General features: G+C 41.2%; 2 protein-coding genes and 1 long non-coding RNA gene across 6 annotated transcripts in view; all 3 read left to right on the forward strand.

Moving 5' to 3' along the window:
* Window positions 1-7,109, forward strand: part of HIRA (histone chaperone HIRA-like protein) — a 23,406-nt gene extending 16,297 nt beyond the window's left edge. For both annotated transcript variants that reach the window (XM_077374310.1, XM_077374311.1), the window contains 2 exons: window positions 6,280-6,397; window positions 6,633-7,109. In XM_077374310.1, the coding sequence (XP_077230425.1) occupies window positions 6,280-6,397; window positions 6,633-6,803 (289 nt within the window). In that variant the 3' untranslated portion in view covers window positions 6,804-7,109. The remainder of the gene's footprint in view (window positions 1-6,279; window positions 6,398-6,632) is intronic.
* Window positions 7,110-26,258: 19,149 nt separating this feature from the next.
* On the forward strand, window positions 26,259-38,665 carry LOC143863368 (uncharacterized). Its single transcript, XM_077374047.1, has 3 exons — window positions 26,259-29,687; window positions 35,240-38,299; window positions 38,444-38,665. Exons 1-2 carry the CDS (start codon window positions 26,664-26,666, stop codon window positions 38,159-38,161), a joined length of 5,946 nt encoding a protein of 1,981 aa, XP_077230162.1. The 5' UTR covers window positions 26,259-26,663; the 3' UTR covers window positions 38,162-38,299; window positions 38,444-38,665.
* Window positions 38,666-47,957: 9,292 nt separating this feature from the next.
* LOC143863780 (uncharacterized) lies at window positions 47,958-62,312 on the forward strand. 3 transcript variants are annotated; one of them, XR_013240975.1, is made up of 7 exons: window positions 47,958-48,041; window positions 50,442-51,156; window positions 52,530-52,899; window positions 53,122-53,746; window positions 54,354-54,472; window positions 54,654-54,945; window positions 59,534-62,312. It is a non-coding gene; the product is annotated as an uncharacterized LOC143863780 (long non-coding RNA). The 3 variants fall into 3 exon arrangements; XR_013240976.1 differs by having other exon boundaries at window positions 54,389-54,472; XR_013240977.1 differs by having other exon boundaries at window positions 54,393-54,472.
* Window positions 62,313-72,089: the final 9,777 nt, after the last annotated feature.

Here is a 72,089-nt window from a genome sequence, read left to right on the forward strand (position 1 = left end):
AAATTTTCTTACTTTGCCTTTTTAGCATCCGCTTTGTGTTCAACAACCATCAATATCCAATTTTCCTATTCCTAATAGAGACCGATCAATGATCGGGCAGGGTCGGTGCCTAACCCTGTCCGACCCTATAACTAGGCCCCTCGGGACCACTGTGCAGTCCAAGCAGAGTTAAATCAGGGCCTAGTATTGTTATTTCTTACATGGCGACTCTAAAAAGGGAAGATGTGTTGCCCATTTTCCACGAGACCCAACATGCATTTTAAAGATACGCCCCTTCTCGCTAAGGCTGCATACCTCCCCATATCAAACGCTGCAACGTGAAAGGGAAGATTGTCACTCCCTCTTTACTGCCGCAGTCGACCAACCACAGAAAAAAAGTGAAAGACCAGAGCGCACGTGGAGGCAGAACCCCACACAGTTGCCCCCTCCCCCCATGGCGCGACAATGCAGCAACTGATAAAGGAGCTTTGGTTCAAAATTGCATGGATTGGTCAAAAGAGTAGAGATCTTTGATGAACTTTAAACATCAGTTCTTCAGCAGAGAGCTTGATCGAGTAGCTTTGTTTTTGGAGGGCTTAGATTCTGTTTATGTAAAAAATTCAGCAAAGACAAGAGGGTTTGGACTTGAGACTCGTTTCAATCGTTCAACGTCAAATCCTTTTTCTGCCACCTCGTGCCTACCTTCCCTATCTCATACGTGTACAATGTTTAAGACATCCTAGCTCTACCTCGTGGTTGCGCTTTTAGATGGAATGCGTGCCAGGACAATGATCTTAATGATCGACCACTTGATTAATCGAATAATCGCATGGTTCTCATAATGGTTCATTGTGCTCTTTATGTAGAGGCTGGGTAGTCTAGCGACCACATGTTCATTGTAGGATTTCTAGAGTTATTTGGAGCCGTATTCTGTGGAGTTTCGGTATGGTTTGCGTATTTCCATTCTTGCCATGACCAAGAAGAAGGAAGATATTATGGAGACTAGTGCTGCTGGCTACTCTTTGGGTTCTATGGAAGGAGATGCCCCTACATTCATAAATGCAGTGAAAAGGCCCCTTTTTTTGTACATGAAGGTTATTTTGCAAGTGGCCTCTTAGACCAAGACCCTTCCATGCTTTGATTTTTTCTCTCCCATGGACCTGAGGAGCTACTAGAAAGAGATATGTTGGAGCAAGGAGAGGAGGGAGTCTCCCTCATTGGTGGAGCTCTCCTGACCTGAACTTTGATGGTTCAAGCATTGGGAACGCCGAGCCAGCCGGCATCAAGGGCCTTCTTAGAGATGAGTTAGGGATCACCCGATGGTCTTCATCAGACCCAATCAGGATTAAGGACTCAAATGAGGTTGAGGTCAGGGCTGTGCTGCAATCAGATACATAGAGAGTGGCGATTTGGTTAGGCTGATGGTGGAAGGGGACGCTCTTAATGTCATTAGATGACTCGAGGGGAGAACGCTCTATCACTGAAGGTTCGCAGATTTCTTCTAGGAGATCCAAGATCAGCTAGAAAGAACCCCGGTTTGTTTCTTCCAAAGGAGATCAGCCAATATTGAGTCTGATCGCTTGGCCCGAGCGGGGGTGGATCATGCTAGTATGGAGTCTTTCGACTTTCTCCCGCCCTGATCTACTACTTCTTGTTTGCGTTGTTCTTTTGCTTTTCCTCTCTTGTTTTGACCTCCTCTGTTGCCTTTCCTTTTATTAATAAAATCTACAATTTTTTAGAAAAAAAAACAGTAAACAAAATTTATTAAGAAAAGATAACACTAACTACAAGAGAAACTAACACGTGGACCCGGGACCCAGAGAAAATTTCACCATGTAGCCTTAAATAACGACTCTGCATGCGCCCATTAACTCATGCCTCTGTTAGCGAACATGGTGAAATTTCATTTGCACCTTGAGGAATGTGGACACAGGTAAGACGGAACAGATTACACAAGTCGAGAAACTCATTAGTAATCCCATAAAGTCTACATGGACCGAAGGACGGCCTCCTCAGCTAGAGATGCTTCATTGAGTCCTCTTCAACCTTAAGGGCCTCATGCGATTCAAGAGCAAACAGCCTTTACTCAATAGTAGCACCATTGCTTTAACCTCATCTAATTCTTTCCATCCAATTGGACCCAAAAAAGAACAACGCCCCTAAAGTGTGATATCTAATCAGGTGACGAATGCCACTTGGCCCCATGTTATCCATTGAAGCCCTAGCAAAATTTAACTTGAGTACGTTGGGATCTGGAGGTTTCAATCTACTTTTTTTTATACCTGTGGCCACTCTATTCAAAACAATCGCCGACGACTTCCGATGCAAGTCTTGAATGGAATAGCCTTTAAATTCTTTACTCATGATTGCCCAAGTGCGTTTGGTATAACAAAACATTCTATCAGGGGAGGACCTCTTGTTATCAAAAGTCCTCCAGTTTCTCTTCTTCCATCGCCCAAATAACTACAAAGTCGTGATGGTCAAAAAGTACAATCCTTCTTCCCCAAATGCCTAGTCTACGATCCTTCGAAGATGTGTCTAAAGGAATTAGAAAGATCCATAGAATGTCGAAGAGTATGAGGATCTGATGCCACCCTCTTCGCAAAAATTCCCAATGGAAGATGATATGGTTTGATGTCACTTCGTGTCTCAAACAAAGAGCATCTTTTCCAAATAGAAGCTTATCCTTTTCAACGAATCATGAGTATTGGTTTTTTGTGCATCACCATCAAACAAAATCCTTTGACTTTGGGCGGCGTGGGAAGTTTCCAACTTTTCATCAAATGAAAAACAGGTTTTCCCCTTTCACCCTCAATAGAAAACGAACCAAACCATGAAACTCCTGTTAGGATCCGAAGTCCAAATCCTCATGTCTGAAATAGTGATAGAGATGTACAATCCCTCAAGGGACGCCAATAAAGTGACAAAGGACTCAATCTCCTCCTCTTTGAGGTAGCACCGCCACCACACAACCGTACCCCCATTCTTAGTACAGTCCACCCCAAGAACCCCTTTTCTCACTAGCATACCTATATAGGCTCGGGTAAGCATGGCGGAGACTAACACTACTCAAACACACATAATCCAATATCTAATCCGTTCTTTCCCAACCTCGTGCCTGCCCCCCCCCCCCCCCCCCCCCCCCCCCAACCTAAATCTCTCACATCGTACCCTCCCCAACCCTCCCTTTGGTGATCCTCATAAGGGCTTATTTATCCTCTAATCCCCAATGACATTTTCCATGAAGAGAGTGATTGCATATACATATATTATTGATAAGAAATGGAAACATGTTGATTACGGGCAGAAATTTTGGTGAAAAAACTGTAAAATCAAAGAAAATTATGCAAATGATGAAAATTTCAGGAAATGCTAGAATAAATAAAAGTACACACATAGAAGCTATCACATAAGTAAGACAACCATCTATAATGGTTTTACATCTACCATTCGAAAAAAAAAAACCAACAATAAACATCTTAGGGACATGCGTTGTTGTTTGTACATAATAATGCATACACATTAAATTTCACATGTAAATTATTTATACATAATACATACCCACGACATTTGACATGTAATTCATATAAATATAATTATGTAAAACATTTTTTTTGAAAGATGTATAATTCTGTAAGGGTAGTGAATAGTGATAAATCGACTCCCATATAGGGCAGTGCTGAGAGAGAGAGAGAGAGAGAGAGAGAGAGAGAGAGAGAGAGAGAGAGAGAGAGAAGTATGGGGGTCGATTTAAGATATTAGGGGGTTGATTTATCACTGCCCATCTGTAAAGTAAACCACACACTACACTAAATGACAGAAGATTATTTTTTCTTTTTTTAATTATTTTTAAATAATTTATTAAAAGTGTAAAACAAAAATAGAAAATAGTGAAAATACAACATAAGTTTTATGTATATGAAAGGTTGGCTAAATCTGCAAATTCCTTGATTTTGTTAATTTTTTGAAGTTTAATGATTTTTATTTTTAATAAATAATACAAAAAATAGTTATAATATTATAAAGGGCTCTGATAAGTTCGCCTCCCCAAAGTTCCCCATTTGCCCCCTTTACTTGTTTGAAGCGCACATGTAAACACTCTCTCTCTGTCTCTCCTCCTTTTTATTTTGCCCTAGCTAGCACTTATCACTCTCCCCCTCCTCTTCCTTTACAACTAGTGTTTACAAACTCGTTGACACGACAAGGAACTCGCCCGAGTCGACAAGGATTTTTCTTGGCCGCGTTCCACATTGCACCACATCCGCGTTCCGCGTTTTGCCCTACAGAGTCTATAAAAACTCCTTTGACTATCCCGAGTTATGACCGTGTCAACCACGTCAACCGCATTCTTGGCCACGTTTGCGCTGAGTCGACAAGGTTTTTTCTTGGCCGCATTCCGCTTCACATCCTTATTTTTAAACACTGTTTACAACCATCTCTTTTTCGCCTGACATTTGTGAAAGAAAATCATCCATTTGTCCATATCCATGAGAAATTGACCTAAGACTAGAGTTGGTCCTATTTCCCAAACCTTCCAATGGACGTCTGATAATCTCAACCGTCGTTGCTGCTTTGACGAGGGAGAAATTGGGTTTTTCGGTTTTTTTTTTATTTTTTTAAAAGATACTAGGAAATGAAAGAATGAGAACAAAAAAGCAATGCAGTGATTGGAATTTGATCAAGGGATCAGGAGTGAATCAGACAGTGGGGTTGGCCGACGACGAGGGTGACCTCATGGTCTCAGCTCTGTTGAATTTTCCCATGTTTTTTCATTCTCGTCCGGCTTTTTTCTTAATCCAATTTTATTCCATTCTTGGCATCATTGTTTTACTTTTGCAATATCTATTCATCCATTCATCCCATGGGTGGAACTTGCAAAAGGGAGGAGAAAAATATTGCATTTTGCAAAATTCCACTTGGGGAGGCAAGTTCTTGTTGCTGGATGGTTTTTCAGCCTGTTACTGTTGCAGGAGCCATCAATTCCCATGTAAGGGAATTGGCTTTCCTGCTGAGGCCGCCATTCCCTTCGATGCTTTGAAAATCCAAGTCTATGCAGCCCCCATTGCAGCCTTGGTTGTCACCTTGGACGTCATAGTTGATCAACTCTTGATACAATGGAGACAAAAACTTACCTGTCTTCAGTAAAAGAAATTCGAATTTAATGAGAGGGAGAGGGGGAGAGGGTGCATGTAGGATTTATGGTAGATACAAATAAAGATTAGAGAAAGAGTTGATGGATGCTTAATACTATATTTTGAGTCCTTTATAAATTCCATAAGTCCAATGCCCTCCTTAGGTTTGTAGGAGGTGGGTTTTTTGAAGGACACTAATCGTTGGTGATCACTGTGTTAGATATCCGGTGAGAGGTGTGACAAAGAAAAGACGACAGGAGAACGATGATCGTGGGGAAAGGAAAGGAGGGAAGCAGGGACGAAGAGAGGGTGGGGGAGGGATTTATTGGTGTGGGCTACAATCGGTGTGTGTGTGTGTGTGTGTGTGTGTGTGAGAGAGAGAGAGAGAGAGAGAGAGAGAGAGAGAGAGAGAGAGAGAGAGAGCTTCACAATTGGTAAAGGGTGGTGGAGGGGTAATTTTTGGGGGTGAATTTATTAACGCCCTATTATTGAATATAATATATAACAATACGACAATATGAATCTTGCTATTTATGTATTTTTTTTGTCCAATCTGATTTTATGATTTTTAAACATTATTTATTATTAGATTTAATTTTTTAATGTAAAAAATTTATTATTTCCCTCATTTTTAAATTAAATAAATAATTTTCTTGCATTTCTTCATCTTAAATTTCAGTTATTTTTTCAATATAGTTTTTTGATTTTACATGATTTCCACCAAAATTTCCAACCGAAACTGGCATATTTCCAATTTCTTGCTGGAATAATGTAATATTTACATTTACGTAACCTTTCAATGGACATGACCAAAATGGAACCAAAACAGCACTTAAATGACTTAAATTTCCTTTGAAAATTTGTAATTATTTGAATAGAGTGATTCCGTTTCGGCCCTCATTGAAACCGAACATTTTCGGTCTCCCAATTGTAGACCAAAATTTGATGTCATGTGTGTGTGTGTCAGCTTGTTACAATAGCTTGCACAATAGTGCATTCTGGCAAAAGTCTTTGGATTGCCATGTAAGTACCATGCTTGAATGTAGGTTTGCATGTATTGAGCATCGAACGTGTAAATTAGGCAATTGGCTTGCGTAGTAAATGATTTCTGCTGAGAAAATTTCGTTCTTATCCTGAAAGCATGATATATTCTATGTTCTATTTTCAGAGAAGCGGATGAATCTCGTTTACGAGAAGTGTGTGAAAGCTTTCTTGGTCCTCCCACAGGAATGGCAGAGTCTACATCCTCGGATCCCAAGAATCCTGCATGGGATCCTTGTGTTCTTGTGAGTCTCTCTCTCTCTCTCTCTCTGACGTTGAAAAACATAGCATTCACCTGTTTTTACCGCTCTTTCCTTTAATAATTAGTAAATACGGGCAAGATCAAATCTAAATTTTATACCCCATTAAAGCATCTTCACCTTTTTGTCTGCAAATATTTCACCTTATCACCAATTCTAATATGGATGTTTATTTTTTAAGTCATCGATAAGATTTAGCAAGAACTGTTCTATCTTGCAGGGAATGAAAAAGCACAAACTCCTCAGAGAGGATATACTTCCAGCCATGGCATCCAACAGAAAAGTTCAACGGCTTCTAAATGAGTTCATGGATCTTCTCTCCGAATACCAAAGCAACGAAGCTAATACAGATCAAGCAGACGCTGCACCACCAAAGGATACTGCATCTTGAAATTGGGCCCCATTCTTTGTCCAAAAAAACATTCAGAGATTGCATTCCGCAACATCCAAGAACCAGTGCCCTGTACAATGATACTAAGATGTATGAGAGCAATTCTTGCTTTCAGTTTTGTATCAATATTTACATCCATTCATATCATCTTTGTTCCTGAAATCTGTTGAAATCTGCTCATCTTGGTGCGTGGTTCGTTATTGTGGTTTCCCGCCCCTCGCCTACATTGAAGTTGTTCTTGGGCGTGTACCAAAGATGCTTATTTTTTGAGTCAAGGAAAATTAAAAGTAGCAGTCATTTCTTGTATGTTTGAATGTGGTTAACATTAAATGCAAGCTGTATATGCGAAACCAGTGTTTCAAAATGCAGATGAAGGCCAAAACACGGCCAAAGCAAATCCTAGTGGAGTCAGCATGAAGGGAGCGATCAAGTACTCATTGACATGGCTGAGTACTCTGTTGATATGGTCGGAAATCTGGAGAGTCAAAAGGAGTTTTGATTGACTTTGTAGGGTAAAGTACGGATTCGGACAGGTTAGCTAGAGAGGGTATCTTAAGGCCAAGCAGGAATATTTTTCATGATAAATTAGTGTCTCCAAATGGTGAGAGAAAGGTAGGGTGCGCAGAGGAGGAGAGAGATGTAAGAAGTAGCTAAAATCATGAAAAAGTCGAATCACATTTTGACTAGAGTTTTATGTTTCCCGATTTTTCAGGTTTTTCTTTCGGTCCTCACTCAGTATTCAATCCTCTAGTATCTCTCTCTCTCCCATTGTCTCTCACCATTGGGCATGCAAACATTCCAGGGAAAAAAGATTCATGGTAGCCAAATGTGGAACGTCTGGCGACCAAGAAAAAAAATCATGGAATTTCGTTTTACTAAGAAGGCCTTGTTTGGAATGCAAGAAAAATATTTTTTATTGAAAATGTTTTCTTGGATTTTTTTTTTGTAATGATTAAGAGCAAAATGATATAATTAGGGGAATGATTCACACCCCCCCCCCCCCCCCCCACACACACGAGCGCGCCCCTCTGACGGATAAAATCCACCCTTTTAATGTTATTCCTTAAGTTTTAAAGGCAAAGAAAAACGTTATAAGGTGGTGAATTTATCCACAAGCAGTGAACCACTCTCTTCTCATAGAGACCGTTAAAGGGGAGTGATTTTATCCGTTGAGAGAGAGAGAGAGAGAGAGGGATATCATTTCCCTATAATTATGGTTAATTTAGAGAGATATCATAATAAATTAATGGTCTCTCCAAATAAAATTGAATAGGGTTGGTTCAACTTATCCTTTTTTGTGTGTAAAAAAATAGTAAATTTTAAAAATCTTTTTCCTTTTGAAACGTTTCTGGAAAATTCCTGCAATCCAAATTGAATCTTTATTTTGATTCGTACGACGTTGATTGACTCTAGTTCGCCATCTTTTCGATACTAATCTAAACCATCTATTCTGAGATAAATTGTATTGATAATGACACTTTAACCAGTTTTTCCATTCATTCAGTGTGTGTGTGTGTGAGAGAGAGAGAGAGAGGAAAAAGAAATATCTATTTTAAATTCGGATTTTTTTCACCATTTTCCAGCCTCATCGCATGCTCTCCTCACTCACGACCTCTAAAATCTCATTCTCACCCGCACTCTTTGCTCCCCTCTCACATTGGTTTACTTATGTGATTGCTTCTGTTAGACCTAAAATCGGTAACAGGTACAGCAGTGATGTAAGAGCTGAACTGGATGACTAGGGGAGCTGAGTCCTGAGGGACCGGAGTGAACGGGGAGTGAGGTGGTCGAGAAAGAGTCCTGCTATGAGGGCTGAGTCCTGCACAAGGCAAGCGAGGTCAGAAGACCAGACCGGGTTTTACTCCGGACAGGCCCTTCGACACTCAAGTCAGTATGAGCAGGAGTGAAGGGGAGATGTCTTAGAGTTTTTAGGGAGAGAAGGGATTTTTTGCATTACCCATTGGTCTGAGCTTTGATCCTCTATTTATAGGGAAAACCTGGTGAGGTGTCTTGGACAGGTGTCCAGGACAGATGGCGGCCTGTAAGAGGCTGGAGTTCACCTACTCCAGGACATGTGGCAGCCTGTGAGTGGCTAGAGTTCACCTACTCTGGGACAGGTGGCAGCCTGTGAGTGGCTGCAGCTCACCTACTCTGGGACAGGTGGCGGCCTGTGAGAGGCTGGTGTTTTCACACCCCATCAGTTGCCCCCCAGTTTTCCAAGTCATTGAGAGACTTGGGAAAGTGTGATCAATCGATTCTCTTAATGGGTAGGCATTGTCTGGGAGTGAGTCAGAAAATTAAGTTCAGAGATCCAGTCCGGAGTCCGGCTGGAAGTTGAGTCCGGAGATCCAGTCCGGAGTCCGGCTGGAAGTTGAGTCCGGAGATCCAGTCCGGAGTCCGGCTGGAAGTTGAGTTCGGAGATCCAGTCCGGAGTCCGGCTGGAAGTTGAGTCCGGAGATCCAGTCCGGAGTCCGGCTGGAAGTTGAGTCCGGTTCGGACCGGACTGCGTTTTGTCGTTTTGTTGAAATGCGTTATATCCAGTTCGACTTTTGCCGGACTGATTTTTGTCGTCTTGCGGCCAGTCCGGTTCGGACTGGACTGATTTTTGTCGTTTTGTTGAAACGCGTTATATCCAGTTCGGCTTTTGCCGGATTGATTTTTGTCGTCTTGTTGAAACGCGTTATATCCAGTTCGGCTTTTGCCGGACTGATTTTTGTCGTCTTGCGGCCAGTCCGGTTCGGACCGGACTGATTTTTGTCGTTTTGTTGAAACGCGTTATATCCAGTTCGGCTTTTGCCGGACAGATTTTTGTCGTCTTATGGCCAGTCCGGTTCGGACCGGACTGATTTTTGTCGTTTTGTTGAAACGCGTTATATCCAGTTCGGCTTTTGCCGGGCTGACTTTTGTTGTCTTGTGGCCAGTCCGGTTCGGACCGGACTGATTTTTGTCGTTTTGTTGAAACGCATTATATCCAGTTCGGCTTTAAAGATCCAGTTGGAGTGCGGAGCATGGAGTGCGGAGCATGGAGTGCGGAGCATGGAGTGCGGAGCATGGAGTACGGAGCATGGAGTACGGAGCGGAGATGTGAATTTTCATGCACGTAGGAACATGCGCGTGCTTAATCGTATTTTTGAGTGGGAGAATGTGTCCGTCATAAATATGGGACACGTGGCGCCATTCGAGTATCCTCGAGATGCGTGCGTCGCATTTAATGCCCCACCGCCTCTGAAAAGCTATAAAAGGAGGTTTACCCCCTTTCATTTTCTACTTTTTACTTTTCAGCTTTTCTTTTTTTTCTTGCTCTGGGAGCTCCGACTTCTCAGTTCTCAGTTCGCAGTTCGCAGTTCGCAGTTCGCAGTTCGAGTTTCGCAAGGACTTGACGAGCTCCACTCACCGGTATTCTTCTCAGCCCTTCTTTTACTGCATGTCTGATAGTAATTCGAGTTCCGAGTCCGGTACGGAGTCCTCCACTAGCAGTAGTTCAGAATTTAGGCCGCCGCAGGAGCATGTAATGGCTAGGACGTCCGCTAGGATAGATCTTGTAGATAGCGACGACGGAGGGGACAGGGACGAGGTGTTTTTAGACTTGAACGCCACTCCACTCCCCACTGGTAGTCTCTCCCGAGCAGAAGGGAGTGTTGAAAGTGACGTTGCTGAGGCGTCTACAACATTCCTTCCTGGCCAGGCGGTGGAGGTAGTCGCTAGAGCGCGGATGGATGCCAACCCAAAATACAACCTGCGAGCTCTAGTCGAGGAGAACTACCTCACCAGGTCCATGCTAGGCGACATTAGGGATAAGTATTGTGTGCCTCCAAGATTTGAACTGAAGGCAGCTATAGAGGGAGACAGAGCCTGTAACGAGAGTCGAGATCTCTGTATCTATGAGGATTCGATGAGGGCGGGACTCCGATTTCCTTTGCACCCATTCTTCGCAGCGGTGCTTCGATACTACGGACTGGCCCCAGCGCAAGTAGCTCCGAACTCATGGAGACTACTGACTGGGTTCTTGTATCTCGTCCACGGCCGGTTAGAGAGAAGCGTGAGCTTGTCGCTATTCCGTGCTTGTGCACATCTGAAGAGGCATAAGGAAGGGGGCTGGATCTACATCAGCCAGCGCCCTGAACTAAAAATCATTACCGGCATCCCCTTGTCAATACATTCATGGAAGAATAGGTTCTTCTACGTCGAGGATAAGGAGGTCAGTGAGCCCTGGCCTGTCCCTCTAGTGTGGGACACTCCGGACAGTTCCAAATTAAGTCGAAAGCCGCTCCTCGAGAGTGAGGACAGAGAGACTTTCGCCTTGATGCGGAAGGAGATTGAGCAATCAGGCCTTATCCGCTGTGCAGAGTTCTCAGGAGAGGAGGTGCTAGTTGGACTGGGCGTGAGTGCCGCGACTCCAGAACGTATGTAGCTAGACTTGTCTTTAGAATATGTTTACTTTTATATGCTTGCTTCTGACTGCTCACTTGTCTGGCAGAAATGAAGAAATAATCGACTGTCGAGAAGATAAGACAGGGAGCCCATCCACGGGCACAGGAGGGTGCTGCACAGGCACAACAGGAGCACCAGAAGAGAAAGGCGACTGTACTGGCGAGTCCGGCCCCATCAAAGGGCACTCCTCCACCCCCATCTCAGAGGGCCAAGACTACGGTGAAGCTAATAGGCCCCTTTGCCCAGGGCGGTGGCTCTTCTAAGTCCGGTGGTGCTTCTACTGGAACTGGTTCTGGAGCTCGTCCTCCTACGGGGCTTAGTGAGCACGTCTTTCGACCCAATTGGGCCGTTCTGAAGGATGACACTGCCCTAGGCGAGAGCCGAGTAGCAGCAGAGATCATGAGCAAGTGTCTGCTGCGGAAGGACAAGCAACAGGTCCTTCACGAGCCGCCAGCTACAGGAGAGGAGGTTGTGTTATCCTCAGCTTACCAGGTAAGGAAGAGGTGATCAGTTTGCTAACTTTCTGCCCATTTCTTCCTTTGACCATACTGATGCCTGTTTCTTTCTGCAGATCTTGCTCTACTACAATGATCTCAAGGAGAAGAGTAAGAAGTTCTCCGAAGCCATCACTGCATCTGAAGAGGTGAACGGAAAGTTGGCCACTGAGGTGCAGGAGCTTCAAACGAGCATCGGGCGAGTACAGGAGGAGAAGAAGTTGTTGATGGAGGATCTGGCCTCAGAGAAGAAGAAACTAGTCAAGGCTGCCGAAGCCATGGAGGCCCAAAGAGGAAGAGCCAAAGAGAGGCAGGAGACGGCAGTGAAGAAGGCCACAGAGGCGAAGGAGACTGAACTTTTCAGCCTGTCGAGCGAGGCTTATAGTCTTGGATACTACGACTGCCTCCAGGAGCTCCAGGCCTGCAATCCAAACTTAGTGATGCAGAATATGACTCTCCCTGCCAGGCCGAAGATTACTGATGAGGAGCCAGATGCTCCTACTGATGCTCCTGCTGACATCACCTCTCTTCCAGATGCTTAGTATTTTTTTGTTTATTTTGACCTCATTTTGTAATGGTCCTTGAGACCCTACAGCTCTTAGCAGCCTCTTTAAAATGAATTTTGTAATGGCCCTCGAGGCCCCACATATTCTGATCAATGAAATCACATTTGTCCTTCTGTCTCTGATATTTCTCAACTGAGTGATTTGCTTAGACTAGTCTTTTTAATTTTGATAACCTGGGACTGAGGCTGTTGATAGTCGAATTGTGACGAGCTGGTCTTCTAACAAGTACCCAAGTTTAGGAACAACAAGTACCCAAGTTTAAGAACTGGGTTTCCAGTGAGTACCCAAGTTTTGTGAACTGGGTTTCCAGTAAGTACCCAAGTTTTGTGAACTGGGTTTCCAGTAAGTACCCAAGTTTTGTGAACTGGGTTTCCAGTGAGTACCCAAGTTTAAGAACTGGGTTTCCAGTGAGTACCCAAGTTTTGTGAACTGGGTTTCCAATGAGTACCCAAGTTTTGTGAACTGGGTTTCCGATGAGTACCCGAGTTTTGTGAACTGGGTTTCCAGAGAGTACCCAAGTTTTGTGAACTGGGTTTCCGATGAGTACCCGAGTTTTGTGAACTGGGCTTCCAGAGAGTAAGAGTGAAACAAAGTCTGCAAAAAAGATTATTTATTTATAACAACAAATTTACAAATTTACAAAGTCACCTTTTTACGCCGTACATTTTGTCTATTGATAATATCTCCTGAGATTTTTGGAGTTCCATGCGTGAGGTAATAAGTGCTCCTCCAGTGTCTCCAGCTTATAGCTTCCTGGCCGGATAAGTTCTTTCACTCGATATGGCCCTTCCCAAGTCGGGGAGAGTTTTCCGACTTTCGTCGGTTGGGAGACGGCTGCCTTCCTCAGGACCAAATCTCCTGTCCTGAATTCTCTGGGGCGAATCTTGGAGTTGTGATAATTTGATACCCTCTGCTTATAAGCGGCGACCCGGATTCGAGATTCTTCCCGGATTTCTTCTAGTAAGTCGAGATCGGCACGGAGCCCGTCGCCATTAAGCTGCTCGTTGAAGCTGGTGATTCTGGGAGACGGAGCGCCTATATCGACTGGTATCACAGCCTCAGTACCAAAGGAGAGGTTGAATGGCGATTCACCAGTCGTCGTGCGAGGAGTAGTGCAGTAAGCCCACAGAACGTGATAGAGCTCATCTGCCCATCGGCCAGCTTTTTCATCCAGCCTCTTCTTTATCCCCTGAAGCAGGATTCTATTAGTTACTTCCGTTTGCCCATTGGTCTGGGGGTGAGCAACCGAAGTGAATCTCTGTTCAATCTTTAGGTCCGAGAAGAACTTTCAAAAGTTCCGGCAGTCGAACTGTTTGCCGTTGTCTGTGATCAAGATACGGGGAATCCCAAATCTACAGACTACTGCCTTCCAGAAGAAGTTCTGCACATTCTGCTCAGTGATCTGGGCCAGAGGTTCTGCCTCCACCCACTTAGTGAAATAGTCGATCGCCACTACCACGAACATGCGCTTTCTAGAGGCCGGTGGGAAAGGGCCCAGGATGTCCATCCCCCATACTGCGAAGGGAAGCGGACTAATAATTGGAGCCATTGCTACGGCGGGCTGGTGGATGGTAGGAGAGAACTTCTGACACCTCTCACACCTTTTAACCAGATCCAGGGCATCCTGCCTGATAGTAGGCCAATACAGTCCTCTGAGCAGCACCTTTATCGCCAGAGCTTTGCCCCCCAGATGTTCTCCGCAAATTCCTTCATGAGTCTCTTGTAGTGCATACGCGGCGTCGCTCGGCCTCAGACACTTCAGATATGGGAGAGTATATGACCTTTTGTATAGATTTTCACCACTGAGGGAGAATCGGGCAGCTCTCTGTATCACCTTACGAGCTTCCTTCTTATCCTCCGGGAGTCTAGCATCGCGCAGATAACCCATGATCTCATCCATCCAGCACGGCTCATCTTCCACCTGCATGACTTCCATGGCTTTACTGTCGATGCTGGACCTTTGTAGAAACTCCATGTGTATGCTTCCGAGAGTGGTATATCCAGAGGCAGCCAGTTTTGACAGCACGTCAGCTTTGGCATTTTCTGTTCTTGGTACTCTGATGACCTCGAAACTTGCAAACCGGCTGGAAAGTTGGCGAACCTTGGCGAGGTATTTAATCATACGCTCGTCTCGGGCTTCGTAGACCCCTTGGATCTGGTTTGCTACCAGCTGCGAGTCGCAGTATGCTTTCAATTTTTGGGCGCCGGTCTGAATCGCTAGGCTCATTCCGGCAAGGAGGGCCTCATATTCCGCCTCATTATTTGATGCACGGAACCCGAATCTCAGGGCGTAATCCGCAGTGAACTCATCAGGCCCAGTGAGGATGAGGCCAGCTCCACAACCGTTTTTATTTGAAGATCCGTCGACATATACTTCCCAAGTCGGTGTGCTGGTTATGGAGTCCTGTCCGGCTGACGGTGGCCTGATTTCCGTCCGAATTTCCTCTGTCATACGCTCTTCAGGGACTACTTTCTCTACAACTGGGAGCTGCAATGCTTCAGGGTCGGCGACCTGCTGGGGGATAGTGCACTCGGCTACAAAATCTGCCAGTACTTGGGCCTTGATAGCTGGCCTGGGTGCGTACTGAATATCGAACTCGCTTAGCTCTACAGCCCATTTCACAAGTCGCCCGGAGATATCTGGTCGATGGAGAACTTGTCGAAGTGGCTGATCAGTCAAGACCTTTACAGTGTGAGCTTGGAAGTACGGCCTTAACTTCCTGGCGGCCATTACCAGCGCGTAAGCCAATTTCTCGACCCGCTGGTACCTTGTTTCTGCGTCTTGAAGAACCTTGCTGACATAATAAATAGGTTTTTGCTGGCGGTGCTCTTCACGGACGAGGACAGCTGCCAGAGCCGTGGAGCTGATGGAGAGATACAAAAATAGCTCCTCGCCCGGCTCCGGCTTTGTTAATAATGGCGGAGAGGACAAATATCTTTTCAGCTCTTCGAATGCGATCTGGCATTCTTCCGTCCAGGGCGCAGTCTTGAGTCCCTTGACCGCGCTGAAAAAGGGGAGGCACCTTTCCGCTGATTTGGAGATAAAGCGACCCAACGCCGCTATCATTCCCGTGAGCCGCTGGACTTCCCTGATGGTTTTTGGAGCAGTAAGCTCCATCACGGCTCTGATCTTTTCTGAGTTTGCTTCTATCCCTCGCTGGCTCACCATGAATCCTAAGAACTTCCCCGAGCTGACACCAAAGGTGCACTTGGTGGGGTTAAGTTTCATGTTGTGCTTCTTCAGGACCTGGAATGTTTCTCTGAGATCAGACGCATGATCCTGCGCACTCCGACTTTTGACCAGCATATCGTCTACATAGACTTCCATGTTACGGCCGATCTGGTTCTGAAAAAGTCTGTTCACAAGCCTTTGGTAAGTAACTCCGACATTTTTGAGGCCGAAGGGCATAACTCGGTAGCAGTAAGTCCCTTGATCTGTGACGAAGGAGGTCTTTGGTATATCCGACTCGTACATCCTGATCTGATTATATCCGGAGAAGACGTCCATGAAGCTCAACAGTTCATGACCCGCTGTGGCGTCAATGAGTTGGTCGATCTTCGGGAGTGGATAGCTGTCCTTAGGACAAGCCTTATTCAGATCGGTGAATTCGACGCAGGTCCTCCATTTTCCATTAGTCTTCTTAACTAGGACTACGTTTGCCAACCAGTCCGGGTATCGAATCTCGCGAATGAAGTCAGCCTTCAGAAGCCTCTCCACTTCTTCTTTTATTGCCTGCCGCCTTTCGAAGGCGAAATGTCATCTCTTCTGCTTCACCGGTCTACAGGTTGAATCAACACCGAGCCTGTGTGTGCTGATCTCTGGATCAATGCCGGGCATATCGGCAGGAACCCATGCAAAGACATCTGCATTGTCCTGGAGAAAATTGGTGAGCTGGTGCTGGATGCTGGTGCTGAGGGAGGAACCGATCAGAGCGACTTTCTCACTGTCCTCTGGGCACAGTGGGATGGAGAGGAGGACTTCAGCAGGTCGAGTCCCTCTAAGCTCGTCCCTTACATCGAGCAGTTCAATTGGCAGTGATTCCACTGCATTTTTGCCTTTGAGTGCCATTGCGTAGCACTCTCTGGATTGAGGCTGATCTCCTCGAACTTCCCCCACACCATTGGGGCTTATGAACTTCATTTTTTGGTGGTAGGCCGAGGCTACTGCACGGATGAGGTTCTGGCCAGGCCGTCCCAAGATAGCATTATAGACCGAAGTGGCCCTTACTACCAGAAAGTTGACCATGGCGAAAGCTTGACAAGGTGGATCTCCGACAAGAACAGGGAGCTCGATCTGCCCCACCACTTTCACGACCTCTCCGGAGAAGCCAAATAAATCTGAGTTCGCCGGCTTCAGACGGTCGTCGCCTATCATCATTTTCTCAAAGGCGTGGTAGTATAGAATGTCCGCCGAACTCCCATTGTCTACGAGGATTTTCTTCACCTCCCAGTTGGCAACGAGCATGGTTAAAACCAGTGCATCGTCGTGGGGCAGGATAAGATTATCCAGATCTGCATCTGAGAAGGAGATCTCATTCTCCGTTCTCGTCTTTTTGCTGGTTGTGTGCACGGCGTTAACTCGCCGTGCATATGCTTTGCGAGCGGTAGAGGAGGTGCCCCCAACCGCAGGCCCACCCATAATTGTACCGATGACCCCCCTTGGCTGAGATTGGGGTGCCTCAGGCTGCGCATTGGCCAGCTGAGGGGTTTTGTCCCGAGCAGGGGGCGGCTGTGATCTTCGAGGGCTGCGGCCCTGGGGGCTCTTTCCTCTGCGCTCTTGGTTGCGGCTGTCAGTTCGGATATACTTTTTCAAATAGCCCTGGCTGATGAGTTGCTCAATTTCCTGCTTGAGTTGCCAACAATCATTTGTGTCGTGGCCGTGGTCCTTGTGGAACCGACAGTACTTTGAAGGATCTCTCCTGTTTCCCTTGGAGATCATTCTAGCAGGCCACTTCACGAACTCTTCTTCGCTGATCGCCGCCAGTATGTGCTTTCTGGTGTTGAGAGGCGTGAAGTTTTCTTCTCTTCTCTGAGGAGGCGGAGACTTCTCTCTCCTGGGAGGTTTATCCTCCCTGCGCTGCTTAAGGAGATTCTTCTCTTCAGAGGTTATCCTCCGATTTGAATTAAGAGCTGCCAGTGTTTCTTCCACCGTTATGTACTCTTCTGCCCCGGCCATAAGATCCGCTAGTGAGTGCGGATTTTGTCGAGCCACCGCTCGACGGAATTCATTAGACCTGGCGCCTGCGAGGAGCGCATTCATTGCTGCTGAGGGATCTAGATTTGGCACTTGAAGTGCCTCCCTGTTGAATCGGCGGACGAACACCTTCAGAGGCTCGTTGTCGTCCTGTCGCAAGGCCATCAGGGAAGCTGTTGTTTTCCTTGGCCTGCGGCTGCTCATGAAGTGGCGGACAAGATCCTCTCCAAAATCATCAAAATTGTTGATGGAGTTCGGTTTGATCCTGGAATACCAGTCTCTTGCCGCGCCAGTTAGCGTCGTTGGAAACGCTCTGCAAAGAAAGCCGTCGGAAGCTCCGTGGAGGAGCATAATTGTTCTGAACGTTTCCAAGTGGTGCACGGGGTCTGTAGTGCCGTCATACTGAGGGACGGCGGGCATTTTAAACCCTCTGGGTGCTGGGGCACCCAGAACATCATCAGTGAATGGCGTCCTGCTTGAGAATGCCCTGGAGACGGGCCGGCTCTGGTCCTTCGCCAGTTCCTCTATCCGATGATCCATCTCCTCCATTCTCTGTAGCAGCGGATCCGTCCTGTGGTCCAAGGACCTGATCCTTTCCACAGACTGGCTCGCCGCGGAGCCGGATTGGCTCTCCCGACTCATACGACGAGGTCGGCATTTCGCTGCTGGCGCACGATCTTCATGAGCTCGGCGCCTCTGTGCGGAGGGGGAACGCGACCTTTCACGGTGATGAGGCTCTGTTTGGGCATGCCTCGTCGCGGGGTGAGGGGCTTGTCTGGTGGAATGATGAGTTCGGCCCTCACCATGGTGTGATGACTCTCCCCTGTGGACGTCTGGCCTTCCTTGGACAGATCGCGGAGCCTCTGGGGGAGGTTGAGGGGGCACTTGAAGTAGTTGCTGGTACTGCCCAACGAGGGCTGTCATCTGCTGAAATAGAGCTTGAACCTGCTCCGGGGTGGGTAAGGGATTCAGATGTTCTGAGCGAGCCGGGCTCTGCTCTGCTGTAGCAGAAGCTGCTACTACTAGTGATGCAATTCGCTCGCTCCGGGTCCTGCGGGGTAGCGCGGTTTGGGTAGTCCGCGCCCGCGCAGTAGGCATACGCGTACTCTTGCGTCCTGCCATTTTTGTGAGTGGGATGTGTAAGGACAGCTTTTAGTTCTGCGGTCCCACGGATGGCGCCAATCTGTTAGACCTAAAATCGATAACAGGTACAGCAGTGATGTAAGAGCTGAACTGGATGACTAGGGGAGCTGAGTCCTGAGGGACCGGAGTGAACGAGGAGTGAGGTGGTCGAGAAAGAGTCCTGCTATGAGGGCTGAGTCCTGCACAAGGCAAGCGAGGTCAGAAGACCAGACCGGGTTTTACTCCGGACAGGCCCTTCGACACTCAAGTCAGTATGAGCAGGAGTGAAGGGGAGATGTCTAAGAGTTTTTAGGGAGAGAAGGGATTTTTTGCATTACCCATTGGTCTGAGCTTTGATCCTCTATTTATAGGGAAAACCTGGTGAGGTGTCAAGGACAGATGGCGGCCTGTAAGAGGCTGGAGTTCACTTACTCCAGGACAGGTGGCAGCCTGTGAGTGGCTGGAGTTCACCTACTCTGGGACAGGTGGCAGCCTGTGAGTGGCTGCAGCTCACCTACTCTGGGACAGGTGGCGGCCTGTGAGAGGCTGGTGTTTTCACACCCCATCAGCTTCTATGTGTGTACTTCACTTATAAAGTTGCTTCCAAAAGGCCTTAATATATAGTTTCAGAAATAGTGGAATATATTAAATAGGATAAAAACCATGACCAAGGCGATCATGGGGACAAGCAGAATAGAAACGTGGAATACAAAAGATGAAAATAAAAAACAGATAAGGGGGAAGATAATCGAAACACTCGAACACCTCTCTTCCCACTCCTGCACGAGTGAGCATATCTGCTTCTCCATTTGCTGACCTCCTAACGTGATGTAAACGGACCATGTGACCCTCAATCCAATCTTGGATCTCATCAAAGAACTCAAGATCTCATCGAAGAACTCAGAAAATCTCCAAGGGGGAGGAGATCAGCCTTCTAACCATCTTATGACATTTAAAGAGTTACCTTCTAAAATAAGATTATCCATGTCGCTTGCTGATGTTAATCTTATACCTTGGAGAATAGCCCCCACTTCTGCTTCAATCGAGTCCATAACTCCTATTGGGCTTGTGAAAGCCCATTTAATGGTATGATTCTCATCTATAAGAACATCGCCTATACTCAAGGGCACCGGGTTTCCCAAGCTAGAGCGATCAAAATTCAATTTTAGCCACCCATGATCGAGAGATGACCATCTAGGAGCCCCTAGGAGCCACTGCTTCTTCATTTTCCCTGCTATTACAAATCTCATACCAACATTGTCTAATGTCTGATTCCATGTAAAGAGAGAATTAAGAAAGAGATTTGGTCCACTAAACAACTAGAGAGATGATCCTATTGAAAGAAACAAGGACACTTTTAGCAACATTTTTAAACGTACAAGCATTCCAAAAGGCCTTAATATCCCATTTGCATATAAGATTAAATTAAAATAATCTTATTAGTACATGACGATCACTTTAACTCTTAAACACCTTATAAATGTAAATTTCTTTGTAACTACTAAATGTGTTACACAAAAAAAATTCTCATAACTAATGAATATAAATTGTTTTTATAGCTATTACATTTTTAAGCTTTGGCTATATTTCTATCCCATAAAAATGTAATAATAAAAGCACATATATTTTCTTTTGGAAATAATGTTTGTGGCCAAGATGATTCAAGGATCTATGCAGTTATACTTATTAGTTGCAGAAGGCCAATTGATGTTTGTGGTGATACAAATAGGAGGAGACCCCAACAAAAATCTTAAGATAGACGAGAAATAAGCCGACTGTAGTATGGTGTCTTATTTCCATGCAATTGGAGACTCCCTTGTAATTTCCTACGAGGTTTAAAATTTCGGTTTCGGTACCGGTTTCGGACCATGGAATTTCGAAATTTCAGTCGAAATCTGGTACATAACCCGAAACAAATATTTTATTTAATATTAAACTTCGGCCGAAATTATCGAAATTTCAGTAAAATATTAAATTAATATAAAAAACAGTTTTTTTGGGTCAAATTTCGGAAAAACAGAAATTTCGACCGAAATCGACCGAAATAAATGACCGTTTCGGTTTCGGTTTTGGTCCATTTCGGTGTCGGTAATTTCAGATTTCGGTCGAAATTTAAAACCATGATTTCCTAGTAGAATTGGAGATCTTCTACTTCATTTCTTCTTCTTCTTTATTATTATTATTTTTTTTGACTGGCACTAACATGCCAAAGGAATCTTATTAGTATCCATTTGGCTACCTAGCGTGATGCTTTGGCCATCACTCGTTTACTTATCTTTCAGTTATGTCCTAGGCCTTCAAGTGGGGGCCGGGAAGGATGTTATGTTGTTTCGTCACATCACTTTCTTTGAAAAGACATTGGAAGTGGATTTTCTTACGATTTTTTTTTACCATCAAATGGCTTGATTCATAACAAAAAATTTACATGGAGAAACATTTTGATGATCAAGCGAATTGATGGTACAAATCCATTAAAAACCCACTTTTCATATAGTGGCCTTATGGGTCATTGTCAACTTTTCACACACAAATGGAAGTAAGGATGCAATTTAGGTTGGGTTGGGTTGTGAAAAGAATTGGAATTACCGTAACCGAACCCGATTTTATGGTAAACTCTCAACCGAAATTCCCAAAAATCGACCCAAGTTGCACCCCTATAGTGTCGTGTGCATTAACAGAACCATGACAAGCATGAGAGCCTTATTTGTCTCATGACTGTCTCGGTCGTGACCCCGCGTTTTTAATAAAATTTCACCATTTCAAAAACAAAAAAACCAAATATGAGGACTCCTTCAATAGAGCTAAAATACAAGGTCTTTTTACTAGGTCCTCTCTTCTTTCTTCTTGCCCCATCAAGTCAATTTGATTTACGTTTGTATTGTGTGTTGAATGCAATTCAGTCACTTAAAGGGCCATCACCCCTAATTTTGAACTATTCAAACAAATAAACATCTAATGTGGGTCTCATGCAAAAGTCAGCTGTGAAATTGCTTTCTACGAAATTACATAGCAAATCCCTAGTTGTAACATTAAATAATGTTTACTTATTTTGGTGGTTCAAAACGTCAAAACAAGATCTTTTCTAGGCAATTTCAAGGAAATTAAGTCATTTAACGACGCAAATTCACTTTTAGCAGATTTTGACTATTTCTGTTTAATTTATCTTAAGGCTGTTCTCTCCTGTAAAAGTGACCCAAGAAATGACTTCATGCGAAATTGCTTAGCAAATCCCCTAAAACCATATATGGGCAGTGGTTGGCATTCATAAGCTAAAAAGACACATCATTGGTGTGAAACACCTAGTTACTCCAAAAGCTTAAGCTGTTGGAGAAAGGCGTTATTTAATCTTTTATACTTCAACACTCCTCCTCACGTGTGGCCCCTTTTTCTTTGGGTTGGCCTACACGTGGCACATTTGGCCCCACTTTTGGGTTTGGCCATTACATATGGATTTTGCAATTAAAAAGGTTTGAACCGAGGCATTTGCTTTGATACCATGTGAAACAGCCAGTTACTCCAAGAGCTTAAGCTTTTGGAGAAGTTGGTAAGTTAGCATGGTCATTGGATGTTAGTACTCCACGTTAAGTTTGAATTTTGGGGGCATATGAGACCCTATTAGATGGATGGTTCAGATAACTCAAAAATGGGGCCCACTCTGTCATAGTGTGCTTCTAGGTTTGTTCTTCATTTTCTTCTTCTTCTTCTTTCCTTCGGGTTTCTTTACCTGTTCTAACACGTGTTAAGAATTTTAGTGGCGGATTCCATTGCACGGGGCGTGACCTACCATCACTCATAACTCATAATTAATTTAGTCCATCGCCGCCTACAAGTGGCCGGAGCTTATCAGTCAAGGTTGACTAAGCTCATTTGGCTTCTTTCTTTAGGGGCAGTGATAAATTCATGATCGAGAGGTGACCATCTCGGAGCCACTAGGAGCCACTACTTCTTCATTATCCCTGCTATTACAAATCTCTTACCAACATTGTCTGATGTCTGATGCCATGTAAAGAGAGAATTAAGAAAGAGATTTGGTCCAATAAACAACTAGAGAGATGATCTTATTAAAAAAAACAGGGACACTTTTAGTAATTTTCTTTGTAAATTTCTTTGTAACGACTAAATGTGTTACACAAAAAAAATTCTCATTACTAATGAATATAAATTGTTTTTATAGCTATTACATTTTTAAGCTTTGGCTATATTTCTATCCCATAAAAATGTATTAATAAAAGCACACATTTTTTTTTTTTTTTGAAATAATTTTTGTGGGTAAAGATGACTCAATGATCTATGTAGTTAGAGTTGCAGAAGGCCAATTGATGTTTATGGTGATACAAATAGGTGTAGACCCCAACAAAAATCTTAAGATAGACGAGAAATAAGCCGACTGTTAGTATGGTGTCTTATTTAGTTATTTCCATGCAATTGGAGACTCCCTTGTCGTTTCCTAGTAGAATTGGAGATCTTCTACTTCACTTCTTCTTTTCTTTTTCTTTTTTGGACTGGGACTAACATGCCTAAGGAATCTTATTAGTATCCATTTGGCTACTTAGCGTGTTGCTTTGGCCATCACTCGTTTACTTATCTGTCGTTAGGTCATGCGCCTTTAAGGGTGTCAATTTTGGCTCGGGCTCGGAAGCTCGCTCGAGCTCGGCTCGAATCCTTAACGAGCCGAGCCGAGCCGGCTGGCCAGGCTCGTTAAGCTTAACGAGCCAAGCCCGAGTTAGGCCAGGCTCGGCTCGGCTCGGCTCGTTAAGAAATTAATATATTTAAATATATATATTATATATTAATATATACACTAAAAGGGTTGTCCAGTGAGTGAAAGGGGGAGGCAAAATATGTCACTTCTTTTTTGGAACCCCATTTGTTACTTGGACCACCCCCTGTAATGTAAAAAGAGTAGTAGAAAAACACTAGATAGGGCTGTCCAGGGAAGATGAGGGGTGTGAAATTAATATAATTCGAGCTCGATAAGGCTCGCGAGCCTGGCCGAGCCTGACCGAGCCGAGCCGAGCCCGAGCCGAGCTTTTGAGCTTAACGAGCCGAGCCGAGCCTGGCCAAGCTCGGCTCGGCTCGTTTACACCCCTATGCGCCTTCAAGTGGGGGCCGGGAAGGATGTTATGTTGTTTCGTTGCATCACTTTCTTTGAAAAGACATTGATAGTGGATATTTTATGATTTTTTTTTTTCCATCAAATGGCAGGATTCGTAACAAAAAATTTACATTGAGCAACTTTTTGATGATCAAGCCATTTGATGGTACAAAACCCATTAAAAACCCCACTTTTCACACTGCCTTTAAGGGTCATTATCAACTTTCACACACAAATGGAATTAAGGATGCAATTTAGGTTGGGTTGGCTTCTGCTTAAAAAAAAATGAATTGGAATTACCCTAACCCAACCCGATTTTATGGTAAACTCTCAACCGAAATTCCCAAAAATTGACCGAAGTTGCAGCCCGATAGGGTCCGTGTGCATTAACAGAACCCTAATAAGCATGAGAGCCTTATTTGTCTCATGACTGTCTCGGTCGTGACCCCGCGTTTTTTATAAAATTTCACCATTTAAAAAAAAAAGCCAAATATGAGTACTCCTTCAATAGAGCGAAAATACAAGGACTTTTTACTAGGTCCTTTCTTCTTTTTTTCTTTCCTCATCAAGTCAATTTGATTTACTTTTGTATTGTGTGTTGAATGCAATTCAGTCACTTAAAGGGCCATCACCCCCAATTTTGAACGATTCAAACAAATAAACGTCTAATGTGGCTGCTCTCTCATGCCAAAGTCAGCTGTGAAATTGCTTTCTACGAAATTACCTAGCAAATCCCTAGTTGTAACACTAAATAATGTCTACTTATTTTGGTGGTTCAAAACGTCAAAACAAGGTAGTTGCTAGGCAATTTCAAGGTGTGCTTCTAGGTTTGTTCTCCATTTTCTTCTTCTTCTTCTTCTTCTTCTTAAAGATATCTTGAGCTGTTCTAACACGTATTTGGAATTTTAGTGGCGGATTCCATTCCACGGGGTGTGACCTACTCATAATTTAGTCCACCGTCGCCACGTACAAGTGGCAGGAATTTATTAGTCAAGGATCCAAACCATTAATTTGTTTGGGCCCCAACTTAAAGAGACCTCACCCATAGGATCCGATCATCAACTTTTACGGAGAGTTAGGATCATCATATGCAGATGAGTTTCCAGGAAAGGTCTCGATAATGGAATAATGTGGGTTGCAATGAATTTTTTTAATAAATATGGGTACACGTCTTTTTTCTAAAAGTAGAGTGGACCCACCTTGTTCATAGATCTAAACCATTCGGTTGTTAGACGCCAACGTAAATACGCCGTACCACAAAAATCAAATCTATTCGATGATCCTAACTCATCAAATGATTATTTGAACAGGTGGGTCTCCATTTTTACAAAAAATACGTGCACGCATATTTATTAAAAAGACCCCAACGTAAATATGTTGTACCACAAAACTCAACTCCATTCGATGATCCTAACTCTATTATCTATAGTGGTTTCTATAGATCGATGATCCTAACTCATCGAATGGTTTAGGTCTTTGAACAAGGTGGGTCCACTCAATTTTTACAAAAATACATGCACCTCTATTAATTAAAATATTCATCGTATCCCACATTATTCCATTATCCAGACCGTTCATTTGATGGGTCCCATTGTAGATAGGCCTTTGTAGAAAAATCATCTCCAAATGATGATCCTAGCTCTTCAATTCATAGAGGTTGATCGGAGGGTTTGAATCATCTTATGGAAATTATTTTATGGGTGAGCCCAACAAATGAATGGTTTTGGATCTTTGAACCAGGTAGGCCCATGTATTTTTTTAAATATACTTTTAATGGGATCCACCTTCTCCAACTATCTAAACCGTTTATTGTTGGGCCCACTGAGGGTTTTGCCCTCAAAGAGAGAGGAGAGAAGAAAGAGTACTTACAAGTGGGCTAGACCCCACCAGATTCACACCTCTAGAGAGGGAGTGAGTGAGGGTATCTTTATAGGGGGTGAACCTCCTATTTTAACATCTTTCTTTTCTCTTTTTCTTATAGCATTGTTCCAATCCCATTCAACTCATTGCAAACTTAAAGATTTTTATATAGCTTATATGAGCTTGAGGGCCCAAAACCATGGGTCCCACATTTTTTGTGGTGATCCAAACCATTTATTTGCAAAGCCCCATCATAGATAGGGTGTGTACCAAAAGTCAGCTCCATTGGATCATCCTAACCCCTCCAAAAGCGGAGGGTAAAAATGGGCAGATTTGTGGCAAACGATGTCTGTCCATTTTGCCCTCCACTTTTGGATGGGTTAGGATGATCCTATGGAACTGATTTTTTGTACACACCTATCTATGTAAGGGCCTTTCAAATGAATGCTTTGGATCATCCTAACAATGTGGGCCCACATGTATTTGGGCCCTCAAGCTCATATAAGCTATATGAGCTTGAAGCTCACAATCATTTTCCTCATATACAAATTAAAGTTTAAAAAGAAAAATAAACTAAGAAGTCTTGACGAGTTAGTTCGTGGAGAGAGGAACATTTCTTTTTTTTTTTTTTGATGACGTAGGATGTCCCCACCCTCTTTGGGAGTAGGACTAGTCCCACCGGATACACGCAACGACACACACCACGTGTATCAGGTAAGTCGGAGGCGGGATTCTGAACACTCGTCAACAGGGAGCATACCCGTGACTTTATGCCGAAGAGCCAACTGCCTCGGTGTGTCAGAGGAACATTTCTTAGCAAATTAAAGTTTAAAAAAAGAAAAATAAACTAAGAAGTCTTGACGAGTTAGTTCGTGGAGAGAGGAACATTTCTTAGTTATTGAATGCACTCTCGTTTTAAAACATAAGCAGAGTTGATATTTGCACCCTTTTTAGATTCAATCCTCAATCTTCTCCTTCTTGAGAGCTCTTTCCCGCATCATCAATTCTTCTAGTTTTAATCCCTGAAATTTAAGCCTGAGCCAATTTTAGGACTCTTTAGTACTTGCTATCATCCATTGTTGGGATTTTATTTCCCTCATGGAACATCTGGCAGTAAAAGTGGGACAAGAAATCGTGTCCAATTCTTTGCTATTGTTGTTTGGTTGGTTGGAATCCGCTGTCGTAAAAGAGTTAGCATTGTTTTGGGGGGTTAACGACGAGCTTCGTAAGCTACACAGCACGTTATCAATAATCCAAGCCGTGCTTTCTGATGCGGAGGATCGGCAAGTAAATGAGAAGGGGTTGGGAGATTGGCTGCGAAACCTTAAAGATGCAGCTTATGATGCAGAAGATATACTAGACGAGTTTGCAACAGAAGCCCTTCGAGCGAAAGTCGATATCCAAGATCGCAGGAGGCTTCGGTATCGCGTGAAAAACAAGGTACACAAACACTTTTCATCTTCAAATCCAATTGTTTTTCGATTTAAGATGGGGCATGAAATAAAGAACATACAAGAGAGATTAGATGTTATTGCACAAGAGAGGTTTAAGTACAATCTGAGAATGGTAACAGTAGACAAACAGCAAGAGAGAGAAGAAGATCGAAGAGAACCCAACTCATTTGTAGCGGAATCAGAAGTTTATGGAAGAGAAGGTGATAAAGCAAAGCTATTAAACTGGTTAATTAACTGTGGAAATGAAGAAGATGATGTTTCTGTCATTTCCATAGTTGGCATGGGGGGTCTTGGAAAGACTACACTTGCTAAGTTAGTTTACAATTCTGAGAGTGTAGAGAAACATTTTGAGGCCAGAATGTGGGTCTCTGTGTCGGGTAATATTGATGTTCAAAGAATTGCCAAAGAAATTGCAGAATCTGCAACTGTGGATGAAGCTAGCAGCTCAAACATGAATCAATTGGGGTCTCGCCTTAAAAAAATAGTCAATGGGAAGAGATATTTACTCATCTTCGATGATGTGTGGATTAAAGATAGGCACGATCATGGGCTATCTTTGTTATTCGCTCATCACGAGAAATGGGATCAATTGAAAACTTTGTTAGGTGGTGGTGCGAAGGGAAGCAAAATTATAGTAACCACTCGCGATGAAAAGGTTGCCAAGATAATGGGCACACTTGAAACAATCAAATTGAAAGGTCTAACAGAAGATGATTGTTGGTTGTTGTTCAAGAAACGAGCGTTTGGGGTGGGAGGAGTAGAAGAGACACCAAATTTGGTAGAAATTGGGCGAAAGATTGTTGAAAAATGTAAAGGTGTTCCCCTAGCTGCCAAGGCTCTTGGAAGCCTAATGTGCTTCAGAGGAGAGGAAACTGAGTGGTTGTCTATCAAAGAAAGTGAAATTTGGAATTTACCAGAAGATGAGAATGGAATTTTATCCGCATTAAGCTTGAGCTACAATCCCATGCCATCCCATTTGAAGCTATGCTTTGCATATTGTGCCTTATTTCCAAAAGATCATTACTTTGATAAGCGTACATTAATCCAACTTTGGATGGCAGAAGACTTCCTTCAACCACACTTGAGAAGCATGGAAATGATGGAGGATCTCGGTAATCAATATTTCAACGATTTGCTATGGAGGTCTTTCTTTCAAGATGCAAATAAAGATGAGTATGGTAATATAACAACGTGCAAGATGCATGACCTTGTATGTGATCTTGCAACATCAGTTGCAGGGTCTACATGCTCCAAGGTGAATGCTAGAGGGAAAGAAAAAATTTGTGAAAGGTCTCGTCATGTGTCGTTCGATTTTGAATCTGAAGTACCGTCAAAGAATTTGGAGGCTCTACTAAAAGCGAAGAAACTCCGGACATTCATTTCATTTGGTCCATCTATCTACAAAAAAGAGGATCTTCAGAACATTTTCTCAAGTTTTAGTTGCTTACGTGTGCTAGATTTAAGTTGGAGTAACATTAAGAACTTGCCCAAGTCTATAGGCAAGTTGAAACATTTAAGGTACCTTGACCTCTCTGGAACCGAAATTGAAACATTTCCTAAAAACATTTCTTACCTCTATAATCTGCAGACATTAAAACTCTTGAAGTGTAAATTTCTCCGGGAGTTGCCCAAAGATATGAGGAAGATGATTAGTCTCAGACATGTTGAAATTGAAAATTTTGAACAGTTGTTGACTAAGATGCCAGTTGAGATTGGACGACTATGTGATCTTCAAACATTGACAAAATTCATTGTCAGCAAAGAGCGTGGATGTGGAATAGAAGAGTTGCGAGATTTAAACCTCAGAGGGGACCTACAAATTGTGAACCTCCAGAACGTGAGGAATGATATGGATGCCAAGAGAGCGAACTTGAAGGAGAAGCAACTCCTTCACCAATTGTGCTTATCATGGAGCGACGTTGCTGATGTTGCTACAATGTCAGAAAATGAAGAGAGAATACTTGAAAGGCACCAAATGTATGAAAATGAAGAGAAGAACATTCTTGAAAGGCGTCAAATGTTAGAAAATGAAGAAAACATTCTTGATGGGCTCCAGATGTTAGAAAATGTAGAGAGAATTCTTGAAGGGCTCCAACCACACAAAAATTTAAAACAATTAAGCATCGAATTCTACCCGGGCTTGAAATTTCCGAATTGGATGATGGATTGTTCATTGCTAATGAATCTGGTTGAAATCCAACTGAATGAATGTAGAAAATGTGTGCATCTCCCGCCATTTGGACAACTACGCCACCTTAAGGTTCTCTCCATAAGAAGAATGGATGGCGTGGAGTATGTGAGCGATGAGTTCCATTACAAAGACACTACAAAACAACTATTCCCTTCCTTGAAACAACTCGAAATCATCGAAATGCCTAATTTGAAGGGATGGAGTAGAGAAGTGAAAGGGGAAGAAATGCAACTCCTCCCTTCCCTTCAAATGTTGTATATTAGCAATTGTCCTAAGTTGGAGTCTTTACCAACGTTGCTAGGCCTCACGAGCCTTAGGTATGTGGTTATAGAGAAGTGCCCTGCCATGACTTGTTTGCCAAAAGGCTTTAAAGGCCTCAGATCCCTGTGGATTAGTGGTTGTCCACAGTTGGAGAAACAATTCCAAAAGGAGAGGTTCAAGATAGCACACATCCCAAATGTCCAGATTGGTAACACACTTCGGAAATGAACTAGCACCAGTTTGGTAGTTCCTTCCATCCAGAATCAGGTACATCATTAATGTTTCATATCCTCTTTTTTTAATCTTTTTTCGCCTTTCATCTTGTACAGGAGAGTGATATTATGTGTTTTGATATATAGAAAGAGGGGCGTTATTGTTTCTGCAAATATGCTATTAATTTTTATCATGGCTTGGCAGGAATGGACAATGTAGATGAACTCACCCTTCACAAGTTGATCGATCAGATGGACCCAGGTTCACCTTCATGACTGCACTACTCTGCCTAAAGATGCTCCCAAATGTATAATCCAAAATTGTGTGCAGCCTTTGAAAAACTTTGATGTTAATTCATAACTTAGAAGCAATGAAGTCTTGTATTTTCTTTGTTTTTTTTTTTTTCAATGGAATGAAGTTATGTATTTTTATTACAGGATTTGAAATGATGGCCGTAGTTTTTGTACCCAAAATAATAAGAAAGGATGATCCTAGTTTTCATTACAGGATTGGATGTTTATGAATGTTGCATTGCTGTTAATTCTTTGCATGGTCATTCTTAGTGAATGTTGAATTTTAAAGAATTGAAGTGCCATAATAAGACGACTTAGCTTGTTTTACTTTTTGGGAATTCTACAAAGATTTTTTCCATAATTTTATCTCATAGATTCAAACAGCCCCTTAGACTCATTTGGCCCACTGTCAATTGGCTCACCCATTATTCATTGAGTTTAATGGGTATGTCACTGAAACACAAGATCATAACCCACCTATCAAATTGAATTTTTTTAGGGACTTTCTTTTTAAATGTTGATTATGGTGACCATTTGCAAACTGTGATCTAATGGCTATGATCGAATCACTGGACAATGGATCAATAATCCTTGTAGCCACACACTTGCACCATGCATAGAGTAGGCCCACCTTGTTTCTAGCTATCACCTCATATAAGCTTACGTGAGGGGCCGCTCACAAACACCTTTCCCTATATATATATATATATATATATATATATATATATATATATATATATATATATATATATATGAGGAATACGATTGTGCGCTCGAGCGCACCATGAGCACCAAAAAAATGGTGCGCTCAAGTCGTTATAATGCCTCCCATTGGTTCCTGTATGTGGGACCCAAACATTTAAACCAATGGGAAGCGTTATAACGACTTGAGCACACCATTTTTTTGGTGCGTCCAGTGCACCAACACTTTTCTGTATATATAGGAAAATGATTGTCCGCTCGAGTGTACCAAGCTTATGGTATGCTCGAGTGCCAATCACATGGGTCCCACTTTTTTTTGTGGTGATCCAAAGCATTCATTTGCAAGGCCCTATCATAGATAGGGTGTGTACCAAAAATCAGCTCCATTGAATCATCCTAACCCCTCTAAAGTGGAGGGCAAAAATGGGATGATTTGTGGTCTGTCCATTTTGCCCTCCACAAATGGATGGATTAGGATGATCCTATGGAGCTGATTTTTGGTACACACCCCATCTATGTAAGGGCCTTTCAAATGAATGCTTTGGATCATCCTAACAAAGTGAGCCCACAGGCTCGAGCGTACAATCCTTTTCCTCACATATATTTATAGAGAAAACGGTTTCTACACACAAGTGTAGATAAGTTATCTAGCTTAAAATACAGTGGGGGCCCACATTGTTTGGGTGATCAAAAGCATTCATTTGATGGGCCCTCACATAGATAGGGTGTGCCCAAAAAATCAGCTTCATAGGATCATCCTAACTCTTGGAACCGTGGAGACAAAAAATGGACAGATTTGTGAAGGTTTATACACGTCCATTTTACCTCCACAAATCGTAGGTGTGTAGATAAGTTATCTACACACTAGCTTAAAATACAGTGGGGGCCACATTATTTGGGTGATCCAAACCATTCATTTGATTGGCCCTCACATAGATAGGGTGTCCATAAAAAATCAGATCCATAGGATCATCCTAACCATTCGAACTATGGAGGCAAAGAATAGACTAATTTGTGAAAGTTTAAAGACATCCATTTTACCTCCACAAATCATAGGGTTGGGATGATCCTATGGATCTGATTTTTTGTAGACACCCTATCTATGTGAGGGCCTTTAAAATGGATGGCTTGGATCACCCAAACAATGTGGGGCCCCATTGTATTTTAAGCTAGTGTGTAGAGAACTCTCTACACATGTGTAGGAACCTCTCTCTCTCTCTCTCTCTCTCTCTCTCTATATATATATATATATATATATATATATATATATATATATATATATGAGAAAAGTTTTTCTAAGCACGTGCTTAGGGAGCTCCCTAAGCACAAGTGGCTTAAAATCCACCGATTGGTCGCTTTTTGTGGACCCCGCAGGGGTGGACCTGCCATACGAACCAATCGGTGGCTTTTTAAGCCACTTGTACTTAGGGAGCTCCCTAAGCACGTGCTTAGAAACACTTCTCTTATATATATATATATATATATATAGTCTTGCTCTTGTCTCAGATGGATCTAGGGGTGGCCAACCGGTTCGGTTCTCGGTTCCTTTTTTTTCGGTTCTCGGTTCTCGGTTCCATGAATCGTAAGAACCGAACCGAACCGTAGTACACAGTAGGACCGAACCGAACCGGACCGAACATAATCGGTTCGGTCCGGTCCGATTCTTCGGTTCTAATGGCTAATTATTAATTATTAATTATAATTTATAAAAACTTTTAATTAAAGTTATAATATAAGTTACTTTCTTATTATAAGAATAGTATTAACTATTACTTATTAATATTATAAGTAATTTATATTATTAAGTATATGTATAATAGAAATATAAAAATATTATATATATATATATATATATATATATATATATATATATAAAGTTCGGTTCTTCGGTTCCGGAACCGAACCGAGAACATTAGACCCGGAACCGAACCGAATAAGTTTAGTTCTTCATCAGTGGAACCGAACCGGACCAAAAATATTTTTTTACAGTTCGGTTCCGGTTCGGTTCTTCGGTTCTAGTTCGGTTCTTTGGTTCTGGTTCGGTTCTAGCCACCCCTAGATGGATCCTTTGAAATATCTCTTCGAAAAGCTTGTCCTTACAGGGAGAGCGGCCAGGTGGTTGCTATTACTCTCCGAATTCAACATCACCTATGTCACCCTGAGGAGAAACCTTGGTGGATAAGTTTAAGGATATTACATTCACCTTTCTTCCCTGGGTAAGGAATCATTTTGCAGACTCTCTTGCCACGTTAGCCTCGATGATAGAAATACTAATTGGAATGAAGATGAGACCAATTTCAATTTAGCAACAATGGGCCCTTGCTTATGTCAAAGCCATAGAGATAGCTCCCCATCCCAACAAGGGATCCTCTCTTATGATAACACAAGAAGAAATGCTATTGGGGTCCTCACCACAGAGATTGTTCGTGGAGGGGAGAAATTCATACACCTACCACTGATAACACTTCTTAGACAAACATATGACAATATTGAGCTTCCAATGTTGGCCAATAGTATCCAAGATGCAAAATCTTCTCGACTAACATTTTTCCATTCATGTGCAGGACCTCTTCTACTATTCATTTTTCTTTTTCCTTTTCCTTTTTTGACTGGGACTAACATGGCAAAGGAATCTTATTCGTATCCATTTGGCTACTTTGCGTGATGCTTTGGGCCTTTGGCCATCACTTGTTCACTTATCCTTCAGTCATGTCCTATGCCTTCAAGTGTGGGGAGGCTGTTATTTTGTTTCTTTGCATCACTTTCTTAGAAAATACATGAAAAGTGGATTTTTTGATGAATATTTTTTACCATCAAAAGGCTAGATTCATAGCAAATAAATTCACACGAGGCAATTTTTTGATGATCATGCCATTTGATGGTAAAAAAATCCACTTTTCACATTGCAGCCTTAAGAGCCATTGTCAACTTTCACACACAAATGGAAGTAGGGTGCAATTTGGGTAGGGTCAGGCTGAGCTTTTACTATAAAAATGAATTGGAATCAACCCTAACCCAACTCAATTTTATACTAAAAGCTCAACCAATTGGGTAGGGTCCCTCTCTTCTTTATTCGTTGAATGCAATTCCCATTCACCACACGGCCATCATCCCTTAATTTCAAACCATTCAAACAAAACCCCCTCGGATAATTCAAACACAAGTCACACTATTTACACCACCTTGATGAGACGATCCTAGGTCGTTTTAGATTGTGACAACCGATTGTGAGTCCCAAACTGATTATTGAGCTTAATTCTTTCCCACAAAAAGTTTAATGTATAATATATGTTTGCATTTGTACTGAGGGACTTAGCAATATATTTTTTTTTCAAAATATTTAATTTTTTGGCTAAATCATGAATTCTATTGACTAAGCAAAAAATAGTTTAGATTGAAAAAAGCAACTAAATGGTGATTACCCTAGAAATCACAAACGGTTTACTCCATAACTGATTATAGACCCAATCAATTTTGAGTCTAATAATCAGTTTTGGACTTCTCAAAATCCAAAACAAACTAGTCTGTTGGGTGGGGTCGATTTTTGGAGTACTTGGTTTGGTATGACCACAAAATCATGTCAATCATCTAGTTGTAATATTAAATAATATTTATTTATCTTGGTTGTTCAACTTTATTCTGGTTGTTGAACTCGTGAAAAACTAGGGATTTGCTAGGCAATTCTGTGGAAAGCCATTTCTATTGCAGGAGAGAATCTCCTGCAATAGTGAGCCGAGAAATGGGTTTCTGTAAAATTGCCTAGCAAATCCCCAAAAACTATATATGGCCAGTGGTTAACATTCAGCGACTAAAAATACACATTAGGACTTCACGATAAGTTAGATCCAAAATCACGGCCCATCAGATGGACGGTTCAGATCAGTCAAAAGTGAGACCCACTTTGTCATAGTGTGCGTGCCTCATTTTACTATAGGTCAGTGATAAATCAACCCCCAAATATCTTAAATCGCTTCTAACGTAAAACATTAGGGTGTGTGAATAAAGTTTTCATCTGCGGTTAAACACCGTATAAGTGTACAACTCACACGCGCTAATGTTTTCCGTTAAAGGGAGTCGATTTATCACTCCCCTTTATTATATTGTGAATTTGTGATTTACAAATTCTTCAAGATTTTTTTTTTTTCCTTCTTCTTCCTTTTGGTATCTTTGACATTTTCTAACCCCTGATTGGAATGGAATTTCGCGGATTCCGCTACATGGCGTGTCCTACCATCACACATAATTTAGTCCCCCGCCGCCTACAAGTGGCGGGAACTTATTAGCCAAGGTTAACTAAGCTCATTTAGCTCTTTCTTTAGTCCCTAAAAAAAGAATCATCTCCCTGTATATAAATTAAAGTTTAAAAAGAAAAATAAACTGAGAGGTCTTGATGCGTTCTTAAGCATAGTTGATATTTGCTTCCTTTTTGGATTCAATCGTCAATCTTCTCCTTCTTGAGAGCTCTCTGCCGAGGTGAGGTTCCTGCATCATCCATTCTCCTAGTATCTATCCCCAAAATTTGAGCCTGAGCCAATATCACGAGTACCCTTTAATTAATAGTTGCTCTCTTTCTTTGTTGGGATTTTATATATTTCCCACGAGGAAGAAGTCATGCCAGTGGGAGAAGCAGTCCTGTCCGCTTTTTTGCAACTGTTGTTTGTTAGGTTGGATGGCATTATCTCTAAAGAGTTAGGATTCCTTCTGCATTTTAAAGACGAGCTTCGTAAGCTACGAAACACGTTAGTAACAATTCGAGCTGTGCTTGCCGATGCCGAGGATCGGCAAGTAAAGGAGAAGGCGTTGGGAGATTGGCTAGGAAAGCTTAAAGATGCAGCTTATGATGCAGATGACATATTGGACGAGTTTGCAGCCGATGCCCTTCGGGTGGAAGTAGAGATCCAAGATCGCACGAGGCTTCGATATCGCGTGAAAAACAAGGTACGCAAATACTCTTCATCTTCAAATCCAATTGTTTTTCTATTTAAGATGGGGCATGAAATAAAGAACATACAAAAGAGATTAGATGTTATTGTAAAAGATAAGTCTAAGTACGATTTGAGAGTGGTAATTGTAGACAGACAGCTTGAGAGACGAGAAGATCGAAGAGACCCCAACCCATTTGTAGCTGAATCAGAAGTTTATGGAAGAGAAGCTGATAAAACAAAGCTATTAAACTGGTTAATTAACTGTGGAAATGAAGTAGATGATGTTTCTGTCATTTCCATAGTTGGCATGGGGGGTATTGGAAAGACTACACTTGCTGAGTTAGTTTACAATTCTGAGAGTGTAGAGAAACGTTTTGAGCCCAGAAAGTGGGTCCCTGTGTCGGGTAATATTGATGTTCAAAGAATTGCCGAAGAAATTGCAGAATCTGCAACTGTGGATGAAGCTAGCAGCTCAAACATGAAGGAATTGGGGTCTGGCCTTAAAAAAATAGTCAATGGGAAGAGATATTTACTCATCTTCGATGATGTGTGGATTAAAGATGGGCATGATCACGAGAAATGGGATCAATTGAAAACTTTGTTAGGTGGTGGTGCGAAGGGAAGCAAAATTATAGTAACCACTCGCGATGAAAAGGTTGCCAAGATAATGGGCACACTTAAAACAATCAAATTGAAAGGTCTAACAGAAGATGATTGTTGGTTGTTGTTCAAGAAACGAGCGTTTGGGGTGGGAGGAGTAGAAGAGACACCAAATTTGGTAGAAATTGGGCGAAAGATTGTTGAAAAATGTAAAGGTGTTCCCCTAGCTGCCAAGGCTCTTGGAAGCCTAATGTGCTTCAGAGGAGAGGAAACTGAGTGGTTGTCTATCAAAGAAAGTGAAATTTGGAATTTACCAGAAGATGAGAATGAAATTTTATCTGCATTAAGATTGAGCTATAATCCTCTGCCATCACATATGAAGCAATGTTTTTCTTATTGTGCCTTATTTCCAAAAGATCACAAATTTGAGAAGCGTTCATTGATCCAACTTTGGATGGCACAAGGGTTCCTTCAGCCAAACACAGGAAGCATGATGATGATGGAGGATCTCGGTACTCAATATTTCAACGATTTGCTATGGAGGTCTTTCTTTCAAGATGCAGATAAAGATAAGTATGGTAATATAACAACGTGCAAGATGCATGACCTTGTACGTGATCTTGCAAGATCAGTTGTAGGGTCTGAAAGATCCATGGTGAATGCTAGAGAGATTCCAAGCATTTGTGGAAGATCTCGTCAAGTACCATCAAAGAATTTGGAGGCTCTACGAGAAGCAGAGAAACTACGTACATTCATCTCATTTGGTCCATCTATCTACACAAAAGAGAATCTTCAGAACATTTTCCTACGTTTTAGGTGCTTACGTGTGCTAGATTTAAGTTGGAGTAACATTAAGAACTTGCCCAAGTCTATAGGCAAGTTGAAACATTTAAGGTACCTTGACCTCTCTGGAACCGACATTGAAACATTTCCTAAAAACATTTCTTACCTCTATAATCTGCAGACATTAAAACTCTTGAAGTGTAAATTTCTCCGGGATTTGCCCAAAGATATGAGGAAGATGATTAGTCTCAGACATCTTGAAATTGAGAAATCTGAACAATTGTTGACTAAGATGCCCGTTGAGATTGGACGACTATGTGATCTTCAAACATTGACAAAATTCATTGTCAGCAAACGGGGATGTGGAATAGAAGAGTTGCAGGATTTAAACCTCAGAGGGGACCTACAGATTGAGAAGCTCCAGAACGTGAGAGATGCTATGGATGCCAAGAAAGCAAACTTGAAGGGGAAGCTGCTCCTTCACCAATTGTGCTTATCATGGAGCGACGATGTTGATGTCGCTACAACGTCAGAAAATGAAGAGAGGATTCTCGAAGGGCTTCAAATATTCGAAAATGAAGAGAGGGATCTTGAAAGGCTTCAAATGTTAGAAAATGAAGAAAGCATTCCTGATAGGCTCCAAATGTTAAAAAATGAAGAGAGCATTCTTGAATGGCTCCAACCACACAAAAATCTAAAACGGTTAAGCATTGAGCGCTATCAGGGCTTGAAATTTCCAAGTTGGATGATGGATTGTTCATTGCTAATGAATATCGTTGAAATCAATCTGAATGAATGCAGAAAATGTGTGCATCTCCCGCCATTTGGGCAACTACGCTCTCTCAAGGTTCTCTCCATAAGAAGAATGGATGGCGTGACGTATGTGAGCGATGAGTTCCATTACGAAGACACTGCACAACAACTATTCCCTTCTTTGAAAGAACTCGAACTCATCGAAATGCCTAATTTGAAGGGATGGTGTAGAGAAGTGGAAGAGGAAGAAATACAACTCCCTTCTCTTCAAAGGTTACATATTAGCAATTGTCCTAAGTTGAAGTCTTTACCAAGGTTGCTAGGCATTGCCTTCCTTAGCGATGTGATTATAGAGAAGTGCCCTGCCTTGTCTTGTTTGCCAGAAGGCTTTGAAGGCTTCACCTCCCTAAGATCCCTCTAGATTAGTGGTTGTCCCCAGTTAGAGAAACAATATCAGAAGGAGAGGTCCAAGATAGCACACATCCCAAATGTCCAGATTGGCAACACACTTCAGAACTGGACCAACACCAGTTTGGAAGTTCCTTCCATCCATGATCAGGTACATCATTTCATATCCTCTTTTTTTAAACTCTTTTCGCCTTTCATCTTGTACAGAAGAGTGATATTATGTGTTTTGATATATGGAAAGAGGAGCGTTATTGTTTCTGCATATACGCTACTAATTTTTATCATGGCTTGGCAGGAATGGACGATGTAGATCAAATCACCCTTCACAAGTTTATCGATCAGATGGACCCAGTTTCACCTCCATGACTGCACTACTCTGCCTAAAGATGCTCCCAAATGTATAATCCAAAATTGTGTGTAGCCTTTGAAAAACTTTGATGTTAATTCATAACTTAGAAGCAATGAAGTCTTGTATTTTCTTTGTTTTTTTTTTTTCAATGGAATGAAGTTATGTATTTTTATTACAGGATTTGAAATGATGGCCGTAGTTTTTGTACTCAAAATAATAAGAAATGATGATCCTAGTTTTCATTACAGGATTGGATGTTTATGAATGTTGAATTGCTGTTAATTCTTTGCATGGTTATTCTTAGTTAATGTTGAATTTTAAAGAAATGAAGTGCCATGATAGGACGACTCAGCTTGTTTTACTTTTTGGGAATTCTACAAAGATTTTTTCCATAATTTTATCTCATAGATTCAAACAGCCCCTTAGAGTCAATTGGCCCACCCATTATTCATTGAGTTGATTGGGCATGTCACTGAAACACAAGATCACAACCCACCTATCAAACTGAATGTTTTTAGGGACATTCTTTCCATATGTTCATTATGGTGACCATTTGCAAACTGTGATCTAATGGCTATGATCGAATCACTGGACAATGGATCAATAATCCTTGTCCCCACACACTTGCACCATGCATAGTGTGGGCCCGCAGATCTCCAAATCAACTTTACCAAATAAATAACAAAGAAAAAAGGGTGGAATGGCCACAAAAAAGGAGTGGAAATATCAGGATTTGGACAAGTTGGTCCATATGGGGAGCTAAGTACCCATATTTTAACGGCAAAAACTGATTAGAACAAGCCATTGCCACCACAAAAAACGCTGTTGTTGCCACAATACAAGTCGCTTATTTCTGAAACTAATCAGACTAGTTGATTAATAAAACATGCCAATGTTCAGTTGAAATTTCAGAGTGCGAGCATGGTGCTCATTCTTCAGCCGGCCTTGTTCCTAACACCGGAATATCTTCATACCTCTTCTGCAGTACAACAAAAACACAAGTGATCAGATGAGATATGGGTTTTTCATGATGAAACAACACAATCCTCCTACGATAAAAATGGGAGATGGGTTTCTATGGAAGGGCAAGTCATAACATTGGCAGACAAGGATGGTGAGTTTATTAAAAGTATGGCAAGTCATAACATTGGCAGACAAGGATAGTGAGTTTATTACAGGGTTTAGCCAGACCTTTGAAAAAAAAATTGTGAAACTACCAGTTTCTCCAGAAGCTTAAGCCGCTGGAGATGGCTTTATTTAATCTTCTATACTTTAACACTCCCCCTCACGTGTGGCCCCTCTTTTTAGGGTTGGCCTACACATGGCACATGTGGCCCCCTGTTTTTGGGTTTGGCCATTACATGTGGATTTTTAATATCAAGGAGGTTTTGAATCCATGACCATTTCTCTGATATCATATGAAACTACCAATTTACTTCAAAAGCTTTAGTCGTCGGAAATGGCGTTATTTAATCTTTTATACTTAAACAGTAACAAATAACTCCAATTTTAGGACAGATGGGAGCAATACAGATGGGGACCATCCTACACCCCGTATTTTAATTTTTGAGTGCCTTTTAGGAGTCTTTTAAGCTACTTAAGTTACAGGAGGGATACCACGGTTTTTTCCCACCAATATCACTTGATTTCATTAAGTTACGAGAATTTTAAATAGGCCAAGAATTTTAAGTGGAGAGATGATTTAAGTCAACTAAAAGTATTTTAGTCCCAAAGTGTAAGTTTTGTTTTGGTTTTAGAACTTTTTATTTCACTCTTCTTCTTTTTTAATATGGTAAGCCTAAAGCCACTTTTCTTTTAGCCATGATGGCATGAATGAAGGATGGTTGAACAAAGATTTTGAAAGTTTCTTCTGCTGTGTGGATGTGATGTCTACCCCTTGCATAGGTAAGATGCCTTGATCTCTCTAAGGTGTGATGCCCACCTCGTGCGATGCCTTGGGTTTTGGTTGATAACCCATACAAATGTGATCAGTCCTAAGATTTGGTATCAGAGATTTTTATTTTTTTTTTTAAAATTGACAAAATTAATTAATAGTCCGGGACAAGGTGTCCCACACCAAGTACAAATGTGGAAGTTAAAGCAATTACAGTCTCTATCACATTAGTTGAATCTAAGGTACAGTGACCAACACAGTCGCCCTAAAAACTCATTTGCTAAAAGATGTCCGCTGCCTCATTAGCCGATCTTCTTCGATGTTCAATCCTAGGTTCCAAAATTCGTATAAGGTCCAAGATCTCAGCAATGGGCCCTTGAATCCGCCAAGGACCCCTTGAAGCATTCGAAGCCCAACTGATTGCATTAGCTGAGTCCCTTGCCACAATTATTTGCCTTAAATCATGTTCAAAAACCCATCGAAGTCCGAAAAGAAGGGCTCTTACTTCTGCCTCATTTGCATCGCATTCTACTACCGCTCTTGAATAGGACATGATGATTGGTTCCCTTTCATCCCTTATCAGACCCCCGATCCCAGCCTTACCTGGGTTACCTATGGAGCTCCGTCAAAGTTCAGCTTAACCCAACCTGAGGGAGGTGGCTTCCATTTTGGCATTGGTTTCATCCGAATAGTTCTGTCCCATACAATTGCCCAACAGTTCCTAAGAATGTCAGATAATCCATATGGAACTCTCTTTTTTGCTTTTGCCCAAGAGATGATTTCCTCTCTAATATTCGCAATAACACGGCTTGCACTCCTTTGTGAAACTTCGAAAATCCGTTGATTGCGTTCTTTCCAGATATTCCATACAATTGCATGCGGAATGGTACTCCATAGTAATCGTCCTAAGTTCCCAAAAGGACCAGAGTTCCAGTTTAGTAGTACTCTCCTGATAGATTTAGGACAAACCCATGGCATTCCAAAGATTCTAAATGACTTAGTCTAAAGTTTAAAAGCCAAGGGGCAGTGCAGCATTAGATGATCAAGGGTTTCCTCCGCCTCCAAACATAGGCAGCATCTACTCGCTAGATGGAAACGCCTTTTCTTGAGCCGGTCACAAGTGTTCATTCGCTTGTGGACCAGTGTCCATATAAAGGCCATTACCCTTGGTGGAGCTATGGATTTCCATACTCCGCAGGTAGAAGAAGCCCGACCACTATTAATAGAGGCAAAAAACGACTTACAAGAGAATTCCCCGTTCAATTCTGGCATCCATATTCTCCCGTCATTTTTAAAATTCGAGCAATAAATGGAGTTTAATTGTGTGAGGAGCAATTGGAGATTACCCTTAGTGGAGCCATGGATTTCCATACTCCGCAGGTAGAAGAAGCTCGACCACTATTAATAGAGGCAAAAAACGACGTAGCAGAGAATTCCCCGTTCGGTTCTAGTAACCATATTCTCCAGTCATTTTTAAGAGTTTAATTGTGTGAGGAGCAATTGGAGATCCAGGATTTCCTCATCCTTGAGATCCATTCTCAGTCTCACATCCCAGAAACCCCTACCTATGTCATTCTCACTTACCAAGTAATCTGCCACGGACGCCTTAGGGTTCGAAGCTATCCTAAAAAGCCTCGGCAAGGATTCAGAGAGCACTTTGTCGCCACACCACAAGTCGTGCCAAAATCTGACCTCAAGCCCTTTTCCAATCTTATAATGAACGAGAGCTTCAAAATCTGACTTCACAGAGCTGATTGATCTCCAAGCCCTTGACCCCCTCGCATGGCCTGGAGTTTTAGCGTTCCATTCACTCCATTCCGATCCGTATTTCCTACCGATGACTTTGTGTGCATATGACAAACTCAAGAAACTTCACAAGGTTCTAAAGGTCTCATTGTTTATGAAAATTTGAAAATTCAATAAAAAATGTGTGCTAAACACCCCTTTAAGTTACATCTGCAAAAAAACTACTAACCATATTTATATGAACAACAACATGGAAACTATTTACAAACATAAAATGAAATACTTCCAACATGCACAAAAGTAAGATATGCACTAGATGAATTACCCCAACGTTATTGTAGTCCCATAGCCTTTTCACGCCGTAGTCCACTGCCTGCAGCCAAGAAACCGCTTACATGGATCAACTATACATCCCTTTACGCATTCTTGCTCAATATAGAAATGAGGAAAGATCAATGTTAACATGCAACATTCAAGGCATGATCTATAGGTAATTGTATTTTTTTATCCTACGAAGATCTGAAATTTCACATTCACTGTCATGCAAAGGTACAGCATTAAATGGGGAAAAAAAAGGCTTTATAACTCATAAACCTAATGTGATTTAGAATGCCTCTCTGCACATGTTTAAGATAGAACAATTAACTGTAACTACCAGTCTTAAATGTCAACAGTGGATGCAGATATAAGCTTCGAGATCCTTCTCACATACACAGAGAAATGAATGAACAAAGGAAGAAGCTGACTCACTAAACAAAACAAACTTGTAACAAAGAGAAGTAGATGTCTACAAAGGACAGGCAGATAAAGGTAAAACCACAAAACCTTCACATATCAAAGATGGAAACTGAGGTGCATACTAGATACATCCATCAGATTCTGAGAGCATTCAAAAAGATATTATAGAAATCCAAATGCAAGGGGGCTACAAGGACATGCGCAGTTCCATCTATGAGTTCCAACAGATGCTCCAAAATCAATTTCGACCTTTATCAGAACTGTAAGAGCCTTCCAATGGAACACCTCTAGAAGGTAATACAAATAGGGATATTCCATCTCAAATCAGCATTGACACCAATCAAATGACAACATTTGTTAGAAAAACTATTTTCGTGAGGCTGGACCTAAGCCACGAAAACAATTTTCCAGACAAGTCATTTTTTTTTCCCAAATGAAATTTACAGACAAGTCATGAAATCAATACCACGTCTTTTTCCTTGGTAGCTAAGCTACTCTCCAATCATCCGAGGGAAATGATTTTCAGGGTAAAACCTATTTACCTTGTGGCCCAACAAATGAACCATTTGGATCATCCTATGAAGTGGGACCTCACTTCCACTGTACTTTTGAAAAATACAGGACTTAACATTCACACACCATATAAAATCCCAGAACATCACTGTTATTTAATAAATGGTAACGAATTTAAGAAGGGAAGGTGATCTGTGAGAGTGCTCAAAATCCATGACCCCGCTCCATTTGTGAATCCGGGGGTAGGCCCATAATACATTCAAAATCAAGAGTCTGCATCGAATTGGACGATTACGATTGCTCGAATTGAACCTATGACCTCAAAGTTGAGGCACAAAGCCTTGACCAATTGATCTACATGCTCAACCTATTTGATTTTGTTGGGTCCATTAGACAACTGTGTGACCACCCCAACAAGATGCTGGCTAACAATCCTCTACTGCTTAGGATTTCAGTTGGAGATCTGAGCCAACAATCATGCTGTGATCGCACGGCCATGGTTGAATTCCAAGTCCTAAACTAATAAGTCCAAAGCAATTTGACAGAGTAAAAATTAATCAATTTTACTGGTCTCATTCGCTCATTTGATATCGCAGAAAAGCATTTCAGGCACTCGTGGGTTCTGAAAATCGAAATCAAATCGAAAAACATAACAAGGTTTGAATTGTATCGAATCGTAAATCAGATCGCAAATCGTAATATTTTTTCAGATTTATATATGTATAAATAAGGCAAATATTAAAAAAATATAAAAAAATAAAAATAAGAATAAAATGAGTAATTATCTATTTTTCATTCAAAACTATTAAATTAAATATAAAATTCTATGATTAGAAATCCAAACTTGCGGCTGGTATTAGTAGTAGGAAGGATGAGGAGGAGAAGGAAAGAAGAGGAGGAAAAGAAGGAATGGGAGAAAAATAGGGTTAGAGTTTTCTTTACTTGTTTTTAGGTTATAAGTTTTTTTTTTTTTTTTTTTTTCAGGGGGTGGGGGGTTCATATACGGTTTATTTCTAATCGTAAAGGGTCCACCACAAAAAAAAAGCGAACCAAAAGAATCGTAAAAATCATAAGAACCACACGATTCAAAATGCGAGATTTTTACGAAAAACGATTTTTCCTTCCGATTTGAATCATTCAACCCTCGATTAGATTCAAATCATGAATAGTATGATTTTAACAACATGGCTCGTGGTCATGTTGAGAAAGTGAAGAAGGACAATTGAGCCACATAAATTTGCAGAAGCAGAATCTGTTGGAAACTCAAAGATGGTATATAAATTGATGCAGACAAAGAGGGTTAGCCGAGTGATGACTGTATGTAAGCCCAATGGTTCCCACCTTGGCATTCCCATCTTCTTTTGATGATTTTAAACTCAAGTGATTTTATTTCACTAATGTGTTTGATTGTCTTAGTTGTAGATCATAATAGTGTGATATCAAGGTTGCTCGGATCAAGGCCAAGAAACTTTACGTGGACTGTACTCGGAAGGCCAAAGTCATTGGAGATCCAAGAAGCAAGAAGACTTGAAGCGATGCAAGTGAAGATCATTCTCCTTGAAGTCTTTTAGATTGTAAAGATCCAATCCTAGTTTAGGTTTTGAGAAGCAAAAATGAAGTACACACACACCCCTAAATTGACTAAATGATTAAGTATTTGTCCTTGTGGTGTTCCAAGACTTTGGAACCCTCATAACAATCCCAACTATGTATAAAATTGGAAGTCCATGAAACCCAAAACAAATCAGCAAAACTGACTTGAAAACCTGCTGAAATCGGCTTCTCGGAACTCCGAGAGAATTCTCAGAGCTCCGAGCTCAGAACTCCGAGAGAGTCCTCGGAGCTCCAAGAAACGGTCCAGGGACTAATATTCCAATCTCTGTTTGAATTTCCAGAACTCCATGAGTAATTCTCGGAACTCCGAGAACACTATGTCGGGAAAAAAATATATCTGTTGGAGTTTTTCTCAGAATTACGACTATTCCCCCCAAACGGTCATTTTTTGGTTTTCTCTATATATATATATATATGAGATCTAAACTTCACCATAAATGATGCTAACACTCAAACTATATTGGAACATCCTAAGAGTGACTCAAGCTTGTTTTATGCCTCTCATCCTCTAGATTAAGGATTTTGATCATAGGCTCTCATTTGTACATCTTCTTCAAAGGGAATTTTTTTTTGTGTTCTTTCTTTTTTGATAAATCATTGTATTTGGGCGAGTATTCGGAGAAGCGAAGCCCTCTCTCCGTGGTGAGGATTGCCACCAAGGTTAAAGCAATTGGAGATTGTAATTGGCATCAGTCTTCGCCAAAGTTAAGAAGATCAACATAGTGAAGCCATCAACGTGTTTGGTTGGTGGAGTGGAGAAGGCCTCGTGTATGAGGACCAAACCACTTTAAATCTCGGGTGCACTCTTTCTTGACTCTTGCTCTTTTCATTTGCATTGCACTTTAGATTTAACTTTCTTGCTTAATTGTTTTTTATCTCTTAATCTTTAATCAGGTTAGAGTTTTCAAAAGGTTAAAAATTGATTTTATAAAAACCCAATCTCCCTCCTCTTAAATTGCCAACCATCATACTCAGGCCTATCATTGGAATTTCACTTTATGAAGCCTCTTGGTGAAAAAACACAAGCTAAGGATACACATCTTCCCCATATATATTCGGAGGAGTGCTGATGACTTAGCTAAGGAGATGGGTAGTTAGATCCATTATGTATTTGAGTCAAGCATTGCCCCTTTGATCAATCGACCCCATGTCCATTTAATCAATCTAAACCAATTCAACCCTAAGTCTCGTGTCCATGTCCAAAATAACTAGGATAATCATTCAAGTCACAAATGGAGATTTTTCCATAAACAGAACCAACCTATGCGAAAACAAAATTCACAGATGGAGATTATTCCCGTATAAAGAAAGATAAATGAAACCCTAATCCTTTGCTTCGATCTAACATTTTTCATCAGTCCATTAAAAAGAAGAAAAAAAAACAGAATCAAACCGTCTTCAATTCATTCTTCCTTTATTCGTGATCGTAGTTGAATAGAAGAAAACTAGGTCATTGAGGTTTTGCAGAAACAAAAGTAATAAGAAGATCGAAGCCGTTGATCGACAAAAAGAAATTGAAATCGTACCCGTTCTCCTGCGAAAGCGCCCGCGATGACGAAAGTCGCGTAGACGGAATTTCTTCTCATCACAACCCTGTACAGCCCTTCCCAAATCGCCATCTCTCGCTCTCTCTCTCTCTCTCTCTCTCTCTCTAATCTAGTAATCTCTATCGTAGGTAGGTTTACTTATATCTTTTCCGGAGTAGTACGTATGTGGAATTTATATGACTTTCTAAGGGCATTTTTGGAATGTAGAAAAGCATATCGGGTTCTGTTTAGATGGGTCCGATCACGATCCGGACGGTCGGTCCTTTGGTTAATGTGATCGTGGATTCGTGTGGGACCCAAAATACACGGTTTAGAATGACCTATTGATGCCTATCCCATTGTATTGTTAATTTGTTATGCACAAGGTTCTACCGAATTTCGGCTAAAATTTCGGTTTTGGATAGAATCGAAATTACCTCCGAAACCGAAATTTGAAACCTTGAATATGTAACTGCATGTATTTTGAAGGGCCCATTTTTATTTATTTATTATTATTGAATTTTGGGTTGCCAAAGGGAATTGATATATTCGCCCCCTTTTCTTAACCAGGCCACCTGCTTGTAGTGTAAAAGTAGTCATAAATACACAAAAGCGGGTGGGGCGGTCAAATATATTACTTCCCTGCTCTGATTAGATGATCATTAACCATTCATTCAATCTCCAATTACATTTTCTTGAAAGTGGTCATAAAATCCTAATCCAACTTTATCCCCTAAATCCTGGAGGGGAATTTTAGGAACACACCTATCCCTTTTGTCTTCTTCCGAGCCCATCAATTGATAATAAGGTTTTAACTTGGGTCACGTTTTACCCAACCCGCATCGACCCAACCCGAAAATAACATGGGTCAAGTTTAGAAATCATGGGTCTTAGGTTGGGTCAGTTTAGATTTAAAAAACCCACTCAATCTTAGGTAGGATCGGGTTTAAAGAAAAAAAACCTGAAACCCGACCCAATCCGACCCGACCCGACCGACCCACCTGGCTCATACTATGAATTTCTTAAATACCTATTGAATAACAAATTAAATTATCAAATTATTTTCCAATATATTAATATAATTATTTTCATTGAGGTGATAATGTTTGTGATGTGAAAATATAGTTTCCTTCTTAAATTTATAAAAATCTAGGGTAGGGATTCTACTCTTATTAGGCTAGCACTAATTTCCTGAACCCCTCCCTCCTCTTCCAGACACTTAATATTCCACCGACTATGGAGGGCTCCAGTGAGGATCTCGGAGCCCCAGATTGATGGGAAATTACAGATTTGGACTTGAGCATGAGAAAATTAATGCTCTCTTACAAGAAATATTCAACTGCTTATTCGCCTTCTTTGGGATTTCCTGAATTTTCTGAGGAGGCTTTTCCAGAAGATTGCTCTTCTTCTTTAGTTTATTCTGAGCAGAACAATGGTTGTTCAGATGATATACTTAGTCAGGTGGATCAGTTCCTTAGGGAAGCATTGCAGAATCCTCGCGAACGTCTTTCAAGTATGGGTTTTGATCTCTTGTTTCTGTTTTCTTACCATTATGGTTTTGTCCTTTTGAATTAAGGTTAAGATCTAGTTTCCAATATGAATTCATTTTCAGATGAGAGATTTTGAAGTAGTTTTCATTATTAAGTTATGAGGGATTTTGGGAGATGGTGAAGAATCAAAATAGTAGGAGAATGAACTCACAATGAGATTTGTGTTGGTGCCATTCAAAAAATTAAAAGATTTTTTTTTTTCTGGGTGACATCATATTATTTGACAATGTGGAGGTGGACATATCACAAGCCACTTTGTCTATCTCTAAGACCCGGTTTTGATCTTTGTTTTTCTTGAACATCAAGGGTCTCTTGGGGAACTCTTCGAGTGAAGTTAAGTGGGCTTTATTGGGTCCTATTGGTTGGTAGGATTCTAATTTCTAATGAGGAAGAAGTCCATTATCCTTTTCTTTGGAATCTCAGGATATGTGGGGTCATCTCATCATTGAGGACAATTCCCCCAATGTTGTGGCATCATTTTTATCAGTTTGTGTATTAGTTGGCAGACTTTCAAATTTCGTAATTCTTTTACAAGTTATTATTATCTGGATTTAAAGGGGTGGCTGAAGCTTTTGACATCTATTGTATGTTGCCAAGGAATGAAGATGTATGTTGGGTTTTTTTTTTTGTAGTCAATGGACTACGGCAAAAGAATATTTTGGAGTTGCAAGAAGTGTCTTTAAAGGGTTATCGAAAAGTGTAAGCTGCGTTCAGATGCAATTTTTTTTTTCTTGCGGTTGTCCAATGGGCGGAGAACCTCCCTAGTGTGACTTCCTTCTTCGATTCTTGGGAGGAAATCAGGTTGAGTAGTTTAGTGTGGATCATCCTCACGCTAGGTGGTCCTTCCTCTTGGATCTTTGAAGCTGAACTTCGATGGGTCTAGCCTTGAGAATCCAAGCCCAACCAACATTAGAGGTCTCTTGAGGAGCACTTCGAGTGAAGTTAGGTGGGCCTTTTTTGGGGTCCTATTGGCTAGTAGGACTCTAGTGGGGAAGAAGTCCATGCCCTTCTCTTTGGCATCCGGCTGATGGCTCAGGATATGTGGGATCATCTCATCATTGAAGGCAATTCCCTCAATGTAATTAGATAGGTGAGAGATGGGGAGAGTTATCCATGGAGGTTCGTGGACACTATTGATGAGATATTGGATATGATTTAGGGTCATGATACATAGTTTAGGGCCTTTAGGCACATTTGGTGTTATGCTAATTGTGATGTAGAACGGCTTGCTCACTCGGGCATTGACAAAGATGGAATCATGACTTTTGATTACCTTCTCGAAATTTTGTGCTGTTCTCTTTTTTAGTTTCTTGTTTTTTCCCTCTTCTTTTATTGTTGCTTTTGCCTTGCTTCAAGACCTTTTCTGCCATTCCCAAAAAAATTCCTTAAATGAATGGAAAAGGCAAGATTCAAGCCAGTTAGTTGGGTTCCAACATAAAGCTACCATAAAGACAAACTGAAATGGAGTGATTGAAAGAGATTGAAAGTTGCTCCCTTTGGCCATCTTTCTTGATGTGAATCGAAGAAAAAGCAGTTTTTGCAGGGATTGGAAGACCATCGGTTCAATTCATAGAAGCACGAAGCGGGTGCAGGGAAAGGGGCGGAAGCAGGGAAGCATGGAGAAGAGTCTAAGGTTGGGAGCGTCGCGGGAGCGTTAATGTAATATTTTCATCATCATGTTTTTCAAAATTCAAACACATCAAAAAATAGTAATTTCTACCTATCTTCATACAAATCATCATGTTTTTCAAAAATTAGGTACATCAAAAGTAGTAATTTCTAACCGTCTTCATTTTCATTCCCTCTTTTCTCATGCCTTCTGAAGATGCCTCTGTGTTGCTCCAATTAAGTACTTTGAACAGTTGGAGGAGTTTAATGCAAGTAAGTTGGTAATGGTAGTACTAATGGAGTAATAGGAGCAGATTGGGAGTGCAAAAGGAGCGGTTTCCATCTCTCCGACATCGCGCTCCCTGGAAGCTCCTTCCTAAGGAGCGCCGAATCACGGTTCCGAGTCAGGAGCAGCACCCCGCGTGAAGATTCCTGCTTCTAAGGTTCAATTCTCCACTGGATGACAATTTCCTTTCCTCCTGCTCCCATTAGAGGGATTGATTGGACTTATGGAAGTACAAGTAGGTGCCCCACTTTATATCAGGTCTGTCCTGCTAATGAAAAGGGTGGAGGACCTACCTCTTTCGCCAAATCATAAACCCTTAACTGTTTTGGATACACTTTTTGGAACTTGGCTTTACTTATATTTCCTATGACCTGCTTACTGTTTTGGATACGCTCTTTGGAACTTGGCTTTACTTGTATTTTCTATGATCTGCCCCTCCCTGCTAAATAAGTTTCTATCTCATGTCCAGTTTTGTGGATGGAGCAAGATGTAGTGAAGTTCATTCGTGACCCTACATGAGAACAACTGGAGTTTCCTCAGCTGCCAACGTCTTATTTAAGGTTGGCAGTACACCATGTAGCTCAGCATTACTGCCTCCAGTCAATTGTCATCTTAGACAACAATTCGCCCGATGGGTCTGGTTCTAAAATTGTTGTTCGCAAAACTTCCAAATGCCGGCTTCCTTTGATTCGTCTCGCGGACATTCCTATAAATCTCCCACAGGAGGACAACCATAATGTTACCAAAGTTGCAATCAAACAAAGGTCTCAGAAGCGCTCTCAAACCAACAGTGGTACAAATACCCATTCTTCCAAGGCAAATCACTCGAAAAGTGTGGAGGAGAGGAAAGAGGAATATAACAGAGCACGTGCCCAGATATTTAGTGTGAATAGCAGTGGGGCCTCTGTGGTTAAACCAGAGGGTGGATCCACTCTAGGAGCTAGTTTCCAACACTCCACCTACTTGGCGCCAGCAAGGGTGGAGGAGAAATTTGGCGTTGAAGGACCTGAAATTAATCTTGGCTGGGTTTCAGGTGAATCTTCTACAGGTAGCAACAGCAGATTAAGTAGAAATAGGCCAGAGAAGGAGCCTATCACTAGATATAAGACAAACAATAAAGTTGCCATATTTCGTGATCGTGAGGTGGACCGCGGGGATCCCGACTATGACAGGAGCTAAGATAGGTACATTGACTCATGCTGCAGTTATCATATATTATTGGCTATTTGCAAAATTTGAATATTTCTTCTCACAAACATGGTTTTAAATTTTGGCTGAAATACCGAAATTTCGGTCAAAATTTCAGATTTCGGCTGGGACCGGCACCGAAAGTACATAAATTTCGATTTTCTAGAAAATGTAATTTTTAAATTTTTTTTTACTGAAATTCACATTTCTTCAAAATTTTGGCGGAAATTTAGGCACAATAATGAAATTTGTTTGTTTTTTACCGAATTTCGGCTGAAATTTCTGTTTCAAGTATGTCTGAAACTAGGGGTGCAACTTGGGTCGGGTTGAGGCCAACCCGAACCTGACCCGGGCAACCATTTGCTCAACCCGAACCCAACCCGACCCAAGTTCCAACCCGGCCCGGCCCGAGGAACCATTTTTGCCAACCCGAACCCGACCCGACCGGAGTTCAACCCGAACCAACCCGAGATTTTAAAAAAATTATTAAAAATGTCAGGTTCACTCGGGTCAGGTTGCCCAAGCCCTCAACCCGAACCCGACCGAACTCAACCCGACCCGACCCGAACTCAACCCAACCCGACTTTTTTCCGGGTTGAGCCCGCCCAAGTTGCACCCCTATCCGAAACCAAAACCGAAATTTTAAACCTTGCTCACAATACACTGCTCTGAATGCTAATAAGCATGGATACTTCTTGGTTAAAAGTTCAATGCTTTCAGATATCCCATGTCCCTGGCACAAACTGTCCAGCGTGATCCTCTTTAATTCTTTACTCTTTACTGCCTTCTCAAGATACCAAAACCTCTAATTTCTCCAAAAAATATCCCAAATAAATGCCTTTTTTACTGATTAATTATATTATCCAAATTTACTCTTAGAAATGCTCATTTAGTGCGTACATCGATAAGTTTCTCTTCCTTCATAAGGTAAGAAATTTTTTCTATCTTTATGAAAACTGTTAAAGTATAAAAGATAAATAACGCCTTTTCTCCAATAGCTTAAGCTTTTGGAAAAGTTGGTAAGTTAACATGATATCAGAGCCAAAGGTCTCAAGTTCAAACCTCCCGGATAGCAAAAACCTACATGCGATGGTTTACCCAAAGTAGGACCACATGTGCCACGTGTTTGCCAAGTGGGCCACACGTGCGGGGGAGTGTTAAAGTATAAAAGATAAATAATGCCTTTCTCCAATAGCTTAAGCTTTTGGAGAAGTTGGTAAGTTAACAAAAACAAACGCTTTCTCAGAATTTTCAAAACAGTATGCATCTGATTTTTAAAAAATACTTGGACCACTTGGATGCTACGCACATTAGATATGCACTGACTAATTGACTAATTCTCAACAAATGGTACCGTATGATTTTGCAGGTATATGCAGAGATTTGATCCTGGGTTTGGGTTTAATGGAGGATCATACACCATGCAGCCAATGTACTCCCCTGCATTGAATTACAATACTGAATTTCCACAGCTTGGATCCACTCACAGGCCTCAAATTCCAATTGAACACCAACAGCAGTCAATTCCTCAACCTATGCGGGGACCTTGGCCTGAAGCATCATCCCCTAGTGCAATTGGTTATGGTCCACCAGAGAGTATGATGCCATCATTCAATCCAAATCATGTTGGTGCACATTCTGCGTCTGCCATTTATTTGCATTCTTCACAGTATGGGTGTCCTAGCCCTGGAATGACATTCGTCCATCCCCACGAACATGTTCACCAACCTCTTGCACAGGTATGTTCATATCCTAGTTTCACTTGCACTTGTTGTGTGTTTATAGATGGTGTGTTATGCCGATGTCTTGCATATATAATAAGCAAGAGGAGAATATTATCCTATAGATCAATCATAAACTCATGGAATTGACTTCCTCGTGTTGGATTCTTGATATGCTTTGACTTCAGTTCATTTATTGTAGAATTATCCTATAACTTCCACATGCCTGGTTTCCTGCAGCCTCATCAGCAACAACCCGAATCGTGTTTTGGATTAGCCCGGCCCCGGTGAGGGGCTTGGGCCATGCCTGCACCTGCCAGTACGAACTTGAGCTCAAAAATATGAAAGGTCGAGACCAATGTTTAAAAATGCAGATGCGGCACGAAACGCTGCTGAAGAAAATCCTAGTCGACTCAGCACGACGCGGTCGAGTGCTCGGTGGACACGGTCATAATTCGGGAGGGTCAAAGGAGTTTTTATTGACTCCAAATGCGGAATACGGACGCGGCGCAACGCGGAATGCAGCCAAGGTGAAAGGGAGTCGAGTTGGGGGAGTCAACGCGGATGCGCGGGAGTTTTAAAACTATGCTCGAGACAGTGATTGTCGCCTTCGACTGGCAGGAGAAGTGCAGGCATATGAACCGAGATCGACTGGGATTGGCACGTCTAACTTGAACTGTCTTATTCTGTTCCATGTTCCTCGGTTTCATCGCTGCTTCTTGACATGTTCAATGCAGAAGCACGCCTATTCATGCAAGATTCATTGTTTGGATGAACTCAGAAATCCCTGTTCTTGAAATGATGAAAAGCACTGAAGTGAAGTCATTATCTGGAGCTGGGATGTATATACTTGACTAGAATGCAGGTATGGATCAAACCCCTTCATCATATCTTCAATTCCTTAATCCATGTTTGTTTTAGATTTTAAAAAACCGATTGTGAGTCCAAAACTGATTATTGGACTCATTTTTTTAGTCCAAAACTGAATATTAGACTCAAAATTAAACAAAACAATTATCAATTTTGGACTCGCAATCGGTTTTTAAAATCCAAAACAAACAGGGCCTTACTATTTTTTATCTATGGCTTCTTTTGATTCTAATTGTTAGTTGTTATGGATATTTTACTCGGAGAACTGATTGAGAGTCCAAATCTGATTATTGGACTCAAAATTAAACATCCTTAGTATTTTTTTTTAATCTATGGCTTCTTTTGATTCTAATTGTTAGTTGTTATGGATATTTTACTCGGAGAACCGATTGAGAGTACAAAAGTGATTATTGGACTCAAAATTAGACAAAATTTGAGTCCAATAATCAGTTTTGGACTCGCAATCGGTTTTTAAGATCTAGAACAAACTGGGCCTTACTATTTTTTATCTATGGCTTCTTTTGACTCTAATTATTAGTTGTTATGGATATTTTACTCGTCTTGAAATCTAGCAAGACCTTGTCACTTTTTCTCTTAAACAGCACTACGAACATCCACTTACTTTTATACCACTCAGACAGTAGGGTGAACTCATTTCTAGAGAGGTGGATCCTACTTAACATTCGGCTTCTGGAAGTTATAGTGCAAGCCCATATCCTTGGTAATCCATATTTCATAACTTTTCTACTCTAGGAAACATCACCTGCTTGTATATATTGTTTCAGTCATAAATGTAATGTGGCCACTTATTACTTCTCTTGCCCACATAGTTTATGATTTCTATTCTTGCAAGTTGTAGTCTGACACCAAATTTGTTACATCTCATGTCTGATTTTTGCCAGAACCATTGAATGTGAGTGTTTCACCATAGTATTAATGCTTGATGCTGATCTGATTGAGGAAAGATCCTGAAACTTCCTGCCCTCTGGCAATGGTAAGATTTGTTATCTTACTTGTTGAATGCTTTGTATGTGTGATGTGTGCCTTCTTGACAGTTGAGGGTTTTGAGTTTGTTGATATTCTTGCCTTCCAATGAACTCTAGTGAAAGCAGCCCCATGGTTTACACCGGGCTGGGGCAGATGATAAGAAGAAGAAGAAGAAGAAAGATTGGCTAGTGAGTTTGCAAGCCTACGGTATTGTAGACACCCTATTTTGACCGGACCCTAGAGCCCTCAAAATCGAATAAAGCCTTGAAGTCGAATAAAATCCCGGAACCGAATCTCAAAACTTTCGAAAAATCAAACCCAAAAACCCTAAAAGTGCCCATTTCCATATATTTTGGAAATCGTTTGAAAGCCTGGGTGATCTCTGAACCCCCATTGGCATCCTCCGTTCAATTGCTCTGATCCTCTATTTCATTTTCGCAAAAATTTGAAAGAGTTTCAAAATACCCGTGAATTTTGGTATTAACACTCTCCCATTTGTACCACTAAGCTCCAAATAGCATTTTCGCTAGCCCATCTTGTTTCTCGTCTCGGTGTTTAAAAAAATCGTCAATGGTCATCACCGTTCCCAAGGTGCCCTGTAAGAGGATATCATGAAGAAAAGACAAGTCGAGTTTGCGCAAAAATTAAGCATGGATGTGTCAATATCATTTCCCTAGTTAGGCAAGAAAAAGGGGGTGAATTAGCAAGAAAGGGAGTGCTAGTAACAGTTCTCATTTGCAAAGAAAAAAAGAAAGAAGAAGAAATCATTTTCTCTACCCTAAGCCACCCCCTGGTTGTGTAAAAGAGTGGTCACAAATACACTATCAAGGGCTGTCCAGGGAACAAGGAGGGGGCATGAATATATCACTTCCCTTTAAGCTAACCAAATGGAAGCGATCAAGGGTGGAGATTAGGCAAGGTAAATGGGTTTTGCAATGAAGGGCTTAGATCATACTGATGAAAATGTTTGGGCTATAAAAGCAAAGAGGGAAGAGAGCTAGAGAGAAAGGGGGAGAGGAATTAGGGTTTTTCCTTTTCTAGAAAAGGAGTAGCAGAGAAGAGAGAGGGAGAAAAGCAGAGAGCTAGGCAGCCATCACCCTCCACCTTCGCCCCATCCTCTCATCCAAACGGCCATCTTCTCCGACCTCACTCCAACCTCCTTCTCCACCCATTCCACGGCCACCAACTACCATCCCTCCACCACCTCTGCAACTCCGACAACCACCACCACCATCGCCTCTATTCACCATCCTTCTCACCCCTTGTGTAGATTTTTTTAAAACCCTCTTCCACAGCCACCTTCTTCTACCTCCAAATCCCTGTTCTCTTAACCCCATTGAAACCCTCTCCACCACCACCATAACCATCTCCATTTTAGCCACCATTCCCTAAACACAACTCCATCTCCTCTGCAAATTCCGGTGATTCTTCATCTTCTCCGACCCCACTCCGCCGGAGCTCCGGCCAAACCACCATCTTCAACTCCCCCAAGATTTAAACCCGATTCCATTAAAAAACCATCACAGCCATCATCCCTACCTCTCCATTTCAGCCACTCACGCCATCAACCTCCATCTTCTCTACCTCTCCTCCATCTCGATCTTATCCCTCATCGTTCCCAACTCCACCACCTTCATTTGCAAGAGATTAGCAGAGGGAGAAAAAAAAAGAAAAAGAAAACAGAGAGCTAAGAGAGAGAGAGAGGTGCTACGTCTTCTTCAACCCCTCCCATCTCCGATCCGACCACCCTCATCACCTTCCTTGCAACTACCATAACCCCATTTCACCCAAACCCTCTTCCACCATCATCTTCTCCATTTTGCCCAACCTCATGAATGCTTGAAACCCTCACCACCTTAGCAGCCACCATTACCATCATCCATTACCTCGGAAACCCTCAAATATGACCACCCAAACCCACATCAGCCAGCCACCTCTCCTGTTTCTCTACATCCACTTCTATCACCAAGATCTGTGAAGAGGGAGGAATCAACACCATCGTTTGAAGATTTACAGATCTCCTTTTAAGGTTTGATTTTTTAGAAAAGGAGAAGTAGAGGAAATGAGGGTTTGATACCCATATTTCTCACCCATTCAAAAAAAAAAAAAAAACAGGGGAGCCCCATCTTTGTAGCTGGAGGAGAGGAAAGCAGAGATAAAGAGAGGGAGGGTAGGCTCGACTCTGGAACCGCTTGTTCGGCTATTTTTCCGGCTGGACATCATCTTCTTCCCCTTCTATTTTTACCCAAGCCCTACTCCTACTCCCTTGAAACCCATATCTCACCTCGGTTCCACCATCTTCAACTTCTAGATCTATCCACCCCCACCATCTTCTCCGGTAAGATTCGTATGATCCGACTGCCATTCAACCACCACTGTCCCGACCTTCATTGCCGGCAAGGTGAATCTATTCAATTCAGGTAACATTTCTAACCCTACTTGTGTTGATGAAATGTTTGTGATGGTTTACCTTGTTTTCCTGAAAGCATGTCATTGGTCCAGTCTGAGGCTATGGTTATGACTTTGGTATTTATTTCCATATTGGTTTCAATTGAAATATTGCTGGGCATTAAGATAAGAAATCATGTATGTATGTATCTATTCTTGGTTTTATATTCATATATCTGAGATGAATACTCCTTTAAGTATCTTTGAATTCACCTACTTGATCTGTTGGATCTTGAAACCATGCTCATATCATTGTTTAAGCTTATATCTGTGAGTTTTTGGAAATGAAGTCGTGCTAATATAGTTTCTTACATTGTTGTATGAGGATATTTGGGACTTTGATATGAAATCTTCAGACTATGGGCCATCAGTTTTTGTGTAAGTCTTTTAACGAATCTGAGTTTGTTACCAGAACTTGATGTAAGGAGGGTAGGTATGAAATAGCCTTGATGGAATGGTTAAAGCATGATAGCAGTTATGTTGATTTGTGAAGCTAAGGTTGACAGATATAGTCAATGATTGTTATCTCCAATTGTATGGGCTGAGTTTGTCATCTCACTGCCGTTCTTCCATTTGGTCTGCATAAGGTCGTCTTAAGTTTTTACTTCATGATTATTGTCCCTTTTTTTTATTTTTTTATGAGCTTGTTTTTTAGGAATGTGTGAATTTAAGAATTCTGTCAATTTCTACACATTTTCTCTCGGGTTTGACGATGACGGAATATCTCTTGAGCCACCCCTTTGCCCTTCATGTCTCTTTGCTTATCTCTTCATTTCTCATGGGCTTAGGGATTTTCCCTTCTTGGAGGCCATCCTTTCTTACAAGGCTTAAGGATTCTTTCCTCTTTGAGATGATCATTTTCTGCAGGGTTAGGGATTCACTTCTTCCCTTCTTCGGGTTCATCTTTTCACACGTTCCTTGGGATTCTCGTCGCATTTCGGAATCCCCATCGATTTTGGGAGCACTCGTCGGGTTAAGGCGATAACGGACGGCAACCTCTTGAGCCAAAACCCCTTTTCGATCAAAAGGGATAAAAATACATAAAAATCAAATAGCAAAAATCCAAAAAAAATCAAAAAACACTCAAAGCGTATTTCAAAAAGCTGTTTCGAACTACGTTGGCTTGATCCCTTTCCACAGGGTACGTAGGTAGCTTGGGATCTTCATCCCAAGTTCAGTCAAACTTTTCAATAAAATCATTTAAACCTTGCAAAAAATCATTCAAGCATAAAAAAAAATCTTTCAAACCTTTCACACCAAAAACCAAAATGGGCAAGGATGACGATTGTCAGGTCACTCGGAGCCTTCCTTTCATTTCATTTCTGATTTTGATCGTGGTTTTCCGGTTTTATCGGTTTTCCGACGTTTTATCGGGTTTTGGGACGGGTGACGACGTAGCGTGACCCCTTTACGGGGATTGTCCTCGCTGAGCCCAACGATAGGCTATGACGATCGTGAGACTTATCCGAACTTTAGCGGATCAGGATCGCTGAGCTTGATTCGTTAGAATCGCTCCCTGAGCCTATCGTACGCTCCCTTTTCTTTTCCCTGGCATTCTCGGTCCTCATGTACCGTTGATTTTCCGATTCATTTCTTTCCCTGTATCTTTTAGCTCATTGTGTGTTTATCTTTGACTTCTTATATGCTACTGTTAGCTTGCTTACTTTCCTAGCAAGAGATTGATTATTATTTTCTTAGCATTATCTCTTACATAGGCTCGCATGCTAGTGTGTTTATTCTATTGTTTTGGTAGTTTACTGCTGTGCTTATCTGTCCTCTCACCTGCTTAGTTGTAGCATTTATTCATCTTATCTTGATTATCTGCTTAGCTGTAGCTGTGCGTGTGGATGTTACTGCTTTCCTAAATGTGATGGATTAGGATTAGATGTGGTGAGTTAGGATTTTGATGTTTATTTTCTTTTGCCCATCCCCGGGTCATGCATGCTTAGATAGACGTTTTCTCGGGGATACTCGTTCCCATTTCACATGATTTTAGCCCAAAACTCTTCAAAATTAATTAAAAATGGCATAAGAGACCAGGTGCTTGCACTTGGGCGAATTGGGGGCGCTTAACACCTTCCCCATTCGTCATTAGGCACGGACTTTTGTATCTCTTGTTATCCGTTGCAACAGAGTATTTCATGGGATCCATGGCCTACTTTCTTGGATGACGACTCTTCTTGGTCCCGGAATCAAGAGGTATCTCATTTATATCGCCACCCATGCTGTGAGTGGCACCATTTCGAGAGTTTCTTGGCAGAGCTCTCCTTCACATTGTGGAGATCTTAGAGGATCGGCGTGGGATCTCGTGTCCCTCACCATTCATCCTCGGGATCGGGGTCCACAGGTATACATCTCATCTTTAGATGGGTGGAAGCTTGCAAACCCTATAAAGGAGGGCTAGGGATTCGAAGATTGAAAGAATCAATAGAGCTTTGCTTGGGAAGTGGCTTTGGAGGTATGGAGAAGAAAGATCTATTCTTTGGACAAAGGTTATTGAATCAAAGTATGGCTCTCACCCAGTCAACTGGGTATCTATGGATAACTATGTGCCCAAATCTTTGACTATATGGAGAGAAATCCTATGGCAAAACTTTAAGTTTGAAGAAGGCATCAAATTAAGGGTCTACAATGGAGACAGAGTAAAGTTCTGGCAGGACAAGTCGTCTTCCCTTGAGCCTCTTATGAACCTCTTTCCTGATCTCTTCAGATTAGCCTTGAATGATGAAGCTTTTGTGAAGGATTGTTTTGAAAGAAACGGAGATACAGTGACGTGGAAAGTAAACTTCAGAAGGATCTTTTTTGAGTAGGAAGTGGATAGGGTGGCCACTTTTGTTAACATGTTGGAATCTCATTACATTGGAAAGTCTCGAAAAGATAAAAGGGTTAAGATCTTCTGGTTTTTTCTCCTTCAAATCTTTCTACCTCCACTTGGCTTCCTCTTCCCCTCCCGCACATCTTTCCAAAGTTTGGAGCATCCCAGCATCCCCAAGAGTTAGAGCGTTCGGTTGGTCTGCTTTCTAGAATAGACTGCAGACCATCGATCACCTTCATCGATGCCACTTTCTCATTATCGATCATTGTGCCCTATGTCTGGCCACGGAGAGTGTGGCCCATATACTAATCCACTGCAGATACGCAAGAGAGATTTGGATTAAGATTCTGGATCTTTTTGTGATCTTTTGGGTTGTTCTAGTTAATATGCCAGACCTTTTAATGGCTTACTGGGAGGGTGTCCCTTGGAAGAAAAAAGGGAAGGTGTTATGGAATATTTGTCATCTTGCCACGTGGTTGGTTATTTGGAATGAGAGAAATTCTAGAGTCTTTAATGGGGTGGCCAAATCTCCATTTTGGCTCTATATCAAAGTAATTGCTCTTTCTATTGCTTGGGCGAAGAGCCTTTCATTGTTTCAATTTGTCTCAGCCTTTGATTTATGGGAGGGGTGGCAAATAGTGTGCTATGAAAGTGAAGCTAGATCTCAAATCATTGAACATTGAGAGCCTCCTCCGGTGGATCGCCTCAAGTTCAATTTTGACGGGTCGAATTTGGGCAACCCGGAGCCGGCGGGCATTGGAGGTTTATGTAGAGACTCTTATGGGTCGATTTTATGGTGCTTTTCTAGCCCTATTGGAGTTGGTGATGCAACTGAGGCGGAGATTAAAGCAGTGTATCAAGGAATTATAAAAATTGACAAGGCTCTTCTTTATAGCAAGGCAATTATAGAGGGTGATTTTAAAAATGTGGTGCGGTGGCTTTTGGGTTTGGCGGTTCCCCCTCGGAGATTTTCATTTTTTTTTGAGGAAATTGCCGACTTAACTCACGAATCCTCTATTGCATTTAAGCATGTAGGGATATCTGAAGTAGACTCTCTAGCTAGGGATGGTGTGGTTAGGGTGGGGTTGGAATGGTTTGATTTCCTTCCCCCTGAATTCTTGGTCTGTTTTGTATCTTTCTTTTATGTTTGTTCCTTTGGGGACCTTCTCGGTTCCCTTTATTAATTCATTCATTTACCATTTCAAGAAAAGAAAAGAAAATGCTAGACCTTTTGGATAGTTGGAATTTTGCTCCTTGGCCAAGCAAGGGGAAGACCTCATGAAACTTGGCCCTGATGGCGTCCATTTGGGTTTTATGGAAAGAAAGGAATGCACGCACATTTAAGAATGTGGTCAAGAGCGCATCTGTCTCTTTTGATAGGATCATCTCTTTAGTCGTGTCTTGGGCAAAATCTCTCCCTGAATTCCCCCTTTATTCGGCATCGGACACAAGGAGTTGGAAGGAGATCTGCAACATCAGGGAAGGTGAATCTGTAGTGGCTCCTAGATGGTTCTGTCCTTACACTGGGTGGCATAAGTTTAACTTTGATGGCTCTAGTTTGTGAAACCCAAGGCCCTCGGGTATAGGCGGTGTCCTTAGAGACAAGAATAGCATTCCCGATAGGAGTTATGGTGATAAGATTGTTGTTAGTAATAGATTTGGATAACCTCATCGTGGAAACATCATCTGATGGTTGGAAGGGCAATCTCCTCACCCTTGGAGATTCTCTGAGTTCCTTGAGGAGATCTTTTGGATCGGATCTAGGGTCATGTGGTTTGTTTTCATCACTTTAGGGGGTCAGCGAATGGAGAGGCGGATTGGCTTGCCCGTGAATGAGTGGCTAGAGTGGCATTAGAGTGTTTTAGTCATCTCCCTCCTTGAACAGTTCTTTATCTTGTTTTTTTTTTTTTGTTTTCGTTGATTTGTACTGTTATTTCCCATGATTGCCTTGGTCATGTCATGGTCTTTTTGCTATTTAATATATTCACCTTTTCAGAAAAAAAGAAGCAGCCCCCTGGAATACAATTCAATGTCATAAACCAGTCCTCTTCCTAATGTTTCTTGCGTCAAATATGGTTCCAGTTATGGTTATTTACATGTAATTGCTCACTGTTTTTACCCAATTTTATTAGTTTTTCTTCCAATCCAGTTAATTGTTTCAGGATCTGTTCATGCTCAAGGATAAACTGTGGCAATTGTTCATGCTCAATGCTAACTATTTATTAGAAGAAAAATGAGATTTTAATTGGGATCTTGATTTCATGCACAGTAAATAATCTTTTATTGTAATATTTTTGTGTTGTGCCTACTCTAACTAGAATTTGTTGCATAAATGAATTTATTTCCAACGAGAAAATGTCTCATAAAATTGACTTCGATTCCTACACCATACATCTGCAAGGAGAGAGAGAGAGAGAGAGAGAGAGAGAGAGAGAGAGATTGTTTTGAACATGGTACAGTGGTATAGAGAGAGAGAGAGAGAGATTGTTTTGAACATGGTATAGTGGTATAGAGAGAGAGAGAGAGAGAGAGAGAGAGAGAGAGAGATTGTTTTGAAACATGGTATAGTGGTATACATTTATATGGAACCCTAACCCTATATCTTCAATCCTTTAAGCAGACAATGATGCCCTGCCAAAAGCAATCTAATTTAAGAGGGCTAATGATTTGCAAGAAAGAGAGTATAATTAAGGATGCCTTCATTAGTTCAGAGCCAATCAATGCATGGAATATCATCATGCCTCTTCTTAAAATGACCTACGTAAACACATCATAAATACACTACATTTGGTGCCTGCCACATCATGAATAATGACAAAATCTGTTGAAAAGTGAGCCTATGTGGCTCCTCTCTCATGCAACAGGCGTTCCGCGAAATGCCTTATGCGATAGTCCCCAGCAAAATTCCTTAATAAATACAACATAGTGATGTCCCTACGTTTGTTTGGAAGGTAAAACGAAGAACAGCACTATTAATTAGGCCATGTTTGGTAAAATGAAGGGTGGGAGAGGGAGAGAATTGAAATGAAGGGGTGCAAAGTGACTGAAAAACAGGGAAAAGAAAATTCCCACTCAATTTGAGTTTTTTTTTTTTTTTTTTTTTTTTTCAGCCACTTCGCACCATTATCGTGATTTTGAACCCTCTCAATTCTCTCCCTCTCCAACTTGAGTAGGCTTCTTCGTGGTTTTTCGTTTCCCTCTTTTTCCCTCGTGTCACTTGTGCCCTTTCAATTCTCTCTCTCTCCCACCACTTGATAAGTTAATATTCAATGGAAAAAGTTTTCATGGCTTCCAAATAATTAGGGATCCGGATCATCGCACAGATCTACTTCATATGCAAGGGCTTTGTTTTCGGCATGCTGATTTCTAGTCTGCTCTGATTGAATGACCGATCATAACTCACTCAATTCAGCTCGGAATTCAGCGAAATTGGTACCAAATCGAGCGGCTCAAAGTTCATCAAAATTAGTACCAAATCAAGCGGCTCGAACTCTAATTTCTAACGAAAGAAACGGCACCGAAAAATTCCAAGTATTTTGCACTTAGTGCCATTTTTGCAAAGAAAAACAAGGGAAAACAAAAATTGGAGATTTCCCAAGGATGTACCTTGTCCCAAAAACATCCCTCTACTGAAGATCCTTACTCTTCAAAAGATAGATATTCTCCATCTGAACCTGTACCATTAACCTTTATCTATGGTTTGTAGAATCCTATATGGGCCATATCGGAAATATTACTGAATATTCCTGTGATATCGGCAGGGTAAACTCCCTCCAATACAGATATTTATAAATATATCTGCCGGTGTAACTTGATATTTAAAGCCATTCTTATATCTTCCTAATCATTCATTTGTCGGCAGCCAATTGAAGGGTTAGGATCATCCAAAGAGAAACATCTTTGTGTGGGACCCAATGAATGTATGGTTTTTGGATAGTTGAACAAAATTGGCTTAGACATCATCCAATTTTCCTCAATTATCAAGATTATGCCAAAAAAATTGATTAAAGTTTTGAAGAATAGAAGAAACTACAGAGGAGGCTATGAATCAACATAAGTAGGGTCAAAATGGTCAATTTACCTCCCCCAGCACATCGAATGAAAAATAAACTAGGCCTTTTAAGTACGTTACAGAAACTCAAACCCCCCTCCTAAATCATCATTGTAAGCCTCACGTCCCTCTTGCTCTCAAAACAGGCTTCACGAGGCACTGTCTCAAATGACTAATTTACCCCTACAAAGCTACTACAACCCATACCAAGCACCAGGGGCAAAACCGTCCATCACCTCCTCAAATGAAAAAGATCCCAGGAAGAATATTATTGTGAAATTTCACCCAAAAATAGCAAAATGAATGCTAGAGAAGATTATAACATAAAACAAAAGAGCATCAATGCAAGTGATGATGGTTGGGGTGTGGTTCATTTCATTTTTGAAAAGAAATAATATCAAAATGACAAAAATGCCCCTTAGCCATCATCACATGACCCCATCCCTTCCCACACCACTAGTGATTGTTGTGGCAAGAGAAGCATGTCTCCTCTCTCTATATCTACCCCCCCCTAATGGGCCTTCTCTTCTATCTATCTCTTTTCTTTAATCTTCTTCTTGTGTCCTGTCTCTCTACATATCAAACTTCCACAACCAAAACCAAACATCTAAAAGGTGATGTTTTCAAAAATGAAACACAATTTATCTTTTCTATCACTCTCCTTCTTTCCCCTCTTTGAAGGTTCTATTCTTCTTTCTTAATGCATCTGGGCATTGGGTTGTTTTTGTTATTTATCTTTTGAAATGGGAAGGGGTGTATGTTTTTGAGTAAATTTGGTTTTGGTTTGTTTTTTTCTTCATTGGTTTTGTTCAATCTCTAAGGGAGTGTGAGTTACTCCAAAAGCGGAGATGTCCTTATTTAATCTTTTATACTTTAATGCTCCCCCTCGCGTTTGCCCCCTCCTTTTAGGGTTAGGCTACACGTGGCACATGTGACCCCTCTTTTTTAGGTTGACTTACATGTGGATTTTTTGTTTAAATATCAATTAGGGAGTTTTGAACCCTGATTCCATGTGAAACTACCAGTAACTCCATAAGCTTACCTTCTTTTGCTGCGACTTTTCCTTCTTAGGGCAGAAGGGAGTGTCTTTATTAATGGGATATCGTCTTCTTTTATGTTTGGGCTTTGGGTCGATTTGTATTTTTGTTCTTATACTTTCTAATTTTCTATAGGTGTTTTCTATTTTTTTTTCTTATACTTTCTATTGGGGTGAATTTGGACTTTGGGTTGCTTGTTTTTTCCTTAAGTTATAGATTTAAAAAATATATATTCTATTTTTTGATAGAATTAGGATTTTTTAAGGTTGCATTTTGGGTTGGTTACTGGTTTTTATTTTTCACGTTTCATGCATGCTTTAGCCCTATCTATTTTGATTCTCCACCTACTATTTCTCTATCTCTTTATTTTTTTAAACTTTCATGGTGTCATTTATATATCCAAAATTTTAATAATATTTCAGAAATGCGTTTTCTATTGTTGTTATGTTTTTCAGGTTACATTCAGGTGTTTGTAAGGTTTTATAGTCATGGAAAGGCTAAACTCAGATCTATACTTGAAGAACTGCTGCATAATCCAAGAGAATGAAAGGCTAAGGAAGAAAGCCCAGCTTCTCAACCAGGAGAATCAGGCCTTGAAGCAAAAGCTCACAAAATCAAACCCTAGCCCTAACCCTATTCCTTATCACCTCAGCGTCAAAACTGGCTCCACCTCTAAACCTGCCAAACCCCAGTAAGCCCATATGATCCAGTCATAGATATGGTAGACTTTGTGAGAATCTTTTTGGGTAGAACCATCAGAGAATAAGTGAATGTCTTTGCATCCTTTTCGTGTAAAAGCCAAAGGAATCAAATGTAATGTTTGAATCAGTTTCAGTCATAAAAACAGTAGTATCATACCTTTCCAGAAGAGTACTTGCTGTCGGCAGACTTTTATATATATATACTTTTTAAGATGAGATTTAATTCATGAACCATTAAAGATAGGGAAATGATTTCAGCGCTCCAACGTTTTGATAAACATGCGCTCCACTTGTTTAAAGGGCTTTAAGACCTTTTTTAGAACCGCAATATCCTCTGACATCCCTTTAAATACTACACGACAGACAAGTGGAGCACATGTTTATCAAAACACTTGAGCGCAGAAATCATTTCCCTAAAGATAATATATAATATACTATTTTGTTCATAGGATTTATTTTAAAAGAAAAACTATAACCAAATGGGTTCTCATTTTAAGCTTAATAATACAGGTTTGGCTTATATCAATGCTTGCTAATGTTAGGTAAAATTAGGGCTGGCAATTAAACCTGCGAAAATGGGGATCCGACCCGTTTGCTAATGTTACGAGAATAGAAAAACAACTAACAACTGAAAAAAGACAAAACAATTGTGTGAAAATTCACAGGTAGTTACCTCATACAAGTGTTGAATTAAATTTAAGTAATCAATAAGAAAGACACAAGCCAAGTAGTCTCCTCATAGTTACCTGGTAGAGTAGTGGTAAGTAGTGTTTTAGTTGCCAATCTCGTGGATAGAGGTAGGGGAGTCATTACCTATATATATATATAAGGAAAGGTGAGCGTACTCGGTCGAGTAGATAAGCTTATCTACTCGGTCGGGTTAAAAACAGTGGGGGCCCACATTTTTTGGGTGATCCAAACCATTCATTTGAAAGGCCCTTTCCTAGATAGGGTGTCCACAAAAAATCAGCACCATAGGATCATCCTAACCCATCCAAATGTGGAGGGAAAAATGGGGAAAAATGGACAAACACAGTTTGTCCACAAATCTGCCCATTTTTCCCTCCACCGTTGGATGGGTTAGGATGATCCTATGAGGCTGATTTCTTGTGGACACCCTATCTAGGTAAGGGTCTTTCAAATGAATGGTTTGGATCACCCAAAAAATGTGGGCCCCCACTGTTTTTAACCCGACCGAGTAGATAAGCTTATCTACTCGACCGAGTACGCTCACCTTTCCCATATATATATATATATATATATATATATATATATATATATATATATGAGAAAAGTGTAGCTACACATACGTGTAGCTAACTTAGCTACACCGACGGCTTAAAATACAGTGGGCCCCACATTGTTTTGGTGATGCAAACCAGTCATTTGATGGGCCCTCACATAGATAGGGTGTGACCAAAAAATTAGCTCCATAGGATTATCCCAACCCTACAATTTGTGGAGGAAAAAATGGACATGTAAAAACCTTCACAAATCAGTCCATTTTTGCCTCTATAGTTTGAAGGGATGGAATGATCCAATAGAGCTGATTTTTTGAGCACACCCTATCAATGTGAGGGCCTATCAAACGAATGGTTCGGATCACCCAAACAATGTGGGCCCACTGTAGTTTAAGCCGTCGGTGTAGCTAAGTTAGCTACACGTATGTGGAGCTTCACTTAACTCTCTCTCTCTCTCTCTCTCTCTCTCTCTCTCTCTATATATATATATATATATATATATATATATATATATATATATATATATATAGCTTCGATCTCAAGATTCAACTAGAAAAAAATCATCTTTTTGGTTTTTTTTTTTCTTGGATCTTGCTAGTAGTTTGGTGGTATGCCTTGTCACCAGACAAGGAGACAAGAAGGAAACAAGCCAATTGATCTCCTGGTACTTAGAAACTCTACATGCCACCAAACAGAGTATTTTACTATCGTGGCAGCCAAAAACCGCACAAAGTCCCTACAAACTCGGGATGTTGTGCAACAAGATAGACCCTTCTTGTCATGTGGGTTGCAGCGACACCGATTTCTCTTAGTCTCATTTGAAATTGAGGAACCAATGTTCGTACGATCCAACACACACACACACACACACATATATATATATATATAGAGGAAAGTGAAGCTACACTGCCACTTAGCTACACCGCCGGCTTAAAATACAATGGGCCCACATTGTTTTGGTGATCCAAACCATTCATTTGATTGGCCCTCACATAGATAGGGTGCCCACCAAAAATCAGCTCCATAAGATCATCCCAACCCTTCAAACTGTGGAGGCAAAAATGGACAAATTTGTGAAGGTTTTTACACGTTCATTTTTGCCTCCACAAATCGTAGGGTTGGGATGATCCTATGGAGCTGATTTTTGGTGGACACCCTATCTATGTGAGGGCCAATCAAATGAATTCTTTGGATCACCAAAACAATGTGGGCCCATTGTATTTTAAGCCGGCGGTGTAGCTAAGTTAGCTACACTGGCAGTGTAGCTTCACTTTCCTCATATATATATATATATATATATATATATATATATATATATATTCTACGTCCATCTCTAACTTCCATCCCTATGCCACTACCACGACTTGTCACTACATATGTTGTGATAGATGTCTTGTATTTTACTGGTTGAGATCCAGGTAGAACTCACCCTTAAAAGTTAGCTGTCAAGGGGAGGGTGCCCATGTTCCATATAAACCCATCCATATCCATTTACATTTCCTATGTGGGAACTTGCTTTTGCAAGGAACCCCCCCCCCTCCCCCCACAAAACAATTTCCCCTTCCACGAGGAAGCAACATGGACATCTCGCCCCTCCACACAAGGGCAACATGGGAACTACGAGATCTTCCCCAACGAACTTTTTTGTCCTCGGAGGCACACTGGGGTTACCACGGCCCCGGTCTGATACCACTGGTTGTACGGAAAAATCTTGTTGGACAAGAAATCCGATCCAAACAACACAACCACAATCAAAGGCAAACTAAAAAAAAACAACCACAATAATCACAAGAGAGCAACCTAAAGAGGAACACACATGGATTTATGTGGTTTGGCACAATGGTGTACTCCACGGGTGAGGTCACTTCGTCCACTATTAGAGAAAAGATAATAAGATTACAAAAGAGATTAACAAAATCTTATCAACCTGTAACCCTTCTTTTGCTCTTTCATGGATACCTTCTCTCTCAAACTACCAGTTTCTCAATACAAGAAAGAAACCTTCCTTTATGTTACAAAAGGAAACTACAAGAGAGAGAGAACCTCACCTTGCCTTCTTCATACAAGAGAAAACCGAACAATAAACTTTATTCTTCTTCTTCTTCTCACACAAGAGAATAATCCAAGTGCCCTTTCTTCCTTTTACCAAGAGGTGAGAATTTGCGTCTATTATCTTTCCTTCTCTTTTATCCCAAGAGAAATTCCGAGAAAAAGCATGGGTACTCCTTCACCAAGAGATAAGCTCTTAGAGGTAATTAGGTCAAGCAAATAGTGCTTGAAGCATTACACCAAAGGTATCTAGTTTGGAATACCAAGTTTGTTGCCTCTAACCCCTATATATAGAGATACACTAAGGTTAATGACTGGTTAATGGACTCTAGCCCATGTAGGCCCACTATACCTGCCCATTATCTTATTGGGTTTATATTAGAACATACATGGGTCATATCATATACCCAACAATCTCCTCCTATGTTCTACATATAGCACAATCCAATAGATAGATAATGTGATGTTCAAACAAAATATTGAATCATCCATAGCACCATATAAAAAAAGATTTGTAATCCAACTGAAAATAAGTATACTATTAAGACTAACCAAGAGTTTTAGAAATAATCTAAACTCAAACAAAAGCAGTTTCACATGTAAGTGAACTATTTTTCCAACTGAAAAGAGAATAATAGTCCCCACTGCTCTATAAGGATTCACTCATTAAGTAAGTCATCCTCATCAAAATGCAAATCAAGGCAAGCTCCTCCATTTTTCGATTCTCTGATTGAATCCAACGAGGAAAAAAAATTCACGTTAGTGTAGAACCACGCCCAAATCAATTTTTCAAGGAATAAAACCCACGCCCAAAACGATTAAAATTTATGGTTGCAGAATAATGCTTCAAGATTGTTAAAGGTAATTAGGTCAAGCAAAGAGTGCTTGAAGCATTACAACCAAGGTATCTAGTTTGGAATACCAAGTTTGTTGCCTCCAGCCTCTATATATATATATATATATATATATATATATATATATATATATATATATATATATATACACACACACACACACACACTAGGGTTAATGACTTGTTAATGGACTCTAGCCCATGTAGGCCCACTACACCGGTCCATTATCTTATGGGGCTTATATTAGAACATACATGGGTTATATCATATACCCAACATAAGCCTCTAATCTGTCATGGGTACTCCTTCACTAAGAGATAAGCCTCTAATATGTCATCTCACTCTGTTTCTCTCTATCTCTTTCTACATTTTTTAGGAGAGTAACCCTGCACTTTTTTTTAAAAATTCAAAACTCGAGTCAAACATTGTAGCATGTCTCTGCTCACAACAATTTTAAAAAATGCTTTTGACTATGTGAAATAAGCCACAACACAACATTATTGGTGAGTGATCACTGATAGCGTATATTGTCGTGGGATCGAAGAGCGGTTTGTGCTTTGCACCCTAAGCATCCTAGATATCTGCAACTGAATTTGTAAGTTGCATATGGTAGAATGTATGTGAAAAAGAGGTGAGAGAACCTTCTCCAGCGCTTTGGATCAAGCACAAGCTCACCTTGCCTGCACCATTCATTAATTGAAGGTGTATTCTTTATTTCTACCTTTTAGGAATCATATGGTGAGAGGACCAAGGCTAGTTGATTGTGTCATTAACTATACAACTAAAAAGCAGTTACACTTTAACCCAACTTGTATGGCTCAGGGTTCGAGAGTGCAACTCGGGTCGGGTTGGGTCGGGTTGAGGCCAACCCGACCCAACCCGAGGAACCCATTTTTCCGACCCAACTCGATTTCACCATTTGTTTGATTTCTCCATTTTATTTTTGTATTTCCATCTCATCCTAGTCATTAGATGTTCCCCAATAAGAGGGTTAATTAGGACAACTTTCACCAAATTTTTTATTTCTTTCTAAATTTGAGTTATATAATGACAAAACAAATATAGAAGTAAAATTTTTATACATATTGGAATTGGAATTCGGGTTTCGGGTCGGGTCGGGTTGCCCGACACCCCAACCCGACCCAACCTGGTTTCCAATTCGGGTTGATTTTTCCCAACCCAACCCAACCCAAATTCGGGTTCAACCCACGGGGTTCGGGTTCAACCCGACCCAAGTTGCACCCCTAAAAATTCTCCTCTCCTTTGAGAATATTGACAGACATGAAGGCCTATAAACCAAGATTTTTTTTTTTGATGATTAAGCTGGGGTTGGGCAAGACCCCCACCAGATATATTAAAAGAAAAAGAGAAATACAGAGAACGGGCCACCAAGGACCTAACTTAGCATGCTTTACCAAACACAAGATTTGGACTTGTCATTCCCTTTAACAAGAGAATCAGAACATGAATAGAATGTAATGTTGAATCCGAATTGGTATCTTATTCTGGTTCTGCTTGATTCCAGTGCTCGGTTAACAAATTGAACACAACGAAAGGGACAGAATTGACAACGGGTGGAAAATGCCAGTATCTATTTTAGGACCTAAGAGGTGGTATTCTGATTCCACCCTAGTCTAAATGATTTTTTTATTGAATTAAGTTTTTTATTTAAATATTTTTGTATTCCACTTCTAGAGGAATCAGAATAGGATTCCGACTCTGATTCTTAACTCTAGTAATCCAAACGAAGTAACTCATCAAAATTCATCTCCTTTCCATGAGCTATTCACTTGTGACATCATCCAACCAATGATGTTCAGCCACTTGTCATACCTAAGGGGAAGTAATTCGACTTCAAAAGACGTTTTTACCCTTCGAATTCAAAAAATAAAAAAGTAAAAAACAAAGCGTATTTCCCATTACTTCCCCTCTAAGAAACTTGTTTCTCCCGTACCCTTCTTTTGATATTCGCACCCTTATGAGATTAATTTTCTATTGACGCGCTTATTGGTCAGAACGACTTATAGGTTATTAGCATCTCTTGTGGGTTCACTGGAGCGTAAACGGTCGAGATTGCCCGGATAATTCCCATTATTACCGAACTTTCACCAATGCAATATATCACGCCTAGACCTGGCAAGAATTGACCCGGACC

This window comes from Tasmannia lanceolata, unplaced genomic scaffold (assembly GCF_043159265.1).
Source record: "Tasmannia lanceolata isolate RefF3 unplaced genomic scaffold, GAP_Taslan_0.1 ptg000044l, whole genome shotgun sequence".
NCBI classification, from domain to species: Eukaryota; Viridiplantae; Streptophyta; class Magnoliopsida; order Canellales; family Winteraceae; genus Tasmannia; species Tasmannia lanceolata.

Excerpts from the sequence above, each read along its gene's own strand:
- LOC143863368 (XM_077374047.1), top strand. The coding sequence starts at position 26,664 with ATGGAACATCTGGCAGTAAAAGTGGGACAAGAAATCGTGTCCAATTCT. Across the intron at positions 29,688-35,239 it reads ATGTCCAGATTGGTAACACA|TTGCTCTCTTTCTTTGTTGG; the intron begins CTTCGGAAATGA and ends TTTAATTAATAG.